At 37.5% G+C, this 72,089-nt stretch overlaps 2 protein-coding genes and 1 long non-coding RNA gene across 3 annotated transcripts; 1 reads left to right on the forward strand and 2 right to left on the reverse strand.

Annotated features, from left to right (window-relative positions):
* Positions 1 to 18,620: 18,620 nt before the first annotated feature.
* On the reverse strand, positions 18,621 to 26,678 carry LOC130466280 (uncharacterized). The gene is made up of 2 exons (XR_008926344.1): positions 25,342 to 26,678; positions 18,621 to 19,110 (listed from the first exon to the last, which is right to left on the reverse strand). It is a non-coding gene; the product is annotated as an uncharacterized lncRNA (long non-coding RNA).
* Positions 26,679 to 31,049: 4,371 nt separating this feature from the next.
* On the reverse strand, positions 31,050 to 34,073 carry LOC110799817 (probable indole-3-pyruvate monooxygenase YUCCA4). Its single transcript, XM_022005086.2, has 4 exons — positions 33,296 to 34,073; positions 32,598 to 32,846; positions 32,081 to 32,203; positions 31,050 to 31,560 (listed from the first exon to the last, which is right to left on the reverse strand). Exons 1-4 carry the CDS (start codon positions 33,947 to 33,949, stop codon positions 31,372 to 31,374), a joined length of 1,215 nt encoding a protein of 404 aa, XP_021860778.1. The 5' UTR covers positions 33,950 to 34,073; the 3' UTR covers positions 31,050 to 31,371.
* Positions 34,074 to 60,072: 25,999 nt separating this feature from the next.
* LOC130465476 (uncharacterized) lies at positions 60,073 to 66,029 on the forward strand. Its single transcript, XM_056834249.1, has 3 exons — positions 60,073 to 60,299; positions 60,818 to 61,168; positions 65,961 to 66,029. Exons 1-3 carry the CDS (start codon positions 60,114 to 60,116, stop codon positions 66,027 to 66,029), a joined length of 606 nt encoding a protein of 201 aa, XP_056690227.1. The 5' UTR covers positions 60,073 to 60,113.
* The last annotated feature ends 6,060 nt before the right edge of the window (positions 66,030 to 72,089 follow it).

Genomic DNA, 72,089 nt, shown 5'->3' on the forward strand with positions numbered 1-72,089 from the left:
GGTAATCACCTATCAAACGAAGTCTAATCTCAAGATCGCAAGATTGGGATTGTCCTCCCATAAATCGGGATGAGATGCTTAAAAGTTGTACAAGGCCACTCGGAGAGCTAGAAACTGTGAAATGCATGGTCGTGCTCGGATGAATCATAGGCTATGATTATCTGTTTTTTTGATCAGTTGAACTCTGAAACCGAGGAACACCTCTGGACATAATAAGGATGACAACTCTTACCTTATGTTCAAGAGCAAGCATCGAGCGACAAAGGAATTAGGAAATGCACACTTGTCCCTAAGGACAAGTGGGAGACTGAAGGAAATAATGCCCTTGGTCCAAGTATGCATTCAATGTTAAGTCTAATAAATGCGGTTCAGTATTAATTAACAAGTTAATAATTCAGTGAGATCAAGTGAGCTGAATGCCTGACTAGAAGACGCTTCAGTTCAAGTGGAATTAATTATATTAATCCACAGCTTACTCTTGACTGAACCCGTAGGGTCACACAAATAGTACGTAAACGGATCAAGTATTTAATGGCATTAAATACTCCATCTATGGATATTCGGAATCGACGGATCTTGGTTTCAGTGGGAGCTGAGATCGTCACAGGCAAGAAATGAATACTCCGGAAACGATGATATTGCCGGAAACGGAAATATGGATCGTATCGGAAATATAAATATTATCCAAGTCGTAGATGTTGCCGGAAACGGAAACATGGTACGTATCGGAAAATATTATCGGAAATGGAAATATTGCCGGAATCGGAAATATTGCCGGAAACGGAAATATTGTCAGAATCGGAAATATTATCGGAATCGGAAAATAATTCCGGAAACGGAAATATTAAATATTTGTTTGAAACGGAAATTGATTCCGGAATCGGAAATATTAAATATTGTTCGTATCGGAAATGAATTCCGGAACCGGGAATTTAATCGGAAGCGTATCGTACGAATAAACATCGGACGAGCTTGCTAGACGCAAGGCCTAGCACGAAGCTAGGCCCAACGCCTAGCAAAGCCCGCGCGTGACCAAAGCAAGCAAAGCCCAAACGCGAGAGCAAGGCCAGCAGGCGCGCGCCCCTCGTGGGCTGCGAGCACTTGCTGGGCCTGGGCTCAGCGCGCGCGCGCGCATGGCGCCCCTCGTGGGCGTCTGCGCCTGCGTGTGTGTTTGTGCTTGCGTACGAAACCTTGATCGGTTAGGATTTGTATAAGATTGATTTCCTAAGTCTACTAGATAAATTAAGTGATTGAATTTTAGATTAATTCAGATTCACTAAATCGTTTCCTAGTAGGATTCTAATATCCGATACCCATGCCCTATAAATAGGTGATCAATGCTCACAATTTAGATCGAGTATTAAAGTATTCAAAGTGATTTTTGAGAGCAAAAATTCAGTCATACAATTGCCTATATGTGCCGAAAATTCTAAGTACCTTAAGGGCGATCCTAGTTGGTCAAGCTTAAGGCGGATCCGGACGTGCTGTGGACTATCTACGGAGGGACGACACTTGGAGTCCTAAAGACTTGTTCTTGTTCGGTTCGGGCGCAGCTAGGGAAGGCACGCAACAAAGTGTATGCATCTAAACTATGCTAAATGATTATGTGTAAATAATATGCTTTCCTGGCTTTATGGTTTTTTCGCATGATTTATGAATTGTCATATGTATCATAACCTAACACTTGCTACTATCTTAGAGGTTGCGGAAAATAGCTATGAGGATGGAAAGTACTCTGGGGGTCTAGGTATGGGCTATGGAGGAATAGAAAGTGATGGTGAGGATGGCATGATCCATGATGAGCAAGCTAGTGAGGTTGAGGAGGATAGTGATGATGATGTGGTAGAGATTGAAAATCCTAACCCTATAGTTCCTGAACCCACCACTGAGATATCCAGTGGATCTGAAGATGAGTTTGAAGAGAATAATGTTGTTGATAGTGAGCCACAGTAAAATGATGAGGCTATGGATGAAGACTCGGATCCGGAAGAAGACTTGGATGATACTAATGATCAAGACTTTACTCCAGAGCAATATAAGGAAATAAATGATCGTCGTGATGACGTTAGTCTCTAGAGAAATGTAATCCTTAGTTTTACTTTTCGTTGATTAATAAAGTGGCAAAGCTACTATTTATGGTTTTTAGTTTTATCATAGTTGGAGAATAAATGCTATCGCATTAGTGGATGTAAGACTTATTCATTGGAGTTTTAATAAAAGAATAGAATTTCCTTTTTCGTTATCCTTTAAGTTCAATTCTCAATTCTAAGTCTTGTGGGTATCGCAAGGGGATTACTTGTTATTTCTTCAATGAAATTTTTATGTGCAAGGTGGTTTAGTAGCAACCATCTAAATTTACTTGCATCGAATAGTGGGGTGAGAAGGCCCAAGAATGGCGCCAACTCTTCCCCTAGGTTGCGCCTAAATGTGTACTTGTTGTGAGTAGGTTCGTTGTCGAACTAGTGCCTTAGTAATGTCATGTCCAAGCAATATTAAAGTTAGCCTTTTTATTTATTCAGGAGAAGGGATATGGCTAACCAAGAGATTTCTGAAGTGGTTAGACAACTAGCTGAGGTAGTTCGAGACCTAGCTCAAACTAGAGCCAACCCAGTGCATGATCCGGCTGGGGAAATGTTTAAGAAAATATCTCAAAGCAAGCCTCCACTCTATAGAGGAGAGATTGAACCCATTGTGCTTGAGAACTGATTGAGAGAGTTTGATAAGCTCATTGTAGCTGTGAATTGCCCCGAAAACCTTAGGGTGAATAGTGATGTGTACTACCTAAGAGGTGAAGCTGATTTATGGTGGCAACGATGTGAAAATACCCTTAGAGCCACACCTAACTTTGGATGGGAAGCATTCAAAACTGCACTAAGGAACAAGTTTTACCCACCTTATCTAAAGAAGCAAAAGGCGCAGGAGTTCATTGAACTCAAAATGGGAGGTCTGTCTGTGACGGAATACTATTCTAAGTTTATAGAGATGTCTTGGTTTGCACCTGAAGTGGTGGAAACGGAAGAGCTCAGGGCTCAAAGATTTGAGAATGGTTTGACCATGGACTTACAGTTGTTGTTGTCTGGAGAGACCTTTACCTCATTAGACACCCTGTACGGAAAAGCTGCTCACCTGTATGGGTTACAGCAAAGGAAGAATGGTAGTGCTGAAAAGAGAAAGGATGGTGGAAGCTCGAATCAAGAGAATAACCATCAGAATCAGGGGAATTTTAAGAAGCACAAAGGAAATGGGAATTTCCAGTTTAGGGCTAACAATGGTGGTAATCGCAACAACCAAGGTGGTGGAAATCAGTCTGGAAGGAATGGAGTATGGACCTACGAATGTAGGCGCTGTAACATGAATCACCCTGGAAAGGATTGTGATGGAAATTTGGTGACTTGTAGATTCTGTCAGAAGTTAGGCCACATGGAGTATGAATGCTATTCTAAGAATGGGAAGCCTAACCAAGGTAACCACCAAGGAAATAATCGGAACAGTCAGAACCGGAATGGGGGAAATGGAGGTGGTAACAATGGCAATAACAATGGCAATAGCAATGGCAATCACCAGAACCATGGAAAGCCTGGAGGGAACCAACTGCAGAATGGGAACCGAAACAACAATGGGAACACCAATGGAGGTGGCTATAACAAAGGAGTTGCCCAAGGAAAGTTGAATGTGATATCTAGGCAAGAAGCGGAGACTTCCTCTGACGTCATAGCGGGTACTTTTTCTATTAATTCCGTTTTAGTTAAAGTTCTATTTGATTCTGGTGCGACTTATTCTTTTATATCAGTAGATGCTTTGGGAAAACTAGGGTTGAAAGAGCCTGAACCAATTGAGGTACCTATAGTCATACCTACTGGTAGTATAGTGAAGTGTACCAAAATTCATAGAGATGTGCCTTTGACCATAGCCAAGACCGTGTTCTTATCTAACCTAATCAAATTTGAGTTAGGAGAGCTAGATGTAATTCTAGGGATGGATTGGTTAGCCAAGTTCAAAGCCAAAATAGATTGTGAGAAGCAGAAGGTTCACTTGAGGTCTAGCCTAGGCAAAGTAGTGTCATATCGTCGTTTTGGTAAACCTAAGAACATAGGAATCATCACGGCAATGGAACTCGTGAAGCTAGTCAGTAAAGGGAACCCAGCCTTCTTATGTAATGTGAGAAACCTAGAGCATGTGATCAAGGATCAGCCTGAGGATATTGCAGTAGTTAATGAATTCCTTGATGTATTTCCAGAAGAGATCCCGGGGATGCCTCCCAATTGACCTATTGACTTTACCATAGATTTAGTTCCTGGAACCGCCCTTATTTCAAAAGCACCTTATCGAATGGCTCCAGCAGAAATGAATGAGTTAAAAATCCAACTAGAGGATCTATTGGAGAAAGGTTACATTAGGCCAAGTGCATCGCCTTGGGGAGCACCAGTGTTGTTTGTGAAGAAAAAGGATGGAAGTATGAGGCTCTGTATAGACTACAGGGAGCTCAATAAGGTTACGATCAAGAACAAGTATCCATTACCTAGGATAGAAGACCTATTTGACCAACTGAAGGGAGCTGGAATCTTTTCGAAGATCGATTTGCGTTCGGGTTATCATCAATTGAGAATCGCTGATCACGATATACCAAACACCGCATTCAGGACTAGATACGGACATTATGAGTTCACTGTTATGCCTTTTCGGTTAACCAATGCCCCTGCAGTATTTATGGACTTAATGAACCGTGTATTCCATGCCTATTTGGACAAGTTTGTAGTGGTTTTGATAGATGACATCCTAGTATATTCAAAGAGTGAAGAAGATCACGCGGAACACTTGAGATCAGTGTTGAGTACCTTGAGAGATAACCAGTTGTATGCCAAGTTCTCAAAGTGTGAGTTTTGGTTGGAAAGAGTTGCATTTTTGGGATATTTTGTGTCAAAAGAAGGAGTGGCAGTTGACCCTGCTAAGATCAAAGCTGTTAGTGAATGGCCTACACCCAAGAGTGTGACTGACATTCGTAGTTTTCTGGGATTAGCTGGCTAATATAGGCGCTTTGTGCAAGACTTCTCTAGGATAGCCAAGCCCATGACTACCTTGATGAAGAAGGAAGCAAAGTTTGAATGGAGTGACCAGTGTGAGGAAGCATTCCAAGCCTTAAAGACGCGATTGACAACCGCGCCAGTATTAACCTTGCCAGATGAGAGTGGTACATATGATGTGTATAGTGATGCCTCTAAGAATGGTTTAGGGTGTGTATTGATGCAGAACGAGAAAGGTTATTGCGTATGCGTCAAGGAAATTGAAGCCATATGAATGCAATTACCCTACCCATGATTTAGAACTGGCTGCTATAGTGTTTGCATTGAAGATATGGAGACACTATCTGTATGGTGTGAAGTGTAGGATATTTACGGACCACAAAAGTTTGAAGTACATCTTCACACAGAAGGATTTGAATATGCGCCAACGAAGGTGGTTGGAGTTAATTAAGGACTATGATTTGGATATCCAGTACCATGAGGGAAAAGCCAATGTAGTTGCGGATGCCTTGAGTAGGAAATCAAGTCATAGTGTTAATGCGTTAGTTGTTGCTAACGAGCTGTGTAAGGACATGCAGCACTTGAACCTTGAAATAGTAAGTGGCGAAAGCCTTGTGGGAATAATGAATGCCTTAACCATCCATCCGTCGATATTTGATGAGATTAGGGAGAATCAGGCTGGTGATGTAAAGTTGGAGCGAATCAAGGAAAAGATTTCGCAGGGTAAGGAGTTAGATTTCCGAATCCATGATGATGGAAGTTTGAGGTACAAAGGCAGGTGGTGCGTACCTCAAAAGTGTGGAGAATTGAAGGAGAAATTGATGAAAGAAGGGCATAATACGCCATATTCTGTGCACCCAGGTAGTGACAAGTTGTATAAGGACTTGAAAAAGGTCTATTGGTGGCCAAGGATGAAGAACGAAGTGGCTGAATTTGTGGCTAGATGTCTGACTTGTCAGAAGGTTAAAATAGAGCACAGGAGACCTCAAGGGAAGGTCCAACCTTTAGAGATTCCAAGCTGGAAATGGGACTGTATTTCTATGGACTTCGTCACTTGTTTACCTAAGTCAAAGACTGGGATTGATACAATTTGGGTTGTGGTAGATAGGTTGACTAAGTCAGCAGTGTTTATACCAATGAAGGAAACCTGGAAAATGGAACAACTTGCTAAAGCCTACATTAAGAATGTTGTGAGGTTACATGGAGTTCCTAAGGATATCGTATCAGATAGGGATTCAAGGTTTCTTTCGAATTTCTGGAAAAGTGTGCAGAAGAGTTTTGGTACGACATTGAAAATGAGTACAGCCTTCCACCCAGCCCCGGATGGGCAAACTGAAAGGACTATCCAAACCCTGGAGGACATGCTTCGGGCATGCGTTATTGATTTCCAAGGAAGTTGGGAAGATAGCCTAGATTTGATTGAGTTTTCCTATAACAATAGCTATCATGCTAGCATTGGAATGGCACCATTTGAGGCTTTGTATGGACGAAAGTGTAGAAGTCCACTTTGCTGGAACGATATTAGTGAAACCGTAGTATTGGGACCTCAAATGATAGAGGACACCATGAACCAAATCCGAACCATCCAATCAAAGATTCAAGCGGCGCAAGATCGCCAAAAGAGTTATGCAGACTTGAAACTTAGGGATGAAGAGTTCAACATAGGTGATAAAGTGTTGCTCAAAGTGTCACCAATGAAAGGCGTCATGAGATTTGGAAAGAAAGGGAAGTTAAGCCCTAAGTACATAGGCCCGTATGAGATCTTAGAAAGAATCGGAAAGGTAGCCTATAGACTAGCCTTGCCTATGGACTTGCATAGAGTGCATAATGTGTTCCACATATCTCAGTTAAGGAAATATATCCCGGATAAATCGCATGTGTTGCAACCGGAGACCATAGAATTAGACCAAAGTCTAACCTTTGAGGAAAGACCTGTCAAAATCCTTGATAGCAAAGTGCGTAGTACGCGTACTAAAGATGTGAAAATTGTCAAAGTGTTGTGGTCTAATCAAGAATCTGAGGAAGCCACTTGGGAAGCGGAGGACGAAATGAGAAAGAAATATCCCGAGCTTTTTCCTGAGGTTAGTTGAGTTACGGTGTCGTAACTCGTGTCTTTTAAGGGGGGTAGAGTGCGGTAGAATTTTGCGCTTTTTACCTTGTGTTTCCCCTATTTTATGCTCAATTTAGTGCTTTCTATTGAATTTGCACTTATTATTGTCCTGTTTAATCATGTAAAGAGTACAGCAACTTAAAATTTTTGTAATTGAACGTATTGAAAGTCTCAGAAAGTCTCAAGTTTTGAGTTGAACTTTGATTTCCGAACCCAAACTTCTTTTAAGAAGGGTACACTGTAATACCTCGTATTATTATAATATTTATAAGTATATTTTATTATATTTATAAAGCATTTTACGATTTATTAACATTTAAATAATATTTAAATGTATTTTATTTAATGTATTTTAATTAATTAGAATATTTATTATTTTAATTAATTACGAAAAGAATTTAATTCTTGAGTCGGGAAATTAAATGAGTTGCAAATGATTTTTAAAGCTTCGGGTTTTAAATAAAAAGTCCAATTCGTTTTATTAAACGAGACCAATCAAAAGAGTTTAATTTAAATCCTAAGCTAGCCCAAATCATTTGTTTCCTAAGCCCAACTCAAATCTCCTAAGCCTAGCCCATCAAGGAATTAGGGAGCCTATAAATAGGACTCCCCCATCATTAAATGAGCCCCTAAAATTCATAAACCCTATTTTTGCTTTGCTTGCCCAACACTCCTCTTTCCCTCTCCTCTTTTTGCTCGGCTCGTCCGCACGCACGCAGCCCGTGCTCGCGTTGCGTGCTCTCGTGCTGCTCGGCCTCACGCCCAGCGCTGCACTCCCTCGCTCTCTCGCTCGTGCCCTCGCGCACAGCGCCCAACACCTCCCTCGCTCTCTCTCGCTCGTGCCCTCGCGCACAGCGTTGCACTCCCTCTCGCCCTCGCTCGCCTTCCCTCGCGCAACAGCGCCCAGCCCCTCGCTCGCCCCCTCGCGCACAGCGCCCAGCCGCGTGCCTTCGCCCCTGCTGCTGCTCTTTGTGCCGCGCTGCACACGCACACACGAGTGGTGTGTCGTGTGTTGTGTTGCTTCGTTGTTGTTCGTTTTCCAATCTCTTTTCGCCCAATCACATTAATTCGTGGTTGTTCCGTGCTATAGGCCAGATTGGTATAATTCTCTTCTTCCTTACCTATTCTATTTAAATTCTGTATTTTAAATTAACTTATTAATATTGTTTTGAGTAATTAAAATGCTGGGAACCGGTTATGAATACCGTGGTTTGAGGATTTGCGTGTTGTGATTCATTAGGTTTGTTGTAATTATTAAAGGATGAATTTTTCAGATTTGTTTAGTGAATAAAGCATTGTTTTTTATGATTATAAACTAGTGTTATTGGGATTTTCAAGTTAGGGTTTTAACCTAGACCTAATGAGTCAATTGATTAGCATAATTAGGTGATGATTGTAATTATGATAATCAATTATATTTTCAGATTTGAATAAAGGTTTAAAGTGTTGATTTTTATTGATTTTAAAGGCGGAAAAAGTATGTTTTTGTACTAGGAATTGATTTTGCAAATTGAGACGATTTTATTATTGAAAAACGATTGAATTCTAAAGTTTAAAGGAGGTTTTAAATTTTATAAAGTTGTTGGAAATTTAATGAACATGGAAATAATTTAAGTTTCATTATTTTGATGATAGGAGGTGATTTCTAGTTGAGTGCTCGTTATTGCAAAGTGGCCCCTATGCTTAGGTATTCAAGGTACGTACAAGTCTAGGGCGACCACACCTTTTGTCAATGACATTACATGATTGTTGATGATGTGAATTACATTATGTGGAATCATGTTTATTTTGGTGAACGAGCATGTGATTTGTGATGTTGGATTTATTGGATTAATTGTTGAACAAGCATGTTGGAATTATTATGAGTATGGATTTCATTGTCAATCATGCTACTCAATATTTATGCATGTATGGTTTATTTCACATGCAAGGGATGGATTATTTATTTGTATGCTATTGTACGGGATGTCTAGCATACTTTGAGCCAATTATTCGTACTTCGTTGTACTATTTATTTTACCACATGTGAAGGGTTAGCTCACGTAAGCCACCGCACATGTAGGGTTCAGTTGGGAATTTCATGTATGAAATGAATTAGGATTTGTCGTGCAAGGGCACAACCCTCATGTTAATGTGCATGATGTGGAGTCTCACCTTGGTGAGGAGGAACATGGTAGTAATATCACAAGTGTCTTTCCTTGTTGATCACAAGTCTTAAAGCATTTAGAGATTGTTTTGGTTGTTCTTTATTAATTGTATGTGTGCATGTTGGTGAGTCTTGAGTTCGTCTTTAATAAAGTATTAATAAACGTAAAGTGCAACCAGAACAAGCTTCAAAACTCTTGGAACGTATATACCTTGAGTATGAACAATGGGGGGAGTCTTGCCGGAAAGCTCGTACTCCTACTAATGATACAAGACGTTGTTTCATTTATATTATGCGCAGGAATTCCGTCGGTATGGCCCGACACTCGGTATGGCCCGATTTTATTATTATATATTTGGTGTATGGTTGGCTCCCATCACCTTTTCCCTTTGTGGATTATTCTTTTGGCCCGTTCGAAGATTATTCTAATTAAATTGTGAGTCAAGAGTCGAGTCAAGTGTCGAGTCTTGTATTCACGATTGGTTGTTAATTATTATATGGCTTTTGCATGTTGATTAGTAATTAGTGAGTGATGCATGTATTAGTTTTGTTTCGCTCTATTCTTGTAAGTACTCAGCTTTTGCTGACTACGTGCTTTGTGTGTTTTGGTCATGGCCTTTGCCTTAATGACCCTATGATGATCTATTATTTGCACTTGCATTGATGGGGAGTAGAATAAAATAGCAGGTTGGTAGATCGGAATCATGTGGCTTGGGATGATCGAGAGAGTTGCATGTTTTCGTATTTTAAATTATTTAACTTTATTTTAATTATGTTTGAAATGTTTGAATTATTTTTACTTTGGGTTTTGGGCCAGTATGGTTCCAAATTGTAGGAGGTCTCAATGTTTCATTAATTATGTTTTTAAAAGTTAGTTGACATTTAATTCCGCTGCGTAATTCTGGTAATAGCCTTAACCGTTATCACGGTGGCGGTAATACTTTAGTAATTCCTTTATTTTAAGTTGGAAAATGATTTTATAAAAGCAAGGAATTATTAGGGTGTTACAAGTGCAGCTGCGAAGAAGTCTGCAGGGGGACATTTATATCCTCAAAAGCGAGATCGTAGAGGATATGCTCGATTGGAGCAAGATGTGGTAAATGAAGTTTGAGTATGTCTATGTAATAAATTGATATAAAATGTATCGCAGAAAGGTCAAGATTTTAATTTCTTGTTTCTCAGATCAAAGAGATGGCTAAGAAACGCATTTATGTATCATCGGTTGGACGAGTTCAACTGTGGAAATTAATGAGGACCGACAACAAAGGGAATGTTCAGGAAGAGGCTAAAGAAGTTGCTAAGCGTATTGTATGAGTTTGATATGGAGTTGTTGTTTGATTTGTCACATAATAATATGTTTGTCAATGTAATAAATTTTTTACAACTTTGTTTCTTATGCATGCTTGTGTTGTAGGATTACTTTATGCATCAAGCTGAAAAAGGTGAGATTGAAGACAAGGGTCGTGAAGATGTATTGTCCAAGGCCTTGGAGGAGAAACGATATGGTGGTCGTGTGAGAGGGGTTGGAGTTGGAGTGACAAATACAGATTATTTTGGAGCGCTAACAACTAGAAAAGATTATATGGATCAAGTAACAAAATTGTGCTCAAGGATATGAAGAGCAGAAAGTCTAAGGGAAAAAAGAATCGTTCGGTGTAGGAGGAGGAGGAGGAGGAGGAGGAGGATGACAAAGAGGAGGAGGAGGAGGATGACAAAGAGGAGGAGGAGGAGGAAGATGAAATGGACATTGAGGAGAATGTTGATGGCGTTAAGTTGGATCACATTTGGGACACGGTTATCTCTATTTCTCCAGAGGTAAATAGATTAAACCTTTTCATTAAACCATGTGCCTATGTTAATTCCATTCTTTGCATAATCCTAATCCTGTTATTGGATACGGGAAACACACTATCTTGCTAAGTTTCTGAATATGAAAGCATCTAGCATAAACAATCAACTGAGCAGCAGTATACTGCAGGCAGCAGCAACATACTGCAGTCAGCAGCAACATACTGCAGTCAGCAACAGTATACAGTCAGGAGCATCAACTGACTCTTTCTACCTTCCTTTACTGGTTCTTATGCTCTCTAATTCTATTGAACAGCTAACGTGACAAGTTTCATTTATAGGAGAATGTTGAAGTTTTGAAGTTAGATCACATTGGGCACACAACTACAAAACATGATATTTCTATTATGCCCGAGGTAAATAGACTGAACTTGATAATTTGATTTCAAAAAACAATCTGCCACATACTTGTGATTTCTTAATTAGTTTAGATAAAGAAACATGACTAATGCAATTCCCGTTGACGTTGATGTTGTGAATTTATAACTCATTTTAACAACTCCGTGTAGGGTTTAACTCCTTGCAAATTAGCATTGTCCAATCCTCGATATCGAGTGGTTGCTACCGGTAATGTGCACAACTTTAAAACTGGAACAACAATGCATCATCAATCAATACCATCAGGATATGCACGAGTTGGTATCAGCTATTCTACGGAGATGGACACTCTTTTGTCCGTGCCGCTTGAAGGAGAAGCTGTAACCATCAAAGAAGCTATATGAATGTTTTCTGGCCTATAGAACTTATTGTTCTAGATACGGCGGTAAAAATTATTGCTACATGGTATTATTTATGGTTTTTAACATTGTTTATGAACGACGATTTTGTGTTACTTATAGGCGGAAATTTCTTCAAAAGATAATGACAAACAAGTAGGATCCACCAAAACTCCAACGTCGTCAACAGGAGAATCTCACAAGGTAGAAAAAGGTTGTGAGGACACTGTAAATGTGGATGTGGCTACCCTTCCAGAATGCCTTTATATGTTTCATATGTGTGTTTCGAAGATGGAACGTAGCGAATAAATTAAATTCCCATTGAAATTGGAATAACAACTCAAAGCAAGGACATCTTTCTTGGTAAGAAAGAACTCATTCGTCTCCTTGCACAAGAACAACTTGAGCTTCCCCATATATTGACATATATGTCGTAAGTATATATTCCTTTTTGTTTCATTCCCTTGAAATTAACTTTACCATTTGAATTTTGAAATTTAGGGAATTGTTACATCTTCTGTCGAATACTCCTTAATATACATCATATTTTTTTCCTTAAAAATTTATAGGAAGTTATATGATCAATGTTGTTTGACTGGATGCTCTGCTTTGTTTGGGTTTTTATGCTCATCGGGGATATCCCTTGTGATCCAATTTAAAAAAGGGGAGTCGAAGAAGGTAAAAGAGTGTAAAAGAAGTCGGACGCAATATATTGTGGATACACTAAAAGAAATAGCGGCTAAGGGAAAAATCTTCATTGCTCCATATAATGCTGGGTATAATATCTTTCACTCACTTCTATTTAAATGTTTTCTTATTGGGAATCTTCTCTTATGAATTAAATTTTGATATGATGTTATGTAGGTATCATTGGGTTTTGTGCGTCATTGATCCTTACAATAACACGGTATATTACTTGGATTCTTTACGTACTCTTGAATTTATAGGAAACGAAAAAAGGCATCATTGGGGATTTACTTGAAATCGTTAACACGTAAGTGAGTTTAATTAACAACCATTGCTTGGCTTTAATTATATTTTATATGATAATTAATTAATGGTCTTGTCTTAATTTTTGTTTCTCTTTAGAGCACTTTTCCAATTTCGAAGTGAAAGGAAGCTTGCCACAAAGTTGAAGATGAACACAAAATGGCTAAAAATACAAGTAAGAATTTTACATATTATTTTATTAGTTCGATCTGAAAATGTATAGAATATATTATTGACCTCTGATTTTTTTTTTTTTTTTTGGGTAGTGTCCTTGCCAAGAAGATTACATAGAATGTGGATATTATGTGATGAGGTTCATGAAGGAGATAATCTCACACAAGCGGCTTCAAATTCCTGAAGTTGTAAGTCTTATTTCTGCTAAACTTCTTTGCTTTTGCAAATCTTAACTTAGTTTTGCTGAATACAAAGGACAACCATGTCTAGGAGCTGGGGTAATGTTATTTACAGGAATAATGCATCAGATATAAGATAGTAGCATAGGTATATTGTGACTGAACTCAAGATCTAAATCTGATTACTAAATATGGTCTAGTAATCTGATTTAGCAAACTGATTTCTGACCATATAATCTGATCAGGTCCAGCTTTGTAAGACCCAACTACACTTGAACTGAATTCATTAGCCTTAACTGCACTTCTCTTAACTGATCCAAGTTTTCTCTAACTTGTCTGACTTATGTTTAGATACATAAGGAACCTATTCATCCAAACTGAATTAACTGAAACTGTTAATCCTAGTATAAACACTACCAAACCTGAACCATTCTTATTAAATGAAAAGATCAAAACTGTGACTGAACTCAAGATCTGATCATAAACTGGAGACCGCGGGAAAGGAGACAGTGGAGTTTATTGGTCGTTGGGTGGTGGGATTGCGGGTGAGATGTTAGGTACTGCTGCTGCAATCACTGTATTGGAGGTGGCAGGAATCGCTGCCACAACTTTTGTAGCCTCAGCTGCTATACTCACGGTTTCGGTACTAACTGGTTTCGGATTAGCTATAGTAGTCGGGGCCTTAACTGGTTTGTTAATTGCCAAGATAATCGAGTCTGCAGGAGAAACTTCTAAAGCTCCTAAATCTCCTTCTACTACACTTCCTAGTCTTAAGAAATGCGTTAGTCGTCATCCTGCCACTGAAAATCTTGTCATTCATATTGTCAAAATGCCTGATGCTGAACGCCTGGCTCGCAAGCTTACTGTTGTGGGTGCATAATGCTTCCCAGACCCCGGTCTGGATTTTAATATTTTGTTATCTCTTCTTGAATTAATATGCTTAATGTTCTTGTACTTGTTTTTTTAAAAACTGTTGCAATTCTGTGCAACTTTGTTGAATATTTTTGATGACCTATCAAGGCTAGCACTTGTGTGGTGAGATTGTTGAACCAGACTATATTTAAGGATTTTTTTTTCATATATGGCACTTATTGCTTATGGTAATTCTAACCCTTTCGTTTTTTTCCCTTCTATATGTATGAATTCTTATACCCATTGTTTTGCAGTACTTTTCAGATTGTCAGTTTTCAAGTTATAACAAAGATCAGATTGACGAAGTAAGAACGGATTGGGTGCGTCATGTTGTTTTACATATGTGTAATAGTTAGGTTACGTTGAAGGAACCAACAAACATACAACTCTTTTAATTATGTAATTTGCGTAGTTTAATGTTTAGAATTTTATTTTAGATCTATGTAATCGGTTTTCTTAGGGTGACAATTGCAAAAAATACATTTCATTTAGATTTGGATATTAATATTCAAATATTTACTATTATTTAATATATGGTGTTATTTTGTGGCACAAATTGAAATATTTTTGAGGTGTATTTAAAAAAAAAAAAAAAAAGTAACTTTTATAGCGCTTCATATACATTCGCTATTAGAGAATAATTTAAAACTTGGCGAAAAATCTTTAATAGTGTTTCTTTAATAGCGCTTTAATTTGCTATTAAAGAAACATTTGAATTTATCCTACTATTAGCTTTTATAGGGCTTTTGAAAAGCGCTATAAAATGTACATTTTACTTTTAATAGCGGAGCCATCAACAGCGCTTCAAGAAGCGCTATAAAAAGCATGATTAAGCGCTATAAAAAGCTAATTCTGTCGTAGTGAAGGGTCTCTGCTCCTTAATTAAGGTCTCGGAATCGAGTCTTGGGTGTGGAAAAAACTTCAGGGAGAGATATTATCCATCAAAGTACCAATGCAAACTCATGCACGAGATTAGTCCACTCACCAAAAATGGTGGGAACTCCTCGTTGTAAGAAAAAAGAAGAAAAAGAAACAGTTGGGGTATAGACGTAGAGTAGTACGGAATATAAATCAAGTGGGGAAGCTGAAGTTACGTGAAGTCTCTCTCTATACAACTACGAATTATATTCTTATTGCTTCAGATAGAATTCAGAAATAATTGGATCCAGATTTATGACCTAACATATACATTAAAATGATAGATTGATTTTTTTTATTTTTTTTTTTGGTGATTAAATTTGTAACGGCCACTTTTGTGTAAGACCGCCTTACCGGAAAGACCACTTTGGTTGCTTAACTAATTGGTTCCATTTCTTAACTAATTGGTTACATTGCTTAATTAATTGATTTAATTGCTTAACTAATTAATTCCCTTGCTTAACTAATCGGTTTCAATGCTTAACTAATAAGTTCAAGTGCTTAACTAATTGATTCCATTGCTTAACTTATATTACACTAAGGTGGTCTTTTGTGTAAAACCGCCTTATAGAAAAGTTTGTAAATTTGTAATTATATAATCTAATAAGGAAACGACCTAAATATTAATATTATGAATCCAAGATGCATGCATATCTAGTTTATTACATGGTCCCAATTAACAGGTAAATCGATGAAGTTAAGGTTGGAATATTTGAAGCACGTGAAGATTCAAGATTGAAGATTGTTCATTGTTAAGTCTCTCTCTTTCCTATTTTTACCATTTTTTTCATCGTAAGATCAATGTTTTCATGTACTCTATTAAATTATTGTTGTTCATTACATATATAGACCCCGGCCTATTCCTTAGGGATGTCAATGAGCCGATACACTCGCGAACAGCTCGTGAACAAGCTCGATCTAAGCTCGGTCAAAGCTCGTTCATTAGTAAATAAACGAGCTTGAACAAAAAATTTAAGCTCGTTTAATAAATGATATTAGCTCGAACCACCTACTGTTCGGCTCGTTTAGGCTCGCTAACAACTCGTTCATGTTCGTTTCCAAGCTCGTTCGTGTTCGTTTATAAGCTCATTTAAAAGCTCGTTTATATAAAATTTCTAAAAAAATGTTTCTATAGTAAATATAATAAAGTATTAACAAATAATATATTATGATATTATTCATATAATTAGCTAAAATTAAGGGTAAGAAATTGACTTAATACTAGTATACTACCAAAACTACCAAAACTACCAAAACCGTATATGTTTACTATTCTTATTTCTTCAATCAAGGATGTATTAATATTCTTAAAGCTCAAAACCCTTAAGTTTATGTTTTTATGTCTTATAAATTTTAAAAATAATATTTCTCTTATTAATATGATTGTTTAAATTCGATCTTGTTTGTTTAGTGAGGCTCGTTTGTTAAAAGCTCGTTTATTAAGGCTCGTCTGCTAATAGCTCGGCCCGACTCAAGCTTGAACTTAAACAAGCTACTCGTGAGCTAAGCTCGAACAACGAAAAATTAAATGAGCCAAGCTCCTCGAACAGGAAAAATGAAAGCTCGGTTAAGCTCGGCTCGAGCTTGAACTCGGAGATTTCTTATCAAGCCTAGCTCGAACAGCCAAATACTCGGCTCGGCTCGGCTCGTTGACATCTCTACTATTCCTGTTTTTGTATGTACGTAAAGGGTCTAGATCCCTTCAAAAAATAATCTAGTTTATTTTTTTATATGGCAAATTTGTCAAAAACTACCTTATAAAATATGATTTTTGCGAAAAACTACCTTATAAAAAAAATGTTGTAATAAACTACCTTGTAAAAATTTTATGTTGTAAGATACTACCTTTGGCCATATTATGAGCATTAATTCAAAATTACGACGTTGACTTTACTAGGTGCATATTACGCGACATCTAACGGGAAAGACGTAATTAAATGGCACGTGACATATATATGGTAAAGTCAATCCCGAAATTTCAATCAAACGTTCGTAATTTGGGAAAAGGTAGTATCTTACAACATAAAATTTTTATAAGGTAGTTTATTACAACATTTTTTTTATAAGGTAGTTTTTCGCAAAAATCATATTTTATAAGGTAGTTTTTGACAAATTTACCTTTTTATATTTATATATGGAAGAGAAGATGTCAATTAGTTGAGAATTTTCTATTATAAATTAGTCATAATGTATACTAACTCAAAACATTACTGCGTAATTTTATTAAAAATAATGCATGTACCAATGCACAAGCAATCAACCTTCAGTGTAATCCGTGTATACTTATAGATTATAATATATTTACCTAGCTAGGATCGGAGTTGATAATTTGCATAAAATCCGTTTTGAATAATGCCATTTAACATTTTAACCGCCCCTTTTACTGAAGAACATTATTTTGTTTGTAAACACTCTTTTCATAACGTGACTGTCAATTTTTTTTAAAAAGGTCAAAAAATATACATAAATATTTCCATTGTTCACGCAATAAACGTACTAACCAAGTTTAACAAGAGAAAGCAATAGACATGCTTCATTTTGAATAACCAGCTATATAGACAAGTAGTCTAATTCTTCATATAAGTAATTAACAAGTGTTTAAATTATTAAGGTAATTATAAAGATTAAAATGCATAATAAGATAACCGAGGTTTGGTCGGACTTATTCCGGCGACCGGAATGTAGATTGGTATTTTAAATTGGTAGATACCTAGCAATAGCATAACCTAAAGAATAGAATAGTAGATCGAGTAACGGCAGTAATTCCAACAAGTAGGAAATAGTAAGAAATTTGTCTTATAGAAATGAACAAGCTAAGGAAAACAACAATCTGGCTAATTCTAAGGTAAGAAAATAGATATGGCATGCAAGCATGAGCGGGGTATGATGAGTACAATTGCATGCTATGTCATGCCAATCTATACTTGCATGGCATAGTACTAACCATATCATTGGACTATTGAGTATTTTTTCCTTGTCACCCCCCTAACTGACACCATTCCATTCCACGCGCCTTTACTCTACTTGTGTGCCCAAAACCTCCCCTACGCTTCCTGCACTCCTACCCGTGTACGGACTATAATTTTTTTACTGTAAAACCAGTTGTTTCGTATTTCCTCTTGGTTTTAACTTTTATTGTTCAACCCAATTCTTATCATTTATGTAGATAGGTGTTAAATTGCATTTATGCCCTTATTTCATATATTCCGTATACATTTAGAAAAATGTGGGTTATATATTGAATATGCTTGGTAAAATTAAGTGGATAAAAAATGTCAGAATTAGAAAGTTTGCAACTAACAATAAACACTACAAAACTTTATATCTTTTATGGCAACTTAATTACGACGGGTTAAAAATCTCGTCGCAAAAGCCTTTTTGCGACGGGGCTAACAACCAAACAAAGACGGGAACAACCGTCGTAAATGTCCTTTACGACTGGTTACGACGGGATTTTCCATTAACGACGACCCCCTTTTATGACTAGTTCGCGACAGGAAATCCCGTCATTAATCAACAATTATTGGCTTTTAGCGACGGGATTTCCCGTCGTTAATGATACAATTTCTTGTAGTGAAATATCCCAAATCAGAAATTGTGCAACTATAAAAGAATGTACGAAAGACATAACCAAAGGGAAAGTGATTTTGGCACACCTCATGTGAGTAGAGCGTAACTTTTTATTCTCTCGCAAAGGAGGTGCCAAAATCAACTTGTTAATATCTGACCCATGAAACATCACGTGTGAGAGTCTCACATTGACAAAAGAGAAGAGACTTAATCACTTAATAAGCCCAAGGGGCTACTCCCCTTATTGCCATATGATTTTAAGGTGGAACCTCCTACGATCTTGTTAAGTGGACTCTCTCTCTTGGTGACGAGTGCGGCACAGACTCGTATTTATCATGGTATCAGAGCCAACAGCTGGGACCTTATTGTGTACTGTTTTCTGGGCCAACTGAACGGGATCCATGTGAGGGAGCTAGAGAGTGATAAAGAAACTATGACCCGTGAAACATCACATGTGAGCCATTTTGAAAAGGGACCTCACGGGAAGTGTTAAGATCTGACCCATTAAACATCACGTGTGAGAGTCCTACATTGACAAAAGAGAAGAGAGTTAATCACTTAATAAGGCCAAGGGGTTAATCCCCTTATTTCCATATATATGGTTTTAAGGTGGAACCTTCTACGGTCTTGTTAAATGGACTCTCTCTCTTGGTGAGGGGTGCGGCTCAGGCCCATATTTAACACAACTAAGTGATGTGTCAAAATAATTTTTCATGCACAAGGTATAACAGATTAAACATAAAAATAACTTAGTAAAGAATATTCTTACGTTTTCATTGTGCACGCATAACATACTATCCAAGTTTAACGAGAGAAACTAAGAGAGTTGATTTGCTTTTTATTAACCTGGAATCAAGAGAAACCGAAGAATATATGAGGATTAGCAGCATTTTTATTATAGTGTAGCTTAGCACATAGGATTCCTTCTGTTTTACGTTTACTGTTTTTTTGTCTATTTATGCTGTTGTCCTATACAGCTGTAGCAGTGAGGTGTGCTCACATGTATGGCTCTTTCAGCATATATAGGCTGATGTACTAGGTTATAATTTCCAAGTTGATTGAGGCGCACCTAAGAGAGCTGGAAATCAATACAGAAAATACAAAACCAAAGGAGCAAATTTGCTTCTTAAACAAAACTGTTTTATACAGAAATATCAAATCTTTGAGAAATTTCCTTTCAAATTTCTTCATGGTATCAGAGCTACTAGGTTAAATCCTTTAGAAATATTCAATCTCATAGTACTTTCATTACAAAATGATCCCAAAGATTGAAACTTTCTTTCAAAATGACTGAAACAACACCTCAAACTTTGAATCCTTACAAAGACCCTCTTTTTGTTGTTGTAAATGAGAATGCTTCCACACCATTAGGGAGCATAATCTTTGATGGTAACAATTTCTTAAACTAGAGCATAAATGTTAAGATAACACTGGGAGCAAAGAACAAGCTGGCTTTTCTAGAAGGAAAGCATCCAAGGCCAACTGAAGGAGCTGATGAAATACAGAAGTAGACTAGATGTGACTACATGGTCAGATCTTGGTTGTTTTCTTCTATGAAACCTGAAATAGTAGGAAGCATGAACTCCATACAATCTGCAAGGGAAGTTTGGGTTGAGCTCCTCGAAAGGTATGGCCAGACAAATGCACCACAACTGTTTCAGCTCAAGAAGGAACTATGGGAATTCCAGCAAAATAACTTGTCTGTAAGTGATTATTATTGCAAGTTAAAGATGCTTTGGGATGAAATTTCATTGTTGGAAGGAATGCCAGAATGTAGTTGTGGGGCTATTCAGAAATGTACCTGTAATCTGGTTAAAAAGATGTTTGAGTTACCACAATCTGAGAAACTCGTTAAGTTCTTGATGGGTCTAAATGGAAGCTATGATCAGTTGAAAACTAGTTACCTGAGTATGGATCCACTTCTTCTTGTAAATAAAGCTTACAACTTGCTTCTGCAAGCTGAAAGGAAAAAGAAAATTACAGGAGAGATGGTCCAACAAAACACAGAGATGAGTGCTTTTCATGCAAGTAAACTGGGCCAGGGGAATGCAAATGCCAAGAAGAATGCTGGAGTCTTTCAGAAACGGGAGTTTAGAGATTTCAAGAAGCAGAAAATGGATCTTAAATGTGACCACTGTGGAATGAAGGGCCATGCCAAAGAAGGGTGTTTCAAAATAATAGGATACCCTGAATGGTTCAAAGGAGTCAAAGGAAAATATGGAGTCAAAATGGCTGCTAACGTAGGTACTAAAGGATGCAGGATACTCCTTTTGATGATGATGGAGAAGAAAATATCAACAACAACAAAATGGATAGCAGTCTGATTTCTGCAGTTGTTCAAGAGGTTATGAAGGCTTTCAGGACAAGCAAGGAGCAGGAACCTCTCAGATTATAGGAAGTAACATGAGTAACTTTACAGGTATAATCTCTGCTTCCAATGCAGCTGTTTTTCATGAAACCTTTGATTGCAACTCATGGATTATTGACTCTGGAGCTTCAGACCATATGGCTGGAAACATAAAGCACTAAATCATTAAAGAAAGCTGTGAATGTAATGCTTCCTGATGGAACACTCGGGAAGGTTGATAAGATTGGTGTGGTCACTTTGGCACCAAAAATAAGGCTTCTTGATGTCTTATATCTTCCAGATTTAAACACAACCTCTTGTCCTTGAGTAAACTAATTGAGAGTAGTGAACTCAATTAAGGTAGTGTTTGATGGAGATGGGTGTATTTTTTAGGACCCTGAAAGCAAGAGAGTTGTAGCTTATGGGAAGAAAAAAAATCGAGGAAAATGGTCTTTACAAATTAGTCTATCAAGCAAGGAGGGAGTAAATACTCATGGCAAGAGGAAGGGACATAATGATGTTCTATCTACTAATTCAGTTAGTAATTGCAAAGTTATTATGTGTAATAATTCAGTCACTCTGGATGTTATTCATGCTAGATTGGGATATGGTTCTTTATCAAAACTTTATCAAAACTGAAGCATTTGAGTTTTTGCAACTGTCAATCTATTACAAATTTTGTGTGTGATACTTGTTCTGTAGCAAAACACCATAGGTTGCCTTTACATATGAGTCAAAATATTGCAAAGAGTATTTTTGATCTCATACATATAGATTTGTGGGGAGAGTATAAGACTACAAATGTTAATGGTGCAACATACTTCCTCACAATCTTAGATAATTACAGTACTTTGACTCATTTATTGAGCAACAAAGAACAAGTATGTGATATAATTCAAAATTTTCCGGCTCATACAGAGAATCAGTTCAATGTTAGGGTCAAGTCTATTAGAAGTGTTAGATTAGTGAGCGGATTTCAAATGTTACAATGCAAAAGAAGCCAATTGAGACTGTAGACTTGTCCCGGCAGCTCGAACCTAGCTTTAAATTTAATAAGTTTTAATAGGTTTAATAAGTTTAAATGATATAAGGTTCAATAAGCTTAGTTCTTTAGCTTCTAGCTCGCTCTTAATTGAAATCGCGTAACTCTTTTATTAATCATTTTAATAAGTTCCATCAAATTAAATTAATGCAAATAAGTGCATAAGATCAATTTTAAGGTAATAGGACGTTCAGAATAACACAAGTTCTACTACGTATCTTTGACATGTTTTACCATCTTATCCAATTATACATATAAATACGCAACATGGTGACAGTGTGACACCGCAAACAAACAATACAATACTCCGTACATATTAAATTAGAATCTTAAATTAGATTGAGATGAATAAAGAAGAGCATAGTACTAGTAGTAGTCCAAGAAGAAGTAATGGTGAATGAAGATGCAAAATGGAAGAGTAGTGACATCATAAAATGAAGGCATGCAGAAGAGAGAGAGAGAATTAAATAGTCGTAAGAAATTCAAAGAATAAGCCATGCACTCTGAATTTTAATTTAAATACTCGTATAATAATAATTAAATATGAGTAGTACTCGTATACTACAACTACAGTCTATAGGTCTGAGGTAGGACTGAGCTCACTCACTGCCTAAATATAACAAATAACTTGTCAGGTTGTGTAGATTTGGAGGTAAAGACCATTTCAGATGACGTCACTTACATTTACCGTAAACTGTGCTCTTCTACTCCACTATTTAGATTTCGAACAAGGCGTGTCTTCTTTGCTTTGCATTTATACGGAGTCCTTTTTATTATTTCAAACATATATTGCATGTTTATTTTAATCTCAACCAATGTCTTAGCCTAATAAAAAAAAATTCACTTTCCAACTAAAAAATTTGGGGTTTTAATTTTCACTAGAGGTACTTTGAAGGATAGTTCTCCTTCCCCTTACAGAATAATTCCGACTCGATCGGACACTTTATTTTACCTTTAAAAAAAATTGTTTATTTTAATCCCAATTAATTTTATCAACTTCAACTTATCCTTCTTGATTTTTAGGGCTCGTTTTATTTACCTAAACTGAACTTATTATGCTTGATTGATATTTATTGAATCTAATTATATACGCTCTCTGTCCTTAAAAGATTGTCCCGTATATTATAAATGAATGTCTCTATTTGTTTGCCTCATATACTATAAATGGATGTCTAGATTTATTTGTCACGTACCTTATTTAATTTGTGGTCCCCACATTGTTCTCCTCACAAACTATTATTTAATCTAACTAAAAGACAAATCTACCTAACCATTTTTTTTTTATTATACCCAATTCAGCAATTCTTAATAAAGTGATTTTTTTTCCTATGGGCAATCTTTAGGGAAGGAAGGAGTACTTCATCCGTTCTTATTTACATGACACGATTAATTTTGGCACACATATTAAGAAGAGATGAAAGAGGAAGTTAAAGGACAAAAATGCCCTTTAACAACAACCAACCAACCATCGGACCATCCCAATGTAAAAAAAAAAAAAAAAAAACAATCAACCAACACCAAATTTTTAGAAAAGTGAGGGTAAATATGACAATTTACCTAAAAACTTTCCAATAATAAAATTATGTCAACTAAAAAAGATTTTTCCTAAAAGAAAATTGTGCCATGTTTGGGTGCGAATGAGCCACAAGGGCAATATAAATTACAAAGGGGGGCGGGGGATTCGAACCTGAGACCTATTGTACACAGGACCTCAGTCTTAACCACTAGGCCAAGACATCATTGGTAGAAAATTGTGCCATGTAAATAAGAATGGATGAAGTATATGAGATAAAATATAAAATAATACGCAGTAAACTTCTCCCTCCGTCCCGGAATACTTGACCTGTTTTCCTTATCGGGCCGTCCCTTAATACTTGCCTGTTTCTAAAAATGGAAATATTCTAACAATATTATATTATTTCTCACTTCACCCCTATTAACCCACATACCCCTACTCCATACAAAAAATAATTAAAAATTCAACCCCTACTCTCCCCCAACCCCACCCCTTTAACATTTCCCACTAACTACATTGAAATAATACCCACTATCAACTACTACCTATTAAATTAAATAAGTCAATTCAAGTCCCTTAAACTCTGTGCCGGTCAAACCGGGTCGAGTATTCCGGGACGGAGGGTGTAAAATTTTGATTTGTAATTAAAATTCGCGGAAGCTTAAAACCATAGTTGACCTGATGTTAGTTTCTACTCAAGTATTTGATATAGATACGGGGTATTATTGAAGTTCCATACTAGTTGAGACTTGATAATGTTTCATACAAAATCCCAAGTAAATCTCTTTAAAAAGGAAGAACAGAAAAAAGGGTAAATCAGAAATCTAAATTGATAAATGATGAATGAAGGTCCCGGATCAACGTTATGTTTTGTCAATGTCATACTACAAGAAAGAAGCCAAATTTTGAGATACTTCAAAAAGATCATGGACCTCATCAGTTTCTAATACTCTCTCCGTATTTGTTTAAGGGATACATTTATCTTTTTCGGCCGTATTTATTTAAGATATACACTTGATATTTTTAGTAACTTATTAATCCCACCATTTAATTAAATAATACATTTAATTTACCCTATAACCCACCATCCTATTAAACAAATAATTTCATAAACCCACCCCACCTCGCACCCCCCAAAATTACATGGTCCATACTTGTTTACTTATTAAAATATCTACCCAATCCCACTTGCTAGCTTTATTAATTTATTTCATTTAATTATTCTTCTTAATACTTGTGCCCGACTAAGTGTATCCCTTAAATAAATACGGAGGGAGTAAGTAATAACATTTTTTTTTTCCATTAAGTTTAATGAATCTAACCCTTCCTTGCTGGCTAGGAGGAAATTGTATTTTTAATAGATTATGTAAATATTAATCAAGAATATTTTGTAATATTTTGTAATCTTAATGCTAGATAAACTAGAATGAGTACATTTAATGCTTTAATTGTGCTTGAGAAATTCAAAATAGAAGCTCCCGAGTGACCCAACCGATCATGCCAAAGCTTAGGAGATAAAGCAGCAAAAGGATTTTTGGTGGTGGATAATGGATAAAGATTACCCCTACTATCACACCTCATGAGAGTCGTCCCCGTCCGTAAATCATTCACAGAAAACCCATGCATGCATTTGGATCAAATTCAACACTTACGGAGTTATCAGTAGTAAACTTATGGACTGATATTAAATTTTTCATGAGTTTCAGAGCATGAAAGACATTTTTCAAGTATAAAGGGGGATTCGAGGGTGGCAAATTAGCATGACCACAACCAAGAATTGAAATTGAATGACCATTACCAACAACAATACCATTATTATGATTTCTCAAATTAAAATAGGACGAGAGAGTACCGTTTGTAGAGGTCATGTGAGACGTCACGTCGGTGTCCATGTACCAATTAGGGTCCGGTGGGGTCAAGATCATTGTGTGCATGCAATGGTGATTCAATATCTATGGGCATGTACAGACCAGTGGGCATGTATTGGCCCTGTGGGGCTACTGCTGTATAAGCCTGGGGTGGACGTGGGTTGTTCTTTGAGGCCCACTTGTTGGGCGAGTCCACGGATAAGTGGGATATGGGCAAGGGGGAGGAACCCACTACCATCCCCATTGTTGCGGCGGATGACCACCATGACCACCCCACTGCTGCTGCGCCGGCACTTGTGGCTGAGTGTCGGCAGACCCCGTTCACCTCCATGGCGGTTATTGTTGCCGCCATTACCAGAGCCACGACCACCCACATTCTTATTACCGTGGCAGTGGTTTTTATTTTTGCCACCGCCCCGATTGTTGTTTTTGTGGCCTGAATATTCACCGTTGGAGGCAGAGTCCTTGGAATCCCTGTGAGATGCGACCACCATGGCTGCCGGCGAGTCCTCTACATTTCAGCCCATGCTTTCTCTTCTAAACACAGACTCGAACAAGCCTCGAAAAAGGGAGGTAGGGGTTTGCTTTGCCGGATTTGACGACAAACTTGTATGCCTCTGTGAGGCCAGCCACCAATTGAAGCACCAGGTGGTTGTCAGTTACCGGAGCACCGACACTCTTAAGTTGGTCAGCCAAGGTCTTCAAACGTTGACAATAGGTAGAGGCGGTCGAAAAATCTCTCATCTTCACATGAGAGAAATCATGTTCAAGAGCCACCTCTCAGGAATTCTTGTTGTCCTGGAAAATATTACGCAACCGATCTCAGGCCTACTTCGCCGAGATGTCCTCATTGATGATCGTATGCAACAAGTCAGTGGTTATAGTTGCATAAATCCATTGAAGCACGGTGGCATCCGAAGTGGACCATAATTCTTTTTCGTCATCCGTCGAAGGTGGTGTCTCCTTCCCTGTAGGTAGAATGTGAGCAAGAACACGGTGATCATGGGAGCGGGTGTGCAACTTGAACCATTCATCCCAAGCCGAACAATGATTAGTTTCCATCTCAAGAATGATAGGAATGTGATTCTTGATGTTGGAGACAACCAAAGCAGGGTGAAACTTTGTGTCAGCCATGAATAACTCGATGGAGAACGAAAGAGAAATGACGGAAAAAGGTTGAAGAACAGAGACGTAGTAGGGCAGCGGAAGAGAAGAATATTGAGAGAAGAAAGAAACCCTGTTATATGATACCATGGAAGAAGATAATTTCGTGATTATTTTCATTGCTTGAGTATAATAATATACACAATGTACAACGTAATCAAAGGCTAGTAATTAGGAACTAATATAGACTAAATAATACATAACCTAATATAAAAGATTACAAAATATTCTTGATTAATATCTACATAATCTATAAATTTTTAGTACACACTGCATGGACTCTCGTTATTACACATCAATCCAGAAAAGATTAACGTACATGAACATATATGATCATGTTGATAAATTTCACTGGTCAAGTTAAAGGAGAGTATGACTACACATACGGATCTGTTTTCTTCATCTTATTATTGTTTATTTTATCTGACCAAATTAGAGCATGCATACCAAAAAAAAGGCAAAAGGCACTTACATGAAACAATCAAACCAGATCAGATCATCAGAAACAACATAAATAAGAACAAATCAGGTGAAGAGAACAAGATTAAGCATGAAGGAATTCTATCCTAAAACTAATTGGCGATAGGTGGAGTAGCCCAACAATCTTATATGTTAGTGATCCTACGATCCCTCTTATCTATATGTGAGACGATTAATCCCGTGTTGTATATATGTGAGTTATCTTCTTAGCGGATACTAGCTCTTTCCTTTCTCTTATGTTGCTAAAGTAGAATGTGAGTAGCTAAAATTTCATGTTGGGTACATTTGATACGTGACAAACTCAAAGGGAAATTAACCAAGGATACGGAGAAGTCCTTAGTCCTGATTGAAAAACGAAGAATGTGTGATGAGGCAGTGGAAACAAAGCAAAGGAGAGGGAGAGTGGGGGTGGGGTGGCCCGTATAATGTGTATAGTAAGATTTGTAAGTTAGTGAAAGAGATATGATCAGCAAAACGTCATTGATAGGGATATGAGGAAAGGTGTTAAAAAATGCAAAAGGGAAGGGGAAGAAAGATGGTCAGAAGATGGTCAGAGCCCCATCATTGTCTCAATAATCAGCATGTGAGACTGATCGAGAGGGACACTGCTAGTATTCCATTTTAGTATACACTATTGAGTATTGACACACTAACACATGGACTCGATCTCATCCGATGCTCTTGCTCAGTGATTCAGTCCTTATTACCTCCCTTCCACCGCTGAATCATTTTCATCTCTCTCTTTCTAGCTACTAATGTACGTGCAGTGCTTGGACCATGCATCGGACTCGGCCCTAACTAGCCTCCTTAGCTAACTAGTCCCGGTACCACCTTGTTTAAAAATTGGCCTGAGATGTTGTATAATACTAGCTGAATACTCCATAACCTACTAGACTATTACGTGATTAACTGATTATGTATATGTACTACCAAGTATTAAAATTATAACTTTTATCCTAACAAAATTAGTTTTTTATATGCGGTCAAACAAACAAAATACTTGTTCAATACATAGTAATTAACACTACAAGAAATTATACCATTAACCACGGAAAATTCCCGTCGTTAATGGCAAATAATCGTTGATTGACGATGGGGTTTCCTGCCGTGAACCCGTCATAAAAGGGCCCGCCATTTATGGAAAAATCCGTCGTTAACTCGTCGCAAAAGACATTTACGACGATTGTTCCCGTCCTTGTTTGGTTGTTATCCCAGTCGCAAAAAGCTTTTGCGACAGGATTTTTGACCCGTCGTTATTAGGTTGTCATTAAATATACAAATTCTTGTAGTGTAAACAATTAGGAGTATTTTTTTCACGAATGATATACTACGTATGACGTCAATGAAAATAGTCTATCTTGCACACAACATATATGAAGTATATGGCATAATTAAACAAGTATATAACCAACATACACTATACTAGTTTGTATTTATAACTTGTTGGTCGATCATACAAGCCAAGTGAATTAACAACTTACTCCGTAATTTTGAACAAGATAGTATATTTTATTCTAACGAAGTCCAAGTATATGTTTTAACCGAAAAAACCGCCAATTGAAAGTATGATGCAAACGTACGTATGATAGTGGTGAGTATGTACCAAATATAGGGAAGTTGATATCATATTTGCAGGTTTTACAAGTGGGGATAAAACACCAAGAATGTGTTTTCAAGTAAATTAAGGAGAGAGAGTTCCCCCCTGCGTTTGAGGCACAACTTTAAAAGAGGCACTAAAGTAACTGCAGGAAGCAATCCTCTTTAAAGGATCTTGTTTCGCACCCCAGACTCTCAGAACTTTTACTTCTCTACAATTTCCATCATCTAAAGCAAGCATTGGGAATGAACTCAGCATCATCCGTTGACCAATTATAAGTTGCGGCACATCTTTACAACCTTGGGGTATAGCCGTATAGGCATATAGCCTATGATACGCCCGGTACGATTCTGGTCCATGTAACAACTTTGGAGGTGACAAATGAGTTGTTTTTTAAATCAAGTTAAATCAGATATATACTTTGTAATACAGAGTACTTTGAGTATCTAGTGATAAAAGTTTCAATTGACATTTTATCTTTGGCTTATATTCCTGGATTGCAATAACAATACTTTTTCCATTTCAGAATACTCGCAGGCCGCAACACTTGTCTTTTACGTCGTTCCTGAATATAAACTTGCAACACTTCTATTTTTTAGCAAGAGGCGATACTTATTTCACTCCCTCTCCAATGTCCCCATAAATACTTAATAAGTTGTGCAATAATAATAATAATGAAAAAAAACTGATACCCCAAACACCCCCTGACACCAACTCACTGTCCTTGTGAAACAATAAACAATACTCCGTACCTCAACTCATCCACTTACAACTTAGTTTACTTATTTTTTTGAATATTCAACTCTTTTTCCTAAACTTATATGTCCAGTCAACTGTTACGAGTATTGTGAAACGGGGGAATATCACTTTGAAATATTGCAACATTTTTGAAATCGTACGAAGTATATTACAGCTAAATGTCGACGTAGTAGTGTCACTTTATCAATATCTATTCATATAAACTACTACGTACTAGGGAGTATATGTAATTTTTTTATTTTGACAGATAAGAAGAATACATAAAAGTATAAAACTAATATATGTAATGCTCTACTAAGTATCATGGTAAAAACAAAGAAGTACCGAGAAGTCGAGAACCATACACACTTGTAATCCTCATCTTTACTCATTAAAATTTATTGTTTAGAGCGTTTCAAATAAGAAAAGAAACATGCAAAATGAATGGTTTTGGTTACACGATAATTCATCTAAATGTACAACAAAAATTCCCGCCTAAGATATATAGCATATATTTATTTGGTGATAAGATATATGGGCATTTATATACTCCGTACTCGTATAGCTCAATTAGTCCACCATCCTACGCCTTATATAATCATCGTATCTCTAGCCACTTCGACACCGCATTATAGTCTAATTAAATCACATAACGAATTATTAATTTCAGCACAAGAAATTTGTGTTCAAATCAAAGTTCAACATAAAATAGTCCTTGTGGAGCTCCAAAGTCCAAGTGCACTATAGTATTCAGCAAATCATACCAAAAATATGACTGATTTCCTATGACAATCTAACCTACGATACTAGCTAGAAATGACATTGAAAGTCTTTTGATCCACAACATATATAATATATTAGCTACAAATAATTAATGTACTGTGTCTTTCAATTCCCCTTTACTATTAATTGTATGACTACAACTTAAGTCCAAAAATTAAAGAGGACCCTAGAGATTTATAGGTAGAAGCATGCAGTACATGTTTAGGCTTCTGCCACTTCATTCAATGATCTTTAATTTTTAAGCTTGACTTTCTTACAGACATCCGTAGACCATGCATGCATGATGCAATGAGCCATCAAAAACCGGGACAGCTTCAAAACCCGGTAACTCATGAAGAACGGAGGAAGTATATATATATATATAGAGGAATCTATATATGAAATACCATGTACTTGATATATTGAAATAAAACATACGTACTCCCTGCCTATAAATTAAAATTATTTACTTCGTACCATATTAATAGAAGTTCTAGTAATAGTAAATCTTCTTGAAGTAGTAAAGAAGTGACGGAAAAAAAGGGTGTGACTACTAGGAACAAGAGCAATATTCTTGAATCTACAAATTAAGATAGTGGACTAGAAAAGTGAAAAATCATTATCGAATATGACCCGAGCATACAATTGAACGGATACAACAATAAGCATAAACGTGTTGATGAAACATAAGAATCCAAGTGTGTAACATACTCCGTATGAGAAAATTGTTGGCACCTTCAAACACATAAGGAAACTTATTTGAATCAATGCACAGCAACGTAACCCCAGGGTAAGGGGTAAAAAAGAAGGTACTTGTTGTTGCTGTAATGCGGAATGTTAGATTCTATGTATTGGAGGCCAGTGGTACAAACGACTCAAGATTGATTCCTGTCTACTCATTGCCCTTGTGGCCACTCTCTCTTGAATATTAAAGAAAATAAAGGAGTCGGATTAGAAAGAAAAGGAAAAGTGTGCAATTTCACTGTTAAAATTCTTATATTACATTGCTAAGCAAAAACTAAAGAAACCTACACTAATCCAAACATGTACAACCAACAACGTACCTTTGCAAAATTTGATGCATTTACAAGACTCAGATCAATTAACACTCACTAAAACAAAAACCAAACCCAAAAAAAGGGCAATTTATACCAAACTCGAAATTCAAAATAATTATTAATCACCCTCCCTAATTAATCTCCTTTTTTTTTATTTTTTCATTTTTTATTAACTGCCCTCATTTCCTATGATGACTAATTACTTTGTACTATCATTAGCCTTGTGGCCGTTGATTTGTGTTCCACCATTGATCAGCAATATCTTGAGCGACTTTAATAGCGTCTGATGCAGTCCCCAACAGACCTCTTCTCGTGAATCCAACCGTATACAATCCTTTCCCTCCTTTCCACCCATCTGGAAATGCTACTTTTGGCATCCCATCATCACTAAAAAACTCACAATCCTGCATTTTTATCGTAACAATTTAGCAACAACACTAAGGGACGTAGGCAGTACATACGGTATATAAAAATGTTACCCCCAAAATCGGACCATTTAGCGTGCAAATGCAAGTGTAGGAAACGGGCAAAAAGAAGAGTCTCAAATTCCCCTTTTTCTTAAAAAGAAAAAAGAAAAAAGAAAAAGTTATCACCCTGGCCTTCACCCTTGGTGGTGGGAGAATTTAAGAGATCCCAAGTTGAAAGGAACACATCATTCATCAAGAATTTAACTAGATTTTAAAATTTCTTTGTTTTCTGTTAGGAAAATATTTGTCTTAATCTAAGGGTATATCGTATAAATACAAATATGCAGTGTCTGAATTTCCCCTTTGTTTTTCTAACATAGAGGAAGAAATAACGCTTTGTAGGGTATTCGTATTGTCACCGGTTGTGTAAGATCGAAAGCGATTTAAGAGGATGAGAATAAGGATAAAAATTTGCTAATTTAATTTGAAGTAAAATTAATTTTTATCAACATTTTACCTTGAGCCAAAAGGGCACATTGCTCTTATATCCAGTTGCCAATATTATGGAATCAAATTTTCTCTCTTGACCATCTATAAATTTGGCCCCATTTTCTGTAATCTCCTTTACTCCTTCCATCACCTATACAATAATAAACACATTATGGAATTAATTAGCTTTCAAACTCGTGCGATACCAAGACTAAAACATATCACTTATCAGTATATTAGTAATAAAGAAAAGGCAGTTGTAGGCAAATAGTTGAGAAAAATAACCCATTTACTTATTATATAACAAAAGATCAACTAGCTTTTAAGCTCGTGTGATATACAAGCTAGAACATACTAATAATAAAGAGAACAAATGCTTCACGCCTATTTTATGACAAACGATCAATTATCTTTCAAGCTCGTGCAATAATACAGGCTAAAACATACTAATAAAAAGAGAGCAAAAACTTTACGCTTGCTATATGCATGCTAAAACATAGGGAGTAGTGAGTACTAATAATAAATATTTTGAAGCTTATAATTACCTTAATCTTCCCTGATTTGATTAACGAGAGTGCACCCACATCAAGCACGGGAGTCTTCCCGGTGGCGTTCTTAAGCTCGAGCGGACCGGTCTTGGGCCGGCGGAGGCCAAACTGATCGGTGTTACCCAAGGTAAGATTCGCCACCAAGAGGAGTAACTTATCAACTAATCTCAAAGGGAACCATTTCAACAAAGTCATTGCAACTCCAAATGTGGAGAAACCGAACATTTCCCTTGGCAAAACATGCACCTACAAAATTGCACCAACATCTAATAAGTATAACCACTCACTTCAAACGACACCTTTATTATTGCGGACTACTTTTAAACAAACGGAATTATACTATTCACTTTTGCATTATACTCAATTTGTGCATCAAAATTTGATAACAAAAGATGCAATTTTAAAGCCATAACTAATTATGAAGTATTGTAGTTAGCTTCTATTCCTTATTTCCATGGACCGTATACTAGAGACTGGAGTCTGGAGTCTGGAGATAAGGCTCTTGGTTCCGTTCATATATGATACAACCGGTTATACACACTAATTAAAATAATCTCAACAAAAAAAAATAAAAATAAAAATAAATTTAACAGAAAAGTATCTGCAAAAATAAAATAAAAAACACATTCAATGCAAACTCAAATAAGTCAACCAGTCAAAAGCCAGAAAAAAAGGAGAGAGAAAGAGGAGCTTACAGAGTTTCTAGCCACCATGAAAGGCATAGCATTGTATCTACAAAGGTCCAAACTAACTTCCATGCCAGAATTCCCACACCCAATTACCAAAACCCTTTGATTACCAAACTCAACCCCAGACTTATACAAACTTGTATGCAAAAGCCTCCCTTGAAATCTGTCAATCCCTTGAATTTCAGGTATCAAAGGATCAGCATTCTCCCCTGTAGCAACAATCACCCACCTAGAAACGTACACATTTTCTTTCATTTCCTTGATCTTAACTCTCCACTTGGACGCTTCAGGGTCGAACATGGCGCTTTCGACTTCCTGGTTGAAAACAGGGACAATGTTGAAGAATGCAGCATAGGATTCCATGTAAGAAATGAACTGTTTCTTCGAAGGGTACTTTGGGAAATCTTTGGGAAACCCCATTAATGGGAGCTCACAGAATTTTCTTGGTAAGTGAAGTTTGAGACGGTCGTAAGTCCTTTGTTGCCACAAAGAAGCAATGCAATCTGATCTTTCTAGGATTAAGGAAGGTATCCCCTGTTTTGATAAACACGCCGCTATCGCTAACCCAGATGGGCCTGCCCCGACTATAATAGGACCCTCAATTTCCACCATTTTCAGGGGTGAGTTTGTGAATTCTTCTTCTTCCTTTGTACAACCCATTTTTGTTGGAACTGGGTTGCTCTGTTTTTGCTTTGAAAACAGGGGAAGGCGTGATGATTAAGGGAAAAGATTTGGTTTTTTTGTGTGTTTTTCTCTCTCCTGGTAATTTGATGAAGAGGGAAGATTTGAGTTTGAGGAGTGAGAAGTAAGGTATAAAGTACAGGTTATATATATACTTGTATGTGTCTTGGTTTCGTTTTTAAAAAAATACTTAAATTCCATTTCTTAGATTGAATCCCACTCTCTTTTTGGTATGCGTGAATGTAACGCTCCATTTTTGTTTATTGGGAACCCAAAAAATCTTATTGCACTACAGCTTTGGGTGTATTTATGGTCAGAAGTTGAGAAATCAAATATGGTTGGGACTTGGAGTTTAGTAGTAGATCCTAACGGACAACCGGGGTGGAGGGAGCCGATGGACTAAAGAATGGTATACTCAAGACTCAAGAGTCATGACTAGGGGTGTTCATGGGTGGTTAACCGTCTCGAAATTGGATTCGGTTCGGTAATCAAAAATTTCGGTTCGGCATTTTCATGAACCGTAACCGTACCGTTTAAACCGGTTACCGTTTAAACGGTTAACCGCGGTTTCGGTACGGTTACCCGTTTAACCATAAACCGCTATTAAATTATTTATTTTTATTTTGGATCACATTTATCGTATTATTTTTTTTACAAAAAACAACAATTTGAAATAGAAGATCAAGTCAAAGAAAAATAAGTCTAAACAACGTCTAAAATTACACAATTTCATCAAATTCAAACAAAATTACGAAGTAACGTACTTATTGTTTCAAGAAAGGACTAATGGGCTAAGAGCCTAAGAAGTAAGTACACTAATTGGGCTAGTTGTGCACAAACAAACATTTTTTTACTAAAATACTTCACCTATAATTTTGTGATTTTGTCACCTTCAACTAAATCAAATTGAATAATTTTTTTGAAAAAATAAGTTTCAGTTTATTCGGTTAACCGTTTTATCAAAAATTGTAACCGTAACCGACCCGTTTAACCGTTAATTTTGCCGGTTCGGTTACCGTAACCGTTTATATTATTTTTTCGGTTCGGTTTACCGCCCATTTAGGTCGGTTTTTTCGGTTTTCGGTACGGTACGCGGTTACGGTTTTTTATGAACACCCCTAGTCATGACGGTGCCTGTATTACATGCATCTACATTAGTAATACCAAGTACGAGCCTATATTGGTGTAGTGGAGTATATTTCTCCGTTTGTGTATGTGTATAATGCAAGCTTAACACGAGGCCTTTTGTTGGTAACTTGTACATAACTACATATTGTATGTCAAATGTGTCGCCAATTAAGTGCCAATGTGCATCACAATGTTGTATATTGAGTGTGACCGGATGATTCACTTGCCAAACTTATTTTCTTTCATCATTTATGAATTTTTTACTCTTATTTTCATTTGTAATAGTATCCTTTTGCAACTTGTGTTATAACAGATGCAAAGAAAGATTAAATAACGTAATTAAAGAACGCAGAGATTTAACGTGGTTCACTAACAATATGTTAGCTACGTCCACATGCAGAGGGGAGGAAAGTTTTATTGATCTTGAGGAGTACAAATTTCAGAATACAACTAGGTTATGACCTAGAGAGTTTATATAGTACTCTCTAGACAGATGCGGAAAAACCCATAAAATAGACACAAAACAGATAACCCTAGTCTAGAATAACAAAACTTGAGTGACTACACGAGCTACTAATCTACCCTAGTACAGATTTATTATTGATACAAAATATGTTTGTTGTTTCTGGCATTAGAATATTATACATGTAGTAAAGAAAAAGTGACTACACGAGCTACGTACTGATCTATATTAAATTGTATTCCATGTTACATTGTATAAAATTGTCACATACTCGAAGAAAAATAATAATACCCCGATAAATGAACGTGAGTATTGATTAACTACTTTTTTACGGGATTGATTAACTAGTTTAAAATAAAGTAATTGTTAAAATCAACCTTCTAGGATGATTTCTAACTATGATTGTCTACTGACAATCACTGAAAGACAGAGAGAAAGGGAGAGAAAGAGAGATAAACTTGATGAAATGAAAGTTGATCTTATTGAATTAATGAATAATAATTACAACAACAAGTGCTTATATACACTGAATGCAACGTGTTCTAACCAATGAAACAACTGCATTCTTACACATCAGCATTAGTACAACTAACTGATTATTACAGTGCTAACAGAATTCTTAAATTTTAGGGAAGTTGGTTGAGCTGCATTCTTCTAGAAGGCACGTGTAGATGAAGATGTTGCTTGTTGTTTGTTTGATGCATAGAAGTGTTGCAGACTACATGAAGTAGATAGGCAAGAATAAGGAGTTGCAGTAAGAGTGTATGCACCAACACCCCCTCCCCCCCCCCCCCCCCCAAACTTGGGATGGGAGAGACATTTGTCATGCCAAGTTTGGATGATAATGTTATGTGTTGAGGGCTAGGAAGGATTTTAGTAAAGATGTCAGCCAACTAATGTTGAGTGGGAAGATAACTTAGCTGTAAAAGACCCTCAACAACTTTGTCCCTTGTAAAGTGACAATCCACTTCTATGTGTTTAGTTCTTTCATTAAAAATAGGATTCTTTGCAATGTGAAGAGCAGATTGGTTATCACAGTTGAGTTGAACAAGTTGTAGGTTAGTGACACCCAATTCCTCTAACAATCTAACAATCCATGAGACTTCACTAGCAGCTTGAGTCATAGCTCTATATTCAGCTTCAGAGGAGCTCTTTGAAATGGTTGATTGCTTCTTTCACTTCCAACTGATAGGAGAATTACCCAAGAGTATAATGTAGCCAGTTATTGATCTTCTGGTTGAAGGGCAAGCAGCCCAATCAGAGTCACAAAAAGCTTGTAATGTGAGCTTGTCAGTGCCCCTTAGGAGAATACCTTGACCAGCAGTGTGATTGACATACCTCAGGGTATAAGTGAGAGCAGCAACATGAGAAAGCCTTGGTGAATGCATAAACAGGCTAAGGGATTGAACAACAAAAGCTAGATCAGGTCTAGTATGAGTCAAGAAATTAAGCTTGCCCACATAACATCTGTATAATTCGGGATTGGGATAAAGATCACCATCAGAAGAGAGTTTTAGGTTTAAAGGAAAGGGAGTGACAACAGGTTTGGAGATGTCCAGATCACAATCTTGTAACATTTCTTAGTATATTTCCTTTGAGTAAGAACATAGCCTTCAGGTGTTTGACAAACCTCAATGCCAAGAAAATAATTGAGAAGGCCTAAATCTTTAATGCTAAAAGTCTGGTGCAAATGAGTTTTGAGTGCATTAATTGTGTCCTCATTAGAGCCTGTGATGATAATATCATCAACACACACTGCCACCACAGTAATATCAGCAGAGTCATGTTTAATAAAAAGAGATTAGTCACTTTTAGATTGTTTGAAACCTTGAGAGGTTAGCTCATTGAGAAGTCTAGCAAACCACTGTCTAGATGCTTGTTTAAGACCATAAAGAGACTTAGTGAGCTTGCAAACCTGACCAATAGGAGCAGTGACACCCTCAGGAACTTTCATATACACTTCCTCATCAAGACTGCCATGTAAGAAGGCATTGTTGATGTCCATTGGAACAATTTCCAATGTCTACTAGCTACAAGAGAGATTAAACATCTGATTGTGGACATCTTTACAAAAGGTGAAAAGGTTTCATGATAATCAATGCCATACTTCTGAGTGGAACCTTTTGCAACTAATATGGCCTTATATCTTTCAATTGATCCATCAACATTTTTCTTAATTTTGTAAACCCATTTACACCCTATTGCCTTTTTGCCCTTGGGAAGTACAACAAAATCCCAAGTGTGATCGTTGTTGAGAGCTGTAATTTCCTTTTCCATGGCAGTTATCTAGTTATCATATGTGGCAGCTTCTGAGTAGGAAGTAGGTTCAACCAAATCCATATGTGCAGCAATAAATACCTTGTGTTTGTCAGGTAAACTGTCATAAGCTACAAGGTTGCACCAATGTCTGACTGGTTGAGGACAAACATAGTCCTTGAGGTGAGAGGGTGGTTGAGTTCGTCTAGTAGATCTTCTGGAGGGAAGAATAGGGAATCCCAGAGGATTAATGTGAGAAAGTGAGCCAGAATTAGGTGAATTTGTAGGTACAGAAGAGGGAGAGATAGAAGTTGTAGGAGAAGTAGAAGATATAGGAGTGGAAGAATGAGAGGAAATTTGAGTAGAAGAAAGAGATCATGTATTAGAAACAGGTGTTGAATCAGAAGATTGATTAGAGAAAGTGTGATCAAAGATAGGAAAATGAAAAGAATTTGTAAAGTCTGTATTGATGGGAAAAAAGAATTTGGTTTTGTAAGCCTGTGTTGGTTTGGAAGAAAAATGGAAAGGAAAGTGTTTTTCATGAAATACAACATCCCTAGATGTTACAATTTTGTTTGTGGCTAGATTAAGAACTTTGTATGCCTTTTGATCTGATGGGTATCCTAGAAAAACACAAGGGTCTGCTCTAGGGTCAAACTTGGACCTGTTAAGCTTTGGAGTTGTGATGTAACACAAACATCCAAATACCCTTAAGTGAGACAGATCAGGTGTCATGTGAAAAAGTTTTTCATATGGAGTACAAAACTGTATACTCTTCAAAGGCATCCTGTTGATAAGATAGGTGGCAGTAAGTATACACTCACTCCAGTACTTAGCAGGTAATTGAGATTGAAAAGACAAAGCTCTAGCTGTCTCAAGGAGGTGTATATGTTTTCTTTCAACAACACCATTCTACTAGGGTGTATAACTACAGCTTTTTCGATGCAAGATCCCTTTAGATAGAAACAACTCTTTCATTCCTCCTTCAATTAGATCAGGAGCATTGTCTGATGTAACATGCTTAACTTGTAAGGAAAATTGAGTCTCAACATAAGAAAGGAATTGAGTCATAATCTTCAATGAATCAGTTTTATTTCTCATGAGGTGAGTCCAAGTCATTCTTGTATGTGAAGGAAATAATGCCCTTGGTCCAAGTATGCATTCTATGTTAAGTCTAATAAGTGCGGTTCAGTATTAATTAACAAGTTAATAATTCAGTGAGATCAAGTGAGCTGAATGCCTAGCTAGAGGCCGCTTCAGTTCAAGTGGAATTAATGATATTAATCCACAGCTTACTCTTGACTGAACCCGTAGGGTCACACAAATAGTACGTAAACGGATCAAGTATTTAATGGCATTAAATACTCCATCTATGGATATTCGGAATCGACGGATCTTGGTTTCAGTGGGAGCTGAGATCGTCACAGGCAAGAAATGAATGCTCCGGAAACGATGATATTACCGGAAACGGAAATATGGATCGTATCGGAAATATAAATATTATCCAAGTCGTAGATGTTGCCGGAAACGGAAACATGGTACGTATCGGAAAATATTATCGGAAATGGAAATATTGCCGGAATCGGAAATATTGCCGGAAACGGAAATATTGTCAGAATCGGAAATATTATCGGAATCGGAAAATAATTCCGGAAACGAAAATATTAAATATTTGTTCGAAACGGAAATTAATTCCGGAATCGGAAATATTAAATATTGTTCGTATCGGAAATGAATTCCGGAATCGGGAAATTAATCGGAAGCGTATCGTACGAATTAGCATCGGATGAGGCCTGCCAGACGAAGGCCCAGCACGAAGCCGGGCCATCGCCCAGCAAGCCAGCGCGCCACAACGCACCAGCCAAGGCTGCGCCAGGCCCACCGCAAGGCAGGCCCAGCGCGCGCCAACGCTGCGGCAGCGTGTGGGCCTCGTGGCAATGGGGCTGCGAGCTCGCGGGCTGCGCGCGCGCGCATGGCGCCCCTCGTGGGCTGCTGTGCGTGCGTGTGTGTGTTGGTGTGCTATACGAATCCTAAAGCTATCAGGTTTCTGTTAGGTTATGATACATATGGTATTACATAAATCATGCGGAAACAACCATTAACCCAGGATTACATATTATTTACACATAATCATATAGCATAATTTAGATGCATACTCTTTGTTGCGTGCCCTCCCTAGCTGCGCCCGAACCGAGCAAGAACAAGTCTTTAGGACTCCAAGTGTCGTCCTTCCGTAGATAGTCCACAGCACGTCCGGATCCGCCTTAAGATTGACCAACTAGAATCGCCCTTAAGGTACTAGAATTTTCGGCACTTTGAGCAAGATGTGTGGCTGAATTTTTCTCTCAAAAACTCACTTTGAATACTTTGAAACTCTTTATAAATTGTGAACCCAGGCCACATATTTATAGGGTTATGGAAAGGGAATTGGAATCCTATTCAGATACAAATTAATTAAACCTAGAATCCTACAAGAACTCTAATTTAACTAATTTATCAAATAGAATTAGGAATTTAATCATTAACCGAACTCTGCACGTTTTAGGAAACGTGCACGAACACAAACACTTACGCACACACACACGGCAGCCTCGATGGGCCGCCCATGCGTGCGTGCGAGCAGCAGCCCACGCAGCGAGGCCTGCGCGAGCCACAAGCCCACGCAAGCACCCGCGCGCTGCGCGCGCTGTGCGCGCTGCCACGGCCTGCTGGGCCTGGCCTTGCGCTGGGCCTGGCGTGGCTGTTTGTGTGGCGCGCTTGGCTTGCTGGGCGATGGCCTGGCTTCGTGCTGGGCCCTCGTCCGGCAGGCCTCGTCCGATGCTTATTCGTACGATACGCTTCCGATTAAATTTCCGATTCCGGAATTCATTTCCGATACGAACAATATTTAACATTTCCGATTCCGGAATTAATTTCCGTTTCGAACAAATATTTAATATTTCCGTTTCCGGAATTATTTTCCGATTCCGGTAATATTTCCGATTCTGACAATATTTCCGTTTCCGGCGATATTTCCGATTCTGGTAATATTTCCATTTCCGATAATATTTTCCGATACGTACCATGTTTCCGTTTCCGGCAACATCTACGACTTGGATAATATTTATATTTCCGATACGATCCATATTTCCGTTTACGTACTATTTGTGTGACCCTACGGGTTTAGTCAAGAGTAAGCTGTGGATTAATATCATTAATTCCACTTGAACTGAAGCGGCCTCTAGCTAGGCATTCAGCTCACTTGATCTCACTGAATTATTAACTTGTTAATTAATACTGAACCGCATTTATTAGACTTATCATAGAATGCATACTTGGACCAAGGGCATTATTTCCTTCAGTCTCCCACTTGTCCTTAGGGACAAGTGTGCATTTCCTAATTCCTTTGTCGCTCGATGCTTGCTCTTGAACATAAGGTAAGAGTTGTCATCCTTATTATGTCCAGAGGTGTTTCTCGGTTTCAGAGTTCAACTGATCAAATAAACAGATAATCATAGCCTATGATTCATCCGAGCACGGCCATGCATTTCACAGTTTCTAGCTCTCCGAGTGGCCTTGTACAACTTTTAAGCATCTCATCCCGATTTATGGGAGGACAATCCCAATCTTGCGATCTTGAGATTAGACTTCGTTTGATAGGTGATTACCTGAGCGTTGCCTTTATAGCCTCCTTTTACGGTGCGACGGTTGGTCAACGTCAAAGCAACCAGTTCTCAAACAAGTAATCTCAAATCACTCAGGTATTGAGGATTTAGTGTCTAATAATTTAATGAAATTTACTTATGACAGATTTTCATCTCTTACAGTAAAGTTTCATAGGTCTTGTCCGATACTAGTCTTCCCAAAGTAAGTATCTATGCAAATGATTATAACATTGCCATGTCCACATAGTTCAAGAAACAGAACTACTAGTCATCTTGCATTCTAATCGTCTAACGTTTTCTATGCGTCCAATTTTATAGAAAACTCCGACTAGGGACCATTTTCAACCTTTGACATTCAAGTTCACTTGATAGACATTTCTTAGTCACAGGACTGGTCCTGACAGTCTATCTTGAATATATCGTCAAATTGAAGGGACTCATCATTTAATAAACCACAAATTAAATGGAAAAATGAATTCTTTTCATTTATTGTGAATGATTAACCAATAATGTTTTACAAAGATTTAAACTCTAAAACTTTTAAACATTAAACAGAGACATCAAAGCCATTCTCCAATATGCTTGATTCCCATAGCTGCAGTATGCGAGTTGTGCTTCGCCTGCGGCAGATGTTTAGTTAATGGATCTGATATGTTGTCATCAGTTCCAATTTTGCTTATCTCGACTTCTTTTCTTTCAACGAACTCTCGTAGAAGGTGAAATCTACGAAGTACATGCTTGACTCTCTGGTGGTGTCTAGGCTCTTTTGCCTGTGCAATAGCTCCGTTATTGTCACAATACAGGGCTATTGGTCCTTTAATGGAGGGGACTACACCAAGTTCTCCTATGAACTTCCTTAGCCATATAGCTTCCTTTGCTGCTTCATGTGCAGCAATGTACTCCGCTTCAGTTGTAGAATCCGCAATGGTGCTTTGCTTAGAACTTTTCCAGCTTACTGCTCCTCCGTTGAGGCAGAAGACAAACCCAGACTGTGATCTGAAATCATCTTTGTCGGTTTGGAAACTTGCGTCCGTATAGCCTTTAACAATTAATTCATCATCTCCACCACAGACCAGGAAGTCATCTTTGTGCCTTTTCAGGTACTTCAGAATATTCTTGGCAGCAGTCCAATGCGCCTCTCCTGGGTCTGACTGGTATCTGCTCGTAGCACTGAGTGCGTACGCAACATCCGGGCGTGTACATATCATAGCATACATTATTGAACCAATCAATGATGCATATGGAATCCCATTCATTCGTCTACGCTCATCAAGTGTTTTTGGGCACTGAGTCTTGCTTAGAGTCATTCCATGAGACATGGGTAGGTAGCCTCGCTTGGAGTCCGCCATCTTGAACCTATCAAGCACCTTATTGATATAAGTGCTTTGACTAAGTCCAATCATCCTTTTAGATCTATCTCTGTAAATCTTGATGCCCAATATGTACTGTGCTTCTCCTAGATCCTTCATCGAAAAACATTTCCCAAGCCAAATCTTGACAGAGTTCAACATAGGAATGTCATTTCCGATAAGTAATATGTCGTCGACATATAATACTAGGAAAGCAATTTTGCTCCCACTGACCTTCTTGTATACACAAGATTCGTCTGCGTTCTTGATGAAACCAAAGTCACTGACTGCTTCATCAAAACGTATATTCCAGCTCCTGAATGCCTGCTTCAATCCGTATATTGACTTCTTTAGCTTGCATACCTTTTTAGCATTCTTTGGATCCTCAAAACCTTCAGGCTGTGTCATAAACACAGTTTCTGTTAAAACGCCGTTTAAGAAAGCAGTTTTGACATCCATCTGCCATATTTCGTAATCGTAATATGCAGCGATTGCTAACATTATCCGAATAGACTTTAGCATTGCAACTGGTGAAAAGGTTTCATCGTAATCCACACCGTGGACTTGCCTGTAACCTTTTGCAACCAATCTAGCTTTGAAAACTTCAAGTTTCCCATCCTTGTCCTTTTTCAGTTTGAAAACCCATTTGCTTCCAATGGCTTGGCAGCCATCTGGCAAATCGACCAAATCCCATACTTGGTTTTCAGACATGGAGTCTAATTCAGATTGCATGGCTTCTTGCCATTGCTTGGAGCTAGGGCTCGTCATAGCTTATTTGTAAGTCGCAGGTTCATCACTTTCAAGTAATAGAACGTCATAGCTCTCGTTCGTCAAAATACCTAAGTACCTTTCCGGTTGAGATCTATATCTTTGCGATCTACGCGGGGTAACATTTCTAGATTGACCATGATTCTCACCAGATTCTTCTAAAGATCTCTGAGTTTCATCCTGAATGTCATCTTGAGAATTCTCTAGAGTTTGTTGTTCGACTCGAATTTCTTCGAGGCCTACTTTTCTCCCACTTGTCATTTTGGAAATGTGATCCTTCTCCAAAAAGACACCATCTCGAGCAACAAACACCTTGTTCTCAGATGTATTGTAGAAGTAATACCCCTTTGTTTCCTTTGGATAGCCCACAAGGATACATTTGTCAGATTTTGGATGAAGTTTGTCTGAAATTAATCGTTTGACGTATACTTCACATCCCCAAATCTTAAGAAAAGACACATTTGGCGGCTTTCCAAACCATAATTCGTATGGAGTCTTTTCGACAGCTTTAGACGGAGCTCTATTTATAGTGAGTGCAGCTGTATTTAGTGCATGTCCCCAAAATTCTAATGGAAGTTCGGCCTGACCCATCATTGACCTGACCATGTCTAGCAAGGTTCTGTTCCTCCGTTCCGACACACCGTTCCATTGTGGTGTTCCAGGAGGAGTCAACTCTGATAGAATTCCACATTCTTTCAGATGGTCATCAAATTCATAGCTCAGATATTCACCGCCTCTATCAGACCGCAGTGCCTTAATCTTCTTGCCTAATTGATTCTCTACTTCACTCTGAAATTCCTTGAATTTGTCAAAGGATTCAGACTTATGCTTCATTAGGTAGACATAACCATACCTACTGAAGTCATCAGTGAAAGTGATAAAGTAGCTGAAACCACCTCTAGCATTTGTACTCATTGGTCCACATACATCTGTATGGATTAAACCCAATAGTTCATTTGCTCTTTCTCCAACTTTAGAGAAAGGTTGCTTTGTCATTTTGCCAAGTAAACATGATTCGCATTTACCATAATCCTCTAAGTCAAATGGTTCTAGAATTCCTTTCTTTTGAAGTCTTTCTAAGCGTTTCAAGTTTATATGGCCTAATCGACAATGCCACAGATAGGTGAGATCTGAATCATCCTTTTTGGCCTTTTTGGTATTTATGTTATATACTTGTTTGTCGTGATCTAATAAATAAAGTCCATTGACTAATCTAGCAGATCCATAAAACATCTCTTTAAAATAAAACGAACAACTATTGTCTTTTATTAAAAAGGAAAATCCCTTAGCATCTAAGCAAGAAACTGAAATGATGTTTTTAGTAAGACTTGGAACATGGAAACATTCTTCCAGTTCCAAAACTAGCCCGGAGGGCAACGACAAATAGTAAGTTCCTACAGCTAATGCAGCAATCCGTGCTCCATTTCCCACTCGTAGGTCGACTTCACCCTTGCTTAATTTTCTACTTCTTCTTAGTCCCTGTGGATTGGAACATAAGTGTGAGCCACAACCTGTATCTAATACCCAAGAAGTTGAATTAGCAAGTATACAGTCTATAACGAAAATACCTGAAGATGGAACGACTGTTCCGTTCTTCTGATCTTCCTTTAGCTTCAAGCAATCTCTCTTCCAATGCCCCTTCTTCTTGCAGTAGAAGCATTCAGATTCAGAAGTGGGTTGACTGGCCTTCCTCTTTCAAGACTTGGCGCCAGTTTGCTTAGTTGGGCTGGCCTTGTTGCCACCTTTCTTAGCATTCCTCTTCTTTCCAGATTTCTTGAACTTGCCCCCACGCACCATAAGCACATCCTGCTTATCACTTTTGAGCGTCTTTTCAGCGGTCTTCAGCATACCGTGAAGCTCAGTGAGCGTTTTGTCCAGACTATTCATACTGTAGTTCAGTTTGAACTGATCATACCCGCTATGAAGAGAATGGAGGATGGTGTCTATAGCCATTTCCTGAGAAAATTGCTGATCCAGCCGACTCATATTCTCAATGAGTCCAATCATTTTGAGAACATGTGGACTTACGGGCTCGCCTTTCTTAAGTTTGGTCTCAAGAATTTGCCTATGAGTCTCGAATCTTTCGACTCGAGCCAGATCTTGGAACATGTTCTTCAACTCACTGATGATTGTGAAAGCATCAGAGTTGATGAACGTTTTCTGCAGATCCGCACTCATGGTGGCGAGCATTAGACATTTCACATCCTTGTTGGCATCAATCCAACAATTGAGGGCTGCCTGAGTGACCCCGTCGCCTGCAGCTTCGGGCATCGCCTCATCTAGGACATACTCCTTTTCTTCCTGCATAAGAACTATTTGCAAGTTCCTTTGCCAGTCAAGGAAGTTTTTCCCGTTCAACTTCTCCTTTTCGAGAATTGATCGAATGTTGAATGAATTGTTGTTTGCCATATTAAAAACTACAATTGAAAAGAATAAACAAATAAATAACCATTCACAGTTTCTCTTAATAAACTTAAATTCTAGCATACATGCATAATTCAATGTTTATTAAGCATTTTATTCAAATTATGTGTTCCGGCAGGTGTGAATAAAATGATTCCAAGATCCTAAAATCATTGAAGAACTAAGCACAGTTTGTCGACTTAATCCTAGAACATCTTAGGTAAGCAAAAGCCTTTTGCTAATAGTCTAGAAACTATTCTTGGTTGATAGGTACGTCTAAGAACTTATTAGGTAAACCTATCGAATTTGCCACGACATAAAAGGACTCCTTACTTATATCGTTGAGTTTCACCAAAACTAACATGTACTCACAATTATTTGTGTACCTTGCCCCTTTAGGACCAATAAGTAACACCTCGCTGAGCGAAAACTATTACTAGATTGATGTAAAGGATATCCAAGCAAGTGTATATTTTGGCATGGCACCTTTTAACTCAATTTTTAAGTTTGGAACTTAAGGCTCTTACTATGTTGGTTAGATTTTAAGTGAACTAAAATCCTTAATCATGCAACATAATCAAGCTTTTGATCTCATGTATTTTAAGATATATTTAAAAGCAATAAATAACTTAAAACATGCATAAGATAAATGTGATCTAGTATGGCCCGAATTCATCTTGAAGCTTTAACTTCAAAGTCCGTCTTGAAAATCTCCGTGGGAGGCACCATATTCTTCAAATAGGATAAGCTATAATTAAAACTAATTACAACTATTTGATGGTACGCAGACCATATTTGAATTGAAAAACAACTTTGGTACTTTAGACCAATTACATTCAAATTAATGGTACACAGACCATATTTTCTATCCTATTTGGGCCATACTAGTCACTTCATAACCTGCAAAACAGTACATATACAATATATACCATTCACCCATTCATTATCATGAATGGCCCACATAGCTGGTTAGTAAAACACATTATGCATCACGTAAACATTTGCAGCAATTAATCAAGGGCACCAATAATCTACCAATTATTCAGTCCTTATTAATTATAATCAAGTTGTTTTAACCTTAAGGATTTGTAGACCTAATAAAGAGTTTATGACTAAAAGCGCTCCCACTCAAACCAATAAATTCATATGCTTTACTAATTTTAAACATAAAAATGTATTTCTAGTCTAACCGGAAACATACAAATTTAATTAAAATTTAAAGCTCATATAAATTTATAATTGAATCCAAAAGTTTAATTTAATTTCAGTCGTGTTTAAATTAATTCATGATTTTAATTTTAGTAAAATAATTAGAATAAATAAAATTTATTATAATTACAATATTCAAAATTAAAATCCAAGAAAATAATTTAAATTATTAATTTTAAAATTAATTAAAATTACGTGAACTGAAATTTTCAAATTAAACATTCAAAACGATCTAATCGTAACGCAAACACCCTACGCATTGCACGCCCATGGGCCGCACGCACACAGCCATCGCTGGCCATGTGCGCGCAGCCCATGCGCTCGTCGCATAGCTGCTGCATCTCCATCGCAAGCCATCGCACGCTGTGGTGCTTGCTGCGCGCGCGCCAACGCTCGTCGCACGCGAGCCATCGCTCGCAGTGCGCGCGAGCCATTGCTCGCTGGGCGCGCGACATCGCTCGCTGGGCGCGCGACATCGCTCGCTGGGCGCGCGACATCGCTCGCTGTGCGCGCGAGCCATCGCTCGCTGTGCGCGCGAGCAACGCTGGGCGCAGCGCTCGTGGCACGCGAGCTTGCGCTCGCTGCGCGCGAGGCTGCGCGCTCTTGCGCGAGGCAGTGCGCGTTGTGGCGCAGCTCGCTTGGCTCGCCTTTCGCCCATGCCCATTCGTCCATTGCTCGTGGCCCACGACACAAGGCAGGGCTGCTGCCTTGTGCTCGTGCACTACGCCCTTGCTCATTGCATTCGTGCCGCACGGGCGACGAGCTCCCTTGCTCGTCGTCGCATGCCCGCATTATACAACACCCCTTAAGGGTAACACGAAGCGTCCATTGCTTTGTGAGTGCAAGTTATATGAACGAATCGCATAAAAAATTTAAAATTTATAAAATTAATGACAAATTAATAAATATTATTAATTTCATAATTTTAGGGCGAAAAATCGAAAATTTATTATCCAATTGATTTCCGATTGTTATGGATTCAAGTCTAGGTCATAAAAATTTAAAATTTATCATAAATTTACAATTTTTATGGTGGTTTTTAATCATAGGTTTCTAATTAAATTACAATTAATTATGAAAATCAAATTAATTCTAAATTATTCTAATTTTCAACAAATTAATCATAATTACAAATTAGATTGCATAATTAACAAGACTAGGCATTCAAACTTGTTAAACATATGCAGTAGGTCAATCAAAAATTCAAGATTTATCAACAAGAATCGCAAATATTTAATTTAACATCTTAAATTTACGAAATTTTGCATTCGAAAAACTAAAACCTTCGAAAAGTCATAGTTAGGCTTCGAATTTGAGAATTCTGGGTTCGGTAGAAAAACACTATTTTTGTCAAAATTTTAGAATGCCTTTTACATGCGGAATTGACACAAAAATCACTCGATTTGGATGAGTAACGAAGAAACTGCCGAAAAACTGCGTACGTATAATTAAATAAACGCAATGTGCAATTAATTAACAATTACGAAAATTAATCACCCCTTTTAATTCTTGCAAATTTGTAATATTTAACCATGTTTATGCAATTTAGATTATGAAAATAATAAGGGGCTCGTGATACCACTGTTAGGTTATGATACATATGATATTACATAAATCATGCGGAAACAACCATTAACCCAGGATTACATATTATTTACACATAATCATATAGCATAATTTAGATGCATACTCTTTGTTGCGTGCCCTCCCTAGCTGCGCCCGAACCGAGCAAGAACAAGTCTTTAGGACTCCAAGTGTCGTCCCTCCGTAGATAGTCCACAGCACGTCCGGATCCGCCTTAAGATTGACCAACTAGAATCGCCCTTAAGGTACTAGAATTTTCGGCACTTTGAGCAAGATGTGTGGCTGAATTTTTCTCTCAAAAACTCACTTTGAATACTTTGAAACTCTTTATAAATTGTGAACCCAGGCCACATATTTATAGGGTTATGGAAAGGGAATTGGAATCCTATTCAGATACAAATTAATTAAACCTAGAATCCTACAAGAACTCTAATTTAATTAATTTATCAAATAGAATTAGGAATTTAATCATTAACCGAACTCTGCACGTTTTAGGAAACGTGCACGAACACAAACACTTACGCACACACACACGGCAGCCTCGATGGGCCGCCCATGCGTGCGTGCGAGCAGCAGCCCACGCAGCGAGGCCTGCGCGAGCCACAAGCCCACGCAAGCACCCGCGCGCGCTGCACGCGCTGTGCGCGCTGCCACGGCCTGCTGGGCCTGGCCTTGCGCTGGGCCTGGCGTGGCTGTTTGTGTGGCGCGCTTGGCTTGCTGGGCGATGGCCTGGCTTCGTGCTGGGCCCTCGTCCGGCAGGCCTCGTCCGATGCTTATTCGTACGATACGCTTCCGATTAAATTTCCGATTCCGGAATTCATTTCCGATACGAACAATATTTAACATTTCCGATTCCGGAATTAATTTCCGTTTCGAACAAATATTTAATATTTCCGTTTCCGGAATTATTTTCCGATTCCGGTAATATTTCCGATTCTGACAATATTTCCGTTTCCGGCGATATTTCCGATTCTGGTAATATTTCCATTTCCGATAATATTTTCCGATACGTACCATGTTTCCGTTTCCGGCAACATCTACGACTTGGATAATATTTATATTTCCGATACGATCCATATTTCCGTTTACGTACTATTTGTGTGACCCTACGGGTTTAGTCAAGAGTAAGCTGTGGATTAATATCATTAATTCCACTTGAACTGAAGCGGCCTCTAGCTAGGCATTCAGCTCACTTGATCTCACTGAATTATTAACTTGTTAATTAATACTGAACCGCATTTATTAGACTTATCATAGAATGGATACTTGGACCAAGGGCATTATTTCCTTCAGTTTCGACTAATGATTAAATTCCTAAACCTAAAAGGATGAATTAATTAAAATAAGAATTCTATTAGGATTCTAGTTTAATTAATTCGTATCCTAATAGGATAACGATTCCCTTTCCATACCTCTATAAATAAAGGCCTAGGGTCATTATTTTGTATAGAGTATTCAAGTATTCAAAGTGATTTTTGAGAGCAAAAATTCAGTCATACAATTGCCTATACTAGCCGAAAATTCTAAGTACCTTAAGGGAGATCCTAGTTGGTCAAGCTTAAGGCGGATCCGGACGTGCTGTGGACTATCTACGGAGGGATGACACTTGGAGTCCTAAAGACTTGTTCTTGTTCGGTTCGGGCGCAGCTAGGGAAGGAACGCAACAAAGTGTATGCATCTAAACTATGCTAAATGATTATGTTTAAATAATATGCTTTCCTGGCTTTATGGTTTTTCCGCATGATTTATGAATTGTCATATGTATCATAACCTAACAGTGGTATCACGAGCCTCTTATTATTTTCATAATCTAAATTGCATGAACATGGTTAAATATTACAAATTTGCAAGAATTAAAAGGGGTGATTAATTTTCGTAATTGTTAATTAATTGCAAATTGCGTTTATTTAATTATACGTACGCAGTTTTTCGGCAGTTTCTTCGTTACTCATCCAAATCGAGTGATTTTTGTGTCAATTCCGCATGTAAAAGGCATTCTAAAATTTTGACAAAAATAGTATTTTTCTGCCGAACCCAGAATTCTCAAATTCGAAGCCTAACTATGACTTTTCGGAGGTTTTAGTTTTTCGAATGCAAAATTTCGTAAATTTAAGATGTTAAATTAAATATTTGCGATTCTTGTTGATAAATCTTGAATTTTTGATTGACCTACTGTATATGTTTAACAAGTTTGAATGCCTAGCCTTGTTAATTATGCAATCTAATTTGTAATTATGATTAATTTGTTGAAAATTGGAATAATTTAGAATTAATTTGATTTTCATAATTAGTTATAATTTAATTAGATACCTATGATTAAAAACCACCATAAAAATTGTAAATTTATGTTAAATTTTAAATTTTTATGACCTAGACTTGAATCCATGTAAATCGGAAATCAAATAAATAATAAATTTTCGATTTTTCGCCCTAAAATTATGAAATTAATATTATTTATTAATTTGTCATTAATTTTGAATATAAATTTTAAATTTTTATGCGATTCGCTCATATAACTTGCACGCACAAAGCAATGGACGCTACATGTTACCCTTAAAGGGGTGTTGTATAGTGCGGGCATGTGACGACGAGCAAGGGAGCTCGTCGCCCATGCGGTATGCAATGAGCAAGGCCTTGGTGCACGAGCACAAGGCAGCAGCCCTGCCTTGTGTCGTGGGCTGTGTGCGATGGGCGAATGGGCGAGGGCGAGAGCAAGGCACGAGCAGTCGCGTGTGGGCAGCAAGCGAGCTGCGCCACAGCGCGCACTGCCTCGCGCAAGCTCGCGTGCCACGAGTGCTACGCCCAGCATCGATCGCTCGCGCGCAGCGAGCGCTATTGTGCGTGCGACAAGCGCTGCGCCCAGCGATGGCGTGCAGCGTGCTTGTTGCGACGTGCGACGAGCGCTGCGCCCAGCGATGGCGTGCAGCTTGCTTGTTACGACGTGCGACGAGCGCTGCGCCCAGCGATGGGCTGCGGCAGCATGCTTGTTGCGTTGAGCGCTGGCGCGCGCAGCGAGCACCAGCTCGCGTGATGCCTTGCGATGGTGAGCAGCAACGATGCGACGCAGCGCATGGGCTGCGCGCACATGGCCAGCGATGGCTGTGTGCGTGTGGCCCATGGGCGTGCGTTGCGTGGGATTGTTGCGTTGCGATTAGATTGTTTTGAAATTTTAATTTGAAATTTTCAGTTTACGTAATTTTAATTAATTTAAAATTAATAATTTAAATTATTTTCTTGGATTTTAATTTTGAATATTGTAATTATAATAAATTTTATTTATTCTAATTATTTTACTAAAATTAAAATCATGAATTAATTTAAATACGACTGAAATTAAATTAAACTTTTTGGATTCAATTATAAATTTATATGAGCTTTAAATTTTAATTAAATTTGTATGTTTCCGGTTAGACTAGAAATACATTTTTATGTTTAAAATTAGTAAAGCATGTGAATTTATTGGTTTAAGTGGGAGCCCTTTTTAGTCATAAACTCTTGATTAGGTCTACAAATCCTTAAGATTAAAACAACTTGATTAGAATTAATAAGGACTGAATAATTTGTAGATTATTGGTGCCCTTGATTAATTGCTGCAAATGTTTACGTGATGCATAATGTGTTTTACTAACCAGCTATGTGGGCCATTCATGTTAATGAATGGGTGAATGGTATATATTGTATATGTACTGTTTTGCAGGTTATGAAGTGACTAGTATGGCCCAAATAGGATAGAAAATATGGTCTGCGTACCATTAATTTGAATGTAATTGGTCTAAAGTACCAAAGTTGTTTTTCAATTCAAATATGGTCTGCGTACCATCAAATAGTTGTAATTAGTTTTAATTATAGCTTGTTCTATTTGAAGAAAATGGTGCCTCCCACGGAGATTTTCAAGACGGACTTTGAAGTTAAAGCTTCAAGATGAAGTCGGGCCATACTAGATCACATTTATCTTATGCATGTTTTAAGTTATTTATTGCTTTTAAATATGTCTTAAAATGCATGAGATCAAAGCTTGATTATGTTGCATGATTAAGGATTTTAGTTCACTTAAAATCTAACCAACATAGTAAGAGCCTTAAGTTCCAAACTTAAAAATTGAGTTAAAAGGTGCCATGCCAAAATATACACTTGCTTGGATATCCTTTACATCAATCTAGTAATAGTTTTCGCTTAGCGAGGTGTTACTTATTGGTCCTAAAGGGGCAAGGTACACAAATAATTGTGAGTACATGTTAGTTTTGGTGAAACTCAACGATATAAGTAAGGAGTCCTTTTATGTCGTGGCAAAATCGATAGGTTTACCTAATAAGTTCTTAGACGTACCTATCAACCAAGAATAGTTTATAGACTATTAGCAAAAGGCTTTTGCTTACCTAAAATGTTTTAGAATTGAGTCGACAAACTGTGCTTAATTCTTCAATGGTTTTAGGATCTTGGAATCATTTTATTCACACCTGCCGGAACAATAAATTCGAATAAAATGCTAATAACTTGTTGAAATTGCATGATTGCTTTAATTTTCAAGTTATTATTCATGATAAATGTTTAGACTTTGCATGCTTCAATGTATGTTTTAATTATTGTTTATAATTAAATATCTTGCACTGCAATAAATCCTTTTAGAAAGGTAACAGTAAATTTCCTCGATTGGTAGTGAATCCAAGAACGATTCACGGAAATGAGAGAAAGTGAGCAATTTAAAATGTACGTTTCTTATATCGACTTTTATGGTTGTTTTCGAGTATCAAAGTCGAATGGCAAACCGATTGGTGCTTGTGAATTCAAAATACAATGTAGTTTTGAGATCATAAAGCATTGAGTTTAAACGCTCAGCTTTACCAATGGTTAACAACCTAAAATCTTTTTTCCATTTAATTCTCGAAAGAGTCTAGTCCCTAGACATTCGAATAGATCGATGCTTAGAGAACTTTAGAAGCTTCTGGTAAGATCATCTAGTTGAAACAAAATATTCAACATAAATTAAAATGGTAAAGAACCTTGTTGGTGACATTGGACATGTCTAACAAAGTATAAAAGTCAACACTAAAGAATTCAATTCTTAAGACTATAAGAAAGGGTACAAGAAATAGGAAAACAAGGAACAAATGAAAGGAGTTTACGATTCCGTTTCTACCTATAAGTTTATGTTTAAAGAAAAGTGACCTAGCAATCAAACTTCCTTGGTATCATATACCGCTTGAGGTTCTTACTTCGGTAATAACTCAAACAATGGAAGCTAGGCTACACTAATGGCCTACAAGTGGGAAATGAAGCATGACAATGCTACATTAGTTGTAGGGTCATCTAGTTTGTTTTAAGTCCTTTCAAGGCTGGAACTTAATGGCTATTTTGTTCCATAATCAGCATACCTAAATTTCTGCTTCAAACACAGAAAGACTCACATTCAGAAGAACAAAAACAATGCTTGTTTGTTTGTTTATTTGAATGAAATGGTCATTTACGGGTTGAGTCAATGTGCTTGATCAAAACAAACAACTCTTTAAAAATAAAAACTTTACTAGGTTCAAATCAAACCCTTGATTTGAGTTCCACTAATCTTTGGCATTGTTGCTTAGACCATATCAACAAGTTAACATTCAAAAGCTCTATTTTAATGGACTTTTGAAAGTTCATTGATTTCTAGATCAATTTAAGACGACTAGTCTTACTTGTTGAAAGTAACAAAAGATATGAACTATTGTTAGAACGCCTAGACAATAGAGTTCAAAGCTAAAGAAAGATTTTATGACTTTATTATTTCACATGGATTTGAGTGAATATAGGTTTATTGACTCAAATGTGATATAAGTTGAATCTGTTTGGGTAGTTCCAAGATTCAGAAGTATAAAATCCACTTGGCAAGAAATCATAAAGATCTAGGATAGATCATGTTGATGATTACTTGAGACCAAATATGATCATCAATGGTTGTGTGTTGTAACTTCACAATCTAGGTCCATAAGATATGGCATATCTTAGTTGGAATAATCGAAGTCAATTAGTACTTGATTCGATTAATGAAGAATCATAAAGACTTTTCCTATAATTTCTAAAACAAAATGCTCAACTACCACCAAACTAAACCAAATTCGTCAAAGCTATTGAAAAGTAATTTCAGGATATCTTTTCAATTATATATATCTAAAGAGTTGCTAAACTCAGTGGGAGCTTAGTGTTTGTTATTCAACAAACTAAGGCCCAAGTCTAGATATATGTTTCATTGTGATTTATTCAAATGAGACACAAGGGTATTGTTTCTACCACGAATTTTTGAGAACATAATGTTTGTTTGCTCGAAATAATGTCCTTTTGGAGATTCGTTTCCAAAATGACAAGTGGGAGAAAATAGACCTCGAAAGTCTTCGAGGCGAACAACAAACATAAATGGACATTCCGGAGGCTTTTCGAAGTTCTTTAGAAAATCCGAACACGTATTCTTTAAGGACTTTAGAAGTGGCTTTAAAGAATAGACATCTCTTAGAAGACTTTACAAGTGCTTCAAGGAGAACAGAATATTCAAAGGACTTTCAAGTGGCTATTGATATTCTATTGTTTGATGTTCTATACCCAAGTAGGCATAGAGTTCAGGTCACTGAATCTATGCGATTCTTTTATTAGATAGTGAAGAAACCTACAACTTGCAGTCAAACTATTATCATGTAGGTTAATGAGTTTGTGACCTGTAAGAAAGCTATGACGAAACCCAGATTCCCTAAAATGGTTAGAGGCCATATATAGACTCAAATGTTTTAAATGGTTAGAGGCCATAAAACATACTCAATGTTTTGATGACAAAATTGAAATTTTGTTGATTTGCAAGAATAGTTTCACACCTATTGGTTGCAAGTTTGTTTTAAGGATAAAAACCATCAAACATGAAATTGTGTTCACACACAAAGCTAGATTAGTTGCTAAAGGTTACAAGCAAATTCACAGCGTGGATTGTGTTGAAACCTCATGCATAATCGTAATGCTCAAGTCTATAATCAAGCAATGATTGCATATTGGTACATATGGCAATTGGATGAAAAAACAATTCCTCAATAAAATGTTGGAATAAACTATGTACATGGTATGTCATAGGATTTGTGGATCCAAATAAATGCTTGAAAAGGAAAGCTAGCTTATAAAATCTAAGTACAGATTTAAGCAAGCAATTGGGAATTAGAACTATATTTTAGTGAAGCTAATAAGTATTTTAGTTTCATAAAATGTACATGATTCTTATAGATATATAAGAAGTTTAGTGGGAGTACATAAAACTTAATTGGTCCTATGTGTATCACACACTTATCTCTCTATCGTGAAATAACATTCAAATGCTAATGACTTAGATTTGAAATTATTCATCAATGATGGACCAAGGCGAAACTTAGAACATACTGGGTATTAAGATCTATTTACAAAGATCTTATATTAATGTTTTAGATTAAGTAATGGAATTTACTAAATCAAACACGAAAGACTCCATTGGAGATATTCGACCCATGTGAATAAATCTAAGTAAAGAATGTTTGAACTATGTATAAGCATTTACTAAGTTAAACATCAAAGGATCTAAGTAAGATTCTTAACCTATATTTAGCTGGATTTAGTATCTACTGAAACTAGATGAGCTAAACTTACATGAATAGAATTCAATTGGGAATTATTCTGCAAAAGAATTTATCATGTATGATATAATATGAGGATCGCCAAAAACGTATCGTATGACTTTAGGCATGACGAACATATACCAATCTCTATTGATCTAAGTGAAGATCAACTAGATTGAGATCAAGAATACTTATGGTACTTGAAAAGGTACATAAGAATAGTTCTTGATTCAAGGAAATAAAGATATGCTAAATATTAATGCTACACGCATAAACACTGGCAAAGGATCAAGCAAGACCCTTTGAAGTTAACCATTGACAAGGACGAGCTATAGAGCATTGTGTTTTGAAATGGCAACATGGATTGGAGACCATGAGTTGTTGCGTGGGAAATTAAAATAATAATTTCTATGTTCTAAGATATAGTTGGAGAGTCTTCCACATATCTATGAACTGCTTGGATAAGTAAATCCAAACAAAGCATCACTAGCAACCTAAACAGTTGAAGTAAAAGTAATTATTGCCTAAGAAGCAATAAAACAGGGTTGTTTAAAGTTCTTCACTGAACTTGGGCAGATCACCTATCTGCTGGCTTGATGGTTCTTCATTGAAAAATGCGTAGAACCACTCTTGAAGCAAGAAAAACGTCTGCTAACTTGATGGTTCTTCATTGCAAAATGAGTAAAACCACCATCAAAGTAAGAAAGACTAGATCACATAATAAACAAACTCGAAAAGATCTTATCATCATATCTCGAAGAACATTCGATGAAAAGGATATTAAGATTGGCAAAGCATGATAACTAAACCTATGCAACAAGTGAGAAGCAACACTCACGTTGTAGCACTGGAAATCAAGCATAGCTTTTAATTCCATGAACTGTTTTAAAGATGGGTTTGAGGCCCATGGTTGTAAAACAATGGGGTTGAACATTTATCATATATGAAATGTATTTTTCATATTCCATTTAATCTTGGTTTAGTAATAAATGATGAGTCCCTTCAATTTGACGATATATTCAAGATAGACTGTCAGGACCAGTCCTGTGACTAAGAAATGTCTATCAAGTGAACTTGAATGTCAAAGGTTGAAAATGGTCCATAGTCGGAGTTTTCTATAAAATTGGACGCATAGAAAACGTTAGACGATTAGAATGCAAGATGACTAGTAGTTCTGTTTCTTGAACTATGTGGACATGGCAATGTCATAATCATTTGCATAGATACTTACTTTGGGAAGACTAGTATCGGACAAGACCTATGAAACTTTACTGTAAGAGATGAAAATCTGTCATAAGTAAATTTCATTAAAATTATTAGACACTAAATCCTCAATACCTGAGTGATTTGAGATTACTTGTTTGAGAACTGGTTGCTTTGACGTTGACCAACCGTCGCACCGTAAAAGGAGGCTATAAAGGCAACGCTCAGGTAATCACCTATCAAACGAAGTATAATCTCAAGATCGCAAGATTGGGATTGTCCTCCCACAAATCAGGATGAGATGCTTAAAAGTTGTACAAGGCCACTCGGCACTAGTAGAAAAAACCCCTGTTGCAACCCCCTTGTTGCAGCGTACATGTAATAATACGCTTTAACAACCAGTAGGTCAACGCGGGTCAAACTTTATAAAGGGTTGTTGCAGCGTACAAATTAATTGCCCGCAGCAAGAGAGTTTTTTGCAGCGTACAAAGTAAAAGCCCCCTGCAATAGCCCATTTATTTTGCAGCGTACAGATAAAAGCCCCCTGCAATAAATTTTTTTCGCTGCAAAGCTAATTAAGAAAAACATTTCATCTCAAACCTAAGGACCATTTCCACGCTCAGTACTCCCTCTTCTTCCCTCAGCTTTCCCTGCGTACTCTCTCACCTCCTCATTCTTCTTCTTCTTCATCTGCTCTCTTTCTCTCTCTAATTCGTGGTTTTTTTGGGTTTTTTGCAAGTAATTGTTGAAATTGGGTGACAATTCGTCTTGGTTTTTGTGAAAATTTGCTCGACTCCTTCTCTCCAAGCATCTGGCCTTCGACCTCAGCCTTCGAACTCAGCCGCCGTCGAACTCAGCCGTCGAACTCAGCAGCCGTCGAACTCAGGCGTTGCTCGGCCCTGCGTCGCTGTCTTCGCCGATGGGTCTGTGTTCTCGCCTCATCTCCCCCATCGCGTTCTGTTCTCGCCGTCTCAGTCCCAAGTATTTCGATCCCTTACTCTCTCCTGCGCGAATCTGTTTGAGGAGGTATAGTTTTCTAACTTTTTGTATTTGTTTTTCCCTAATTTCGTATTTTTAGGGTTTGCTTTCAGTCAATTCTTGATTTTTCCCCTAATTTCGTATTTTTAGGGTTTGATTATATAAATTATTCTTATTTTTTGTGTTAATTGATACATTTTTTCCGATTTTGATTGTTAGGGTTTGATTTTTTTCCGATTTTGATTGTTAATTTAACTTGGGGACATTTATATGACGGTTTATTAATATAATGGGGAATGCCTTCATTATTGCATTTTAGACTTAAGAGATTCATATTTTGGTAAATGTATCAGTTTACTCGACTCAAGCTTGGTATGAAATGTGTGTGGATTATGATTGTATTGGACCATTGGTGTTTAATGTTTATGCTTCATGGTAATACATTGGGTTATAATGGTTTATGTTATTCAAGATTATATTCATTGACTGAAATAAGTACGACTGAAGGTATCAATGGTTATGTCACCAACTCAGCGACCAAAGGGTGTGCTTGGTTTCTGGGCATCCTTGATGACGGCATTGGGGAATATGAAAAATATGCCAGTAAGAATCTCCTTGGTTAAGGGCTTTAGTTGGAGTTCCCTTCCACTATAATCTACTTTCATTGCTCATTAGTTTTAACTTAAATTGTTTTTTTCTGGTACAAAACCAATGGTATCCTTGTTATTTTTTCTGCTCTGTGGGTTGTGGTAACACAATGCTGCATGTCCTTTTATGCAGGACATCGTCTTATGAAGACACCTCTCTTATAGGTCTATTTTTTTCTAACCCTGTGATCTGTGTCCTAGAGTTGGATCTGGTTCAAGGTCCTCTTCTTAAAGGTGTATGTTTTCAGACCCAGACCTTACCCAGATCTGACCCACATACCTTGTATTTTTCTTTTTTATATTACAAGTTGAAAATCTGAAACACGCAACAAGTTAACTGGTTTTCCCTAATCTGACTCTGAATTGTGATGGAACTCGGGTGATTTGTGTGACCACTTGCCCTTTTATTTGTTTTCCTTGACAATGTTGGTGAAGGTTTCACCTTTTGTTTTCTTACATTAGCTTAACCAACTTTAATATTTCATATTTGTGTCTTCCTCCACTTCGTTATTATGTGCTAGGTTTGTTGTTCATCATACAGGCAGGATATTGAGCTATGAATATGAAAAATATGAAGTTCAACACCCATTTTGGACATTAGACCCAATAAACTCTATGAATCTTTTCAGAGTAGGGTATGGATCTACAAAAAAAAAAATTACTACATAAAGCGTACAGCTCCAGGTTTTACCAGACCTTATCAATTTTCATTCCTACAGCAGCCGTGAACCATGCCTTCATGTCACATATTAACCATGCGTTTCTGGAAATCTGTATTCAGATTTACTTCTTTGTTTGTGTTGTCGTTTGGTTCTGTGTAAATATTTTCTTAAATAAGAACACAATTTTATTAGTCACTTTTCCCTGTGATAACTAGGTGAGGATACACCAGAGGTTTGTGGAAAATGTTTCTATGCGACAAAGTGCTATTATCAGTAATGCTACCTCAAATGTACAAAAGGATCTTCTTAGCCAACCTCTACAGCTGCTTTCTGGCGTGGATATTCTTGGGAATGCAAGCAGTGCACTTGAACACATGAGTAAAGGTGTTGCAGCTATATCAATGGATAAGAAATTTATCCAGAGCCGACAAAGACAGGTTTGTATGATATATGTCCATGTCATTTGCTTGGTATTATAATTCCGAAAATGTATTTCGCTGCTTGTAAGTCACTGCTGTAAAGTCATGAGAAGGGTTCACTTAGTTTCTATTTTGCTTATTGTATAGAAGTGCTGATAGAGAGGTGGTATACAAACTAAGAATCCAGATTTCTATCTTGAAAGTTCTGAAGCTCCTTAATTTCTTTTAATTTAAAATTATAAAAAAGAACCCAACATAGTATGACATTGAAGGTTCACTCCTATTAACCTGTTAACATCTGAAAGACAAGCTTTCATATGGAAACTCACACAGAAAGTTGATAAGTAATCAGGGTTAGAAGTTAGGGCTGATGGGTATTAAATTAAGTCACTGTATGTTTGCTTTTTATTTTTCTTTTGGATGTATCGTATATACTTCATATAATTCATATGTGGAAGATTTTCTTGATCATGAGATGAATTGCCAGCCTACATTTCCAGAAGCCACAGCCATATCCTAACATTTGTTTATTGCAGGAGAAAGTGGGTGACTTTGGTGATGTAGTCCGAGAAGGAGGTGGAGCACTTGCAAAAAGCCTATTCAGAGGAGTAACAGGAATGTTCACAAAGCCTCTTGAGGGTGCAAAATCATCTGGTGTTGAGGGTTTTGTTCAGGGTGTTGGAAAAGGATTAATAGGTGTTGCTGCTCAACCAGTAAGTGGAGTGCTGGATCTTTTGTCAAAAACTACTGAGGGTGCCAATGCAATGAGAATGAAGATACAGGCTGCTCTAACTTCTGAAGAACAACTCCTACGGAGGAGAATGCCGCGTGTAGTTAGTGGTGATAACCTGCTTCGACCTTATGATGAGTATAAAGCACAAGGACAGGTAATTATTGGTTCTGATTGCATTTAACTTTGTATTCACCATTATTTTTATGGCAAGATATGTGTATTAAATATTGTTCTTTTATATATATGGATACCTAGAGCAGCCTGCTTGATTCCTATTACGTCTTTATTTTTTGTCACTATATATCAACAAGCATGTAAAATATAATCCAATCTATTTATGCACATTCATGACTTCTTTGGCCGTTATAGGTCATATTTAGGCTAAAATGACATTTTCGCTCCCAACTTTGAACTTAAGAACCTAATGACTCATTTTAAACTTATTATATGATAAATATGCTTAGTTTTAAGTTTCTAAGACTTATTCTAATCTATTTATGCACATTTAATGCTTGTTTTATCGTTATAGGTCATATTTAGGAGAAAATAAGGCATTTTCGATCCCAACTTTAAAATAAAGAACCTAAGGACTTATTTTAAACTTATTACATGTTTAATATGCTTAGTTTTAAGTTTCTAAGACTTATTCTAACTACTTATACACATTTAAGGCTTGTTTGGTCGTTATAGGACATATTTAGGCTAAAATGACATTTTCGCTCCCAACTATGAACCAAAGAACCTAAGGACTCATTTTAAACTTACTAAATGTTTTATATGCTTATTTTTAACTTTCTAGGACTCATTCCAATCCATTTATGCACATTTAAGGCTCACTGTGTCGTTATAGGTCATATTTAGGCTAAAATGACATTTTCGCTCCCAACTTTGAACTTAAGAACCTAATGACTCATTTTAAACTTATTATATGATAAATATGCTTAGTTTTAAGTTTCTAAGACTTATTCTAATCTATTTATGCACATTTAATGCTTGTTTTATCGTTATAGGTCATATTTAGGATAAAATAAGGCATTTTCGATCCCAACTTTAAAATAAAGAACCTAAGGACTTATTTTAAACTTATTACATGTTTAATATGCTTAGTTTTAAGTTTCTAAGACTTATTCTAACTACTTATACACATTTAAGGCTTGTTTGGTCGTTATAGGACATATTTAGGCTAAAATGACATTTTCGCTCCCAACTATGAACCAAAGAACCTAAGGACTCATTTTAAACTTACTAAATGTTTTATATGCTTATTTTTAACTTTATAGGACTCATTCCAATCCATTTATGCACATTTAAGGCTCACTGTGTCGTTATAGGTCATATTTAGGCTAAAATGACATTTTCGCTCCCAACTTTGAACTTAAGAACCTAAGGACTCATTTTTAAATTATTATATGATTAATATGCTTAGTTTTGAGTTTCTAGGACTTATTCTAATCTACTTATACCCATTTAATGCTTGTTTGATCGTTATAGGTCATATCTAGGCTAAAATAAGGCATTTTCGCTCCCAACTTTAAAATAAAGAACCTAAGGACTCATTTAAAACTTATTACATGTTTAATATGCATAATTTTAACGATCTAAGACTCGTTCCAATCTATTTATGCACCTATAGGCTCATTGGGTCGTCATAGGTCATATTTAGGCTAAAATGACATTTTCGCTCCCAACTTTGAACTAAAGAACCTAAGGACTCATTTTAGACTATTAGGACATTGTCATTAGTTTCTTGAATGTTAAAATGTGATATTTAATTTGTATTTAATCTAATGTTTAATTTAAATTTCTGTTTTTGTAAAGGTCTACACTCCGAGGATTGCGCCTTATGCGAGGAATTTAATGTGGTTCGTGAGTAGGGATGTCAGTGGGGCGGGTTTCGCGGGAGACCCGCCCCGCATCCGCCCAAGTAGGCGGGGATGGAGGTAGGTTTGGCGGGTGATGGGGCGGGGATGGGTATAAAAATCGTACCCGCCATGGGTGATGGGGCGGTTGTGGATTTTGTGTTGAACTCGCCCCATCCCCGCCCGCCCCGCCCCATCCCCACTCGCCCCGCTTCATACCCGCCATGGGTGATGGGGTGATTTTGGATTTATTTGCATATTTAGGTGATAATATAAGTTTAGGTGAGATTTTTATGTTTTTTGTTTGAATTTTTTTTATGACGAGTATTTTTTGATTATATAGGTTACTTTAGTCATTAGTATTTTATTTTATTTTCTATAGTTAACTTTCACTAATCCGTATATATAGCAAATATTTGCTAAATAAGAAAAATTAGGCGGGTATTAGCGCGGGTATGAAGCGGGGATAAGACGGGGATGGATACCCAGTTGGATGGCGGGGCGGGGATGGATTTTAGCTTACACCCGTTGGGGCGGGGATGGGGATGAATTTTGTACCCGCCATGGGTGATGGGGCGGGGATGGGGATGAAAATTTTAGGTGGGGATGGGGATGGAGGGACCTACATCCGCATCCGCCCCGCCCCATTGACATCCCTATTCGTGAGCAATGGGCTAAGTTTTTTACCAGCAAGTATTTATTATTGGCTTTAGCGCGCTTGATCGAGTTGGTTTAGTTGTTATAGAATAAATTTTATATTAAAATGTATGTTTATGTTGAAATTGGAACATATATTTAAATGTAATATGTGCACTTTGGTTTTGGGATATATAGTATACAAAACTCCAGTTGTTGTTTTTATATTTGTTATACAGGTTGCGTTATTCTATTATTGTTTTGACAGGTTTCTATATTTGGTGCAAGGCACTCTAGGTATCCCTAAACAAAATTAGAATTTTCCCGCCAAAAGTGCTTTGTTGCAGCGTACATATATATTGTACGCTGCAACAAGGGAAATTTTTTTTGCAAAATTTCAGACTTGTTGCAGCGTACAAATAAATGTACGCTGCAAAAAGTTGAGTCTTTTGCAGCGTACATATATATGTACGCTGCAACAAGTCCAAATTTTTGCCAATTTTTTGGCACTTGTTGCAGCGTACATACATATGTACGCTGCAAAAAACCCCTTTTAGCAGCGAACATTGTACGCTGCAACAAGTTCAGACTTGTTGCAGGCCCCCCAGTTGCAGCATACGATGTACGCTGCAACAGGGGTCTAAAAGCCCGCTGCAATAAGGGTTTTTTCTACTAGTGCGGAGAGCTAGAAACTGTGAAATGCATGGCCGTGCTCGGATGAATCATAGGCTATGATTATCTGTTTATTTGATCACTTGAACTCTGAAACCGAGGAACACCTCTGGACATAATAAGGATGACAACTCTTACCTTATGTTCAAGAGCAAGCATCGAGCGACAAAGGAATTAGAAAATGCACACTTGTCCCTAAGGACAAGTGGGAGACTGAAGGAAATAATGCCCTTGGTCCAAGTATGCATTCTATGTTAAGTCTAATAAGTGCGGTTCAGTATTAATTAACAAGTTAATAATTCAGTGAGATCAAGTGAGCTGAATGCCTAGCTAGAGGCCGCTTCAGTTCAAGTGGAATTAATGATATTAATCCACAGCTTACTCTTGACTGAACCCGTAGGGTCACACAAATAGTACGTAAACGGATCAAGTATTTAATGGCATTAAATACTCCATCTATGGATATTCGGAATCGACGGATCTTGGTTTCAGTGGGAGCTGAGATCGTCACAGGCAAGAAATGAATGCTCCGGAAACGATGATATTACCGGAAACGGAAATATGGATCGTATCGGAAATATAAATATTATCCAAGTCGTAGATGTTGCCGGAAACGGAAACATGGTACGTATCGGAAAATATTATCGGAAATGGAAATATTGCCGGAATCGGAAATATTGCCGGAAACGGAAATATTGTCAGAATCGGAAATATTATCGGAATCGGAAAATAATTCCGGAAACGGAAATATTAAATATTTGTTCGAAACGGAAATTAATTCCGGAATCGGAAATATTAAATATTGTTCGTATCGGAAATGAATTCCGGAATCGGGAAATTAATCGGAAGCGTATCGTACGAATTAGCATCGGACGAGGCCTGCCAGACGAAGGCTCAGCACGAAGCCGGGCCATCGCCCAGCAAGCCAGCGTGCCACAACGCACCAGCCAAGGCTGCGCCAGGCCCACCGCAAGGCAGGCCCAGCGCGCGCCAACGCTGCGGCAGCGTGTGGGCCTCGTGGCAATGGGGCTGCGAGCTCGCGGGCTGCGCGCGCGCGCATGGCGCCCCTCGTGGGCTGCTGTGCGTGCGTGTGTGTGTTGGTGTGCTATACGAATCCTAAAGCTATCAGGTTTCGACTAATGATTAAATTCCTAAACCTAAAAGGATGAATTAATTAAAATAAGAATTCTATTAGGATTCTAGTTTAATTAATTCGTATCCTAATAGGATAACGATTCCCTTTCCATACCTCTATAAATAAAGGCCTAGGGTCATTATTTTGTATAGAGTATTCAAGTATTCAAAGTGATTTTTGAGAGCAAAAATTCAGTCATACAATTGCCTATACTAGCCGAAAATTCTAAGTACCTTAAGGGCGATCCTAGTTGGTCAAGCTTAAGGCGGATCCGGACGTGCTATAGACTATCTACGGAGGGACGACACTTGGAGTCCTAAAGACTTGTTCTTGTTCGGTTCGGGCGCAGCTAGGGAAGGAACGCAACAAAGTGTATGCATCTAAACTATGCTAAATGATTATGTGTAAATAATATGCTTTCCTGGCTTTATGGTTTTTCCGCATGATTTATGAATTGTCATATGTATCATAACCTAACAGTATGATCATCTACAATTGTTAGAAATTGATTGCATCTAGCTGAATCAATAATAGAGTAAGGTCCCCATACATCAATATGAAGTAATTCAAAAGGTCTAGCAGTCTTGATCCAACTAGTTGGAAAAGGAAATCTAGTCTGTTTAGCTAATGGACATATCTGACAGAATGACTTTGCTAAACAACCTGGAATATCAACTCCATCTAAGTTCTTTATTTTTCCAAATGACATGTGACCTAATCTAAGATGCTATAGTTTGGCTTCTTGAACAACAGCTGATCCAGTAGTTGAAAGACCATAGTTATTGTGAGGCAAATGTTTGTCTGAAGTCAACAAATCTTCATTGAGACTATACAAGCCCTTATGCAACCTACCAAGCAGAATATGCTTGCTCTTGGAAAGGTCCTGAAGAAAGAAATCATCATTTGTAAAAGAAACAGAAGAACCAACATCACAGCATAATTTGGATATAGAGATCAAATTAAACTGGAATTCTGGAACATGTAGCACATCCTTGAGTGTAATATCTGGACCTAGGTGAATGATTCCTTTAGGTCTTACTGGTAACTCAGTTCCATCAGGAATGGTGATTGTGTGCTGATCATTACTCACCGTTTCAAAAGAACTAAATAATGACAAATCTGAAGACATATGATCACTGACACCACTATCTAGAATCCAATTTCTTTTAAAATTAGCAGATAGACAGAAAGTAACTTTGTGTTGAGAGGTGGAAGCTAATCCAAGTGAGTGAGAGCCAGAATTCTCAGCTTGGTTAGCAACCTGATTGTTGTTTAAGTACTGCATTAAGTGACTGTATTGTTCCTTAGTAAAGGTGTCATGAACTACTCCTGATTCTCTCTCACTCCGTGTGTCCTTGGGAGAGTAATCATCCAATGAAGCTACTGCTTCTACTCTTTTTCCTTTGTTCTTGAAGTCTTTAGGATATCCATGCAGTTTCCAGCATTTATCAATTGTGTGGTTCTTCATTTTGCAGTGATCACAAAATAAGTCGTTTCTAGTTGAATTTCTATACTGATTTGTATTGCATGTAGTCTGAAATCCAGTACCAGAGTTTGCCTGACCAGAATGTGAAATATACTGAGGTTTGTAAGGCTTGTTGTCAAATCTTCTAGCACTGAAAGCTGTGGATTCTGAATTAGCTTGATGCTTGACATCATGCATTTCTTTCTGCTGCTCTTCTTGAAGTAAAAGGCCATAGGCTTTGGATATCGTAGGCAAAGGATTCATCATCAGTATTGTACTCTTTGGATGTTCATATTTCTGATTCAGTTTCATTAAAAACTGAATTAGTCTTTGGTTTTGTTGAGTCTTGAGAAGTTTATGTGTCAATGTGCAACTACAACCAATACACACACATGTAGGTAGGGGTTCCAATCTGTCTAGTTAATCCAAGAATAACTTGATTTTGGTGAAAAAACTAGCAATTCTTTCATCTTCTCCTTGAAATAATTCACTTAATTGCTGCTGAACTAAAAACAACTGTGGACCAGATTCTCTACAGTACCTGTCAGCCAATTCTAGCCATATCTCTCTTGCAGTTTTAAGATATAGGACACTTCTTGCTATCTTAGGTTCAAGAGAGGCTAGCATCCAAGAAATTACCAAATCATTACACCTGCACCATAATCTGTAATTAGTGGAATTAGCTGCTGGTTGATTCAAGGATCCATCAATGAAGCATAACTTGTTTCTGGCTAACAGTGCAATCATCACAGATCGTCTCCAATCGTTGAAATATTGACCTTCAAATTCAATGCTCACCAATTTTGTGGCATTTAGATCACTGTTTCTTAGATAATAAGCAGAATTAGGATTTAGTGAGGGATCTATTTGCTGATATGCAGGCATCTTGCTGCTGAATTTTCAAGAAGAAAGTAGAAAAGAAATGATTGAAATCTTCAGATTGATTCGACAATTGAACAAAAGTAGCAGGATCAGTTGATCATCTGCTCTGATACCATGTTAAAATCAACCTTCTAGGATGATTTCTAACTATGATTGTCTACTGACAATCATTGAAAGACAGAGAGAAAGGGAGAGAAAGAGAGATAAACTTGATGAAATGAAAGTTGATCTTATTGAATGAATAATAATTACAACAACAAGTGCTTATATACACTGAATGCAACGTGTTCTAACCAATGAAACAGCTGCATTCTTACACATCAGCATTAGTACAACTAACTAATTATCACAGTGCTAACAGAATTCCTAGATTTTAGGGAAGTTGGTTGAGCTGCATTCTTTTAGAAGGCACGTGTAGATGAAGCTGTTGCTTGCTGTTTGTTTGATGCATAATAGTGCTGCAGACTGCATGAAGTAGATAGGCAAGAATAAGGAGCTGCAGTAGGAGTGTATGCACCAACAGTAATTAATACTAGATCAAAACTTGAGTGGAAAGAGCGGCTTACTTTTTCCTCAGTGTTCTTCTTTTCTTTAAATCATTTGAATTTTTCGAAGATATTTTCTCTGATCTTATTATATGTGAATGTCTTTTTTTTTTTTGACATATGCTAAACTTACAAAAAACAACTAAGGAAAGCAAGAAAAAGAAATGAAAGTCGAAGCCGCTTTGTTTGCAAGATCATGCGCCATTTGGACCTGTTGTCGACCTACCTTGTGAATACTGCACCAGCCCATAGTCCTGCCCAAGCGACGAATCTCTTTCAAAGTCCAGAGAATTTGTATGTTACCAGCATCCGGATGTAGTAACATGTCGACCAACATTTGAGAGTCAGTCAGAATCGTAACACGTTGGAGAGTAGCATCAGTACTCCATTGGATGGCCAATAAACACGCAATTGCTTCCGCCTGTAGAGCTGATTCTGCTATTCCTGCCTGCGCACCTCCCAAAACCCTATCCGTGGGCCCTTGTTGACTTTCAAGGAACCAGCCCATACCTGCAATTCGGCTTCGCTTCTTCCATGACCCATCAACCTGAATAAACCTACATGTTCCTTCCATTTCTGTACCAGTAAGTATTGCTCTACAAAACCCCGAAGGGTAGATCATATCAGTTTCCGGAGGATGAAGAAAGCGGAGATTCAACAAAGGCTTATTGGTGTAGATTCTGTGTTGATTCATTCCCTCTGTAATAAGGGCAAGAACTGTTGTAACATTACCCATAATATTCCTGAAAATCCTATTATTCCTCGCTAACCAAATTCCCCAAAGCGAAGCAATAAAGTAGACAGTCCTCGGACTATCTTTCCCATCCTGGCATTGAAAAAGCCGGATATAGTAGAGAAACCAATCAACGAAGGAAAGGTCCTCATTGTTTTCTGAATGGATCGCAAGGGATCCAAACCTCCACACTTATTTCGCTAGATCACAAAAAGCGAAATAGATGTTGAAAATCCTCATGCTCAGTTATTATGTAAATGTCAACAAGTAAAATTCAACCATTACGGAGTACTATACCAGCCGTTTGATCAATTAAATTCATGATCGAGAACTTAAAATTCTCATATAGACAATAAAATTAAAGGATAACTAGGTAATTAATTTTCATAGACCCTTGTGGCCTTGACCCTTCCACTTCTCAAAATGCTAGGAGTAGCATGTTCGTTAAATGTGCATATAGCATGAATGCATTATACAAGTAATTTTGTATTATTAGTAGTAGTTTTTTTTTTTTTTTGGGGGTGAAAGTATGAAAGATGTAAATAGATACTCCTTCCATCCCTTAGTACTCGCATCGGTTTTTTTCGGACCGTCCCTTAATATTTGCATCACTTCTATAAATGAATTTTCTTACCAATATAATATTATTTCTCACACTTACCTACTAACCCACCTACACCTCTACAATTTTTTTTTAAAACATTTCCACCCACACTCTCCACTTCCCACCCCTTACACATTTTCCACTAACTATATTAAAATAAATAGGAAAAATTGATATTGACAGTCCTAACTATGGTCACTTCACTTTTAAAGGTCCCAACTTTTTATTATTGTAGAGTGGTCTCAACTTTAAGGTGTGTTTTCCCAGAATGGTCCTTTAGTTTATTAAACTGTTAATTAAGTTGATTTAAGCATATCATACTATTCTATTTACTTCATTTAATTAAAAAATATGGTTATTGCACGAGAGATACGAGTCTTAATTAAGTTATTTAGCACTTAATTTTAACTAAGGGACCATTTTTGGAAAGGACTCTCTATAGTTAGGACCACTATGAGATAATCAAAAGTTGGGACCTTTTAAAGTAAATCGGCCATAGTTGGGACTGATAATATCAATTTTTCCAAAAAAATATCCCACTATCAACTAAAACTCATTGCATTAATAAGTCAATTCAAAGATTTTAAACTCCACACCGATCAAATCGGTGCGAGTATTAAGGGACGGATAGAGTATTTGCATGTTTGACCAGAAGCTCATAAAATAGCTAGGCCCGAACGTTTTTTTGTTTTTTTTTGGTGCCATGCAACATGCCGCTCAGCTTCGGGAATAAATTAAATTTGTTGCACGTGAGTTTTGAAAAAGCCCAAATATAGGCACATCTATGGATTTGAAATTTGTCAAAGGTGTATGGATGATTATTGATAACAAGATCGAAAAATTTGCCACTTCATATTGTAAAAGCTATGCTCTATTATACATTTGTACACACTATATTAGATTTCGTATATGTACGGATATTTGAAATTATTTGACCAATTTAAATAAATGTAATATATATGATTAGAATATTTCTCTTTCTAAAGTTACTAAATAACTAATAAATCCCGAGCATACTCATTTAATCTATCATGTAGAGTATGCAATTTTCGTCCTACTATGTATTACATATTTTATATGTTTGATACACTATCTTGACCAAAATATTCGATATACCATAATGTTCCGGTGTTGTAAAGATGGAAACAATGGGCTTCGAATGAAGGCCCTTTCGTATGTGTTGAAGATCTTGCTTGTTTGAATGAGTAGAGTCCGAATTCACCTGCACAAGAGCAAAGTCACTAGCCTCGGGGGTGTTTCCGAGGAAAGCCCCTCCGATGCCTAAGTAAGAACGATGCTCGGATTCTAGAGAGAAGTTCTCTAGAAGAGTAGTCTTAAGGCGATAAATTGGACGTACCTTGAGGTGTGAGCCTTGGCGGCCTATTTATAGTGTTTGCGTAATAAATGCCCATAGGTCATTTATTGCTGTTGGGCCTTGGGCCTTGATGGATGGCTGACTAGCCATTGGCAGGTTTGATGCTGTTTGTTTAGAGCCATTGGGCTTTGGACTTAGTGGCCCAATTGAGAATCAATTGGGAGCCCAAACAACATGCCCCCCAGACCCGGTCCATTTAGAATTAAATGGGTGGGTTTCCAGCTGTCAGAAGTCCGAAAGTTCCCCCTCTTTTTTGAAAAGAGATGATTTGCATTGATGACAAATGTTGGGAGTTGTATTGTGTTGTGGAGATCGTGGGTTGAGGAAGTTGATGCGCCACCTTTCTTTTCTATAAATACTGGGTGCTTTGCTCCTTTCGAACTTTTTACTCTTTCTTTCAAACTCATTCTCTCTCTAAATTCCGGCGATCGCAGTTTTTAAGTTTCTTCAGATCTACGAAATTCGGCCAACTTTAGACTTCGGGAACTTGTGTTGTTCGTTTTATCGGCGAGTTCCGCTTCGGAAAAAGGTAATTTGTTTCTGAATTCTCCTTTTTTCTTCGTTTTTTCTTCTACCCCTCAATCTCAACCCTAGACCGAGAATTCGCGGCCATGGCAAAGAATAGGGGCAAAAGCAAGTTCGTCGTTGGCTCCTCTAGTGAGAGGGAGAACGTGCCTTCGGGAAGGTTGCCGAAAACTTCGAGGGGTCGGCCTTCGGAGAGGCCGGTGGAGAGGCGTTCGACTGGTTGGGATGCTTCCAAAGATGATGTTGTTGGCGGGTCTAGCGTGTCTGAACGCGCAACTTCTGGTAAGAAAGCTGGTTCTTCGGGTGTGCGCCGCTCTTACCCTGAGTTTCCAGTTCATTGGACTGAAGCTGATCCGCAGGGCAAGTATGCCCCGATCCTGCATGAGACCACTAAGATCGATGGTCCTTTGGAAAAATCGGTCAGTGGTGACTGGTTGGTGGAGGCGAAGCTGGGGAACTACCATCGGAGGGCCGAAGAGTTATACGGAATCCAGCACGCCTTGGGGTACTGGTGCGAGCTTCCCGATAAGGAGCGTCCTCGGGTGACTCATCCGCCGAGGGGGTTCATCTCTGTGTATACTCATCACTTGGAGAACGGTCTCCGCTTTCCTTTGGATCCCTTCGTTTCCGAGCTCCTGGTGTCG

Source organism: Spinacia oleracea, chromosome 1 (assembly GCF_020520425.1).
Source record: "Spinacia oleracea cultivar Varoflay chromosome 1, BTI_SOV_V1, whole genome shotgun sequence".
NCBI classification, from domain to species: Eukaryota; Viridiplantae; Streptophyta; class Magnoliopsida; order Caryophyllales; family Amaranthaceae; genus Spinacia; species Spinacia oleracea.

Coding starts and splice junctions, on each gene's coding strand:
- LOC110799817 (XM_022005086.2), bottom strand. CDS start 33,949: ATGGGTTGTACAAAGGAAGAAGAAGAATTCACAAACTCACCCCTGAAA. Junction 32,847..33,295: donor TCATGGTGGCTAGAAACTCT/GTAAGCTCCTCT, acceptor GCAATTTTGTAG/GTGCATGTTTTGCCAAGGGA. Junction 32,204..32,597: donor TCAAATCAGGGAAGATTAAG/GTAATTATAAGC, acceptor ATTATTGTATAG/GTGATGGAAGGAGTAAAGGA.
- LOC130465476 (XM_056834249.1), top strand. CDS start 60,114: ATGCGACAAAGTGCTATTATCAGTAATGCTACCTCAAATGTACAAAAG. Junction 60,300..60,817: donor TCCAGAGCCGACAAAGACAG/GTTTGTATGATA, acceptor TGTTTATTGCAG/GAGAAAGTGGGTGACTTTGG. Junction 61,169..65,960: donor AGTATAAAGCACAAGGACAG/GTAATTATTGGT, acceptor CATATCTGACAG/AATGACTTTGCTAAACAACC.